The sequence below is a fragment of the Triticum aestivum genome, chromosome 4D (assembly GCF_018294505.1).
Source record: "Triticum aestivum cultivar Chinese Spring chromosome 4D, IWGSC CS RefSeq v2.1, whole genome shotgun sequence".
Taxonomy (NCBI): domain Eukaryota; kingdom Viridiplantae; phylum Streptophyta; class Magnoliopsida; order Poales; family Poaceae; genus Triticum; species Triticum aestivum.
Window position 1 is genome coordinate 274,336,097 of NC_057805.1, and position 72,089 is coordinate 274,408,185.

The following is a 72,089-nucleotide window of genomic DNA, read 5'->3' on the forward strand; positions in this document are numbered from 1 at the left end:
AGAGATATTGTGATATCCCAACATATCCATGTTCCGACATGGAACAAACTTCAACTTCACCTGCAACTAGCAACGCTATAAGAAGGGCTGAGCAAAGCGGTAACTTAGCCAAACAACGGTTTGCTAGGAAAGAATGGTTAGAGGCTGACATGGCAATATGGGAGGCATGATATAGCAAGTGGTAGGTAGCGCAGCATGGCAATAGAACGAACAACTAGCAAAGCAAAGATAGAAGTGATTTCGAGGGGTGGTCATCTTGCCTGAAGGGTTCTCAGAGTTGTCAAAAGCTTGATCCTCGTAAGCGTACTCAACAGGTTCCTCGTTCACGAACTTGTCTCCCGGCTCTACCCAAGACAAGAACACAAGCAACGGAACCACAATCAATCACGGGAAACGCACAAGCAACATGATGCAAAACATGTATGATATGCGATGCATATGCGTGCTCTGGAAGGAAAATGATGAACAAGGCAGTAACTTGGCAAACCAAGCATGCCACTGGAAAGATGAGATGATTTCGGTCGAAATCGATATAAAGATCACCGGAAACGGATGCACGGTTTGCAAATGGCAAGCAAAACAAGAATGACATGAATCTGCGATTAACAGCATGATAGCACTTAAAATGCAACAAGTAACAATGCTACAGCACTCCAACGTAGCAACAAAGCATATGGCAGTAATCTACAGGAGATGCTTGACAAAAGATGAACACTGAGCTACGGCTAGTTCACAACATAACAAGCTCCAACAAGCATGGCAAAAGTGCAAAAGATAACAGGTTCACACACAGTGAAATTACTGGACATGCCCGAAAACAGCATCAGGTAGCAGTGTTCAGAGCACGAAATCAGCATGCTACAGGAACTTAACATAGCAAAACAAGGCATGGAAGTGTTCTACTAAATTCATATGACAAAAGTCCCTTACTGACCACAAGCCAAAAAGGACCAGATAATATGATGGCAACCATGCAAACATAGCAAGTTTCGTTAACAGGTTTCAGACACAGCAGAAAACAGAGCATGGCAGAAACAATAATATGAAGGCATCTTGGTGAGCTTGATGCACTCACCACAAAGAAATGCATGACAAAACAAGAATACCCACAGCAAGATGGCAAGTTTATGAAGCTATCCATGGCAAGAACAAAAGCATAGCATGTATGGATCAACTACAACAAGCTTGGCAAAAATGAATATCATGTTAAGAATCTGCCAGAAATATTTTATAGCAAAAGTAGAGCAAGATTGAGTCATGCTATGGCACTTCATAATTGCAAACAAGGGCAGGAATGGATCAATTACAACAATATCTACAAAACATCCTTACTGAACATCTCCAAAATATGCATGGATCTCTCTGTAGCATCAAGTTTACATGGCAACAAAATAACAACAGACAAGGACTTAGTCTGCATGCTTGTGCTAGTTACCACAGAGATCACAAAAATATATGGCATACACCTCTGGAAAGATGGCATGGCATACAACAAAACACATGTAGAGCTCATTCCCATAAGATGCACAGATTAAATGCAACAAAAATAACAAATCTCCAAGTTCTGATAAGAACCAGCAGATAGCAGCAACTAGCACTCTTGCACCAGAGATTTGGGCATCAAGATGGCCTCTAATGAACATGGTGCAATTGAACAAAATGTAGATCATCACGAGACGAACATTTTGACATATTACACGCACGAAACGGAGCTATATGCAGAGAGTTATGGCATGATGAACAGATGCACATATTGCAAGATTTTCGGGACTTGAGAAAAACGAGGGGGAAGAAGTCAACCGTCCAGATCTAGGGTTCTTGACACGGTTCCCGAGGCGGCGGCGCGAGCTCGCCGGAGTCGGAGGATGCGGCGGCCGGAGCGACGAGGGGAGGCGCCGGCGGGGTCGGGGCCGCGGTGGCTCGCCGGAGACGGAGTGGAGCCGGCGGCCGGCGAGGGTCGGGGCCGGCGAACGGCGGGCGATGCGCGGCGGCGGCGGTGGCCGGTGACTGGCGCGCGGGCGGCGGCGGAGAAGAGGAGGCGCTCGGGCGACAGAGCGGCTCGGGCGGAGGCGGCGGAGAGGCGCGGCGGTGCGGGAGGGGACAGGCGGCGGGCGCGTGGGCTCGCGCGGGCCCTCCCTGGGCTCCGCGAGCCGTGGCGGCGGCGGGCCACGTGGCGCGGCGGGATTCGTCGGGGACAGCGGCGCGGACACGGGAGGGGATGCATTTATATAGCTAGAGGGAGCTAGGAGAGTCCAAATGAGGTGCGGTTTTCGCCCACACGATCGTGATCGAACGACCTACAGCATGGAAGAGAGTTTGGTGGGTTTTGGGCTGTTTAGAGAGGGATTTTTGCTGCAACACACAGAAGGCATCTGCGGTTACCCGGTTAACCGTTGGAGTACCAAACGACCTCCAAATGGAACGAAACTTGACCGGTGGTATACCAAGGCCACTTGACAAGCCTCGGTCCATTCCGAGAACATTTGACACCCGCTCATGAAAGACAACAAGAGGGGTGCACCGGAGGAGATGGGAGCGCCGGATTGCAAAATGGACAACGGGGAAAATGCTCGGATGCATGAGACGAACACGTACGCAAATGCAATGCACAAGATGACATGATATGAAATGCATGACATGAACAAAATACAAAACGAAAGACAAAACCCGACCACGGGGGGAAATCATAGCACATAGCCGAAAATGGCAAGAGTTGGAGTTACAAATATGGAAAGTTACATCCGGGGTGTTACAGGTAATACTTTCCTGGATGCTTTCCCCCTTTGCCGATATCACCTACTACCGCGTTAGGGCACATCTAGCACCGCGTTTGTCATGTTATGCTTTGTGATGCTTTTATTGCTCTGTTATTTATTGTGTTCCCCCTTCGTTACTTCTTTCCGGTAGACCCTGAGACCGATGCCAGTACCCCTGTGATCGACTACATCGACGACGAACCCTCCTTGCCAGAGCAACCAGGCAAGCCCCCCCCCCCTTGATCACCACATATCGCCTATTCTTCTCTCTACTGCTTGCATTAGAGTAGTGTAGCATGTTACTGCTTTCGATAATCCTATTCTGTTGCATAGTCTGTCATTGTTGATACAGTTGTTACCCTTACCTACCATCCTACTGCTTAGTATAGGATGCTAGTGTTCCATCAGTGGCCCTACACTCTTGTCCGTCTGCCATGCTATACTACTGGGCCGTGATCACTTCGGGAGGTGATCACGGGTATATACTATATACTTTATATACATGACACATGTGGTGACTAAAGTCGGGTCGGCTCGTTGAGTACCCGCAAGTGATTCTGATGAGGGGGCTGAAAGGACAGGTGGCTCCATCCCGGTAGAGGTGGGCCTGGGTTCCTGACGGCCCCCGACTGTTACTTTGTGGCGGAGCGACAGGGCAGGTTGAGACCACCTAGGAGAGAAGTGGGCCTGGCCCTGGTCGGCGTTCGCGGATACTTAACACGCTTAACGAGATCTTGGTATTTGATCTGAGTCTGGCCATTTGGTCTATACGCACTAACCAACTACGCGGGAACAGTTATGGGCACTCGACGTCGTGGTATCAGCCGAAGCTCTTCTTGACGTCAGCGACGGAGCGGCGCGCGCCGGATTGGACTGGAACGCCTGCTAGGCTAGGTCTGCTTCCGGCCGCGTACGCAACGTGCAGGTGTGCAATGGGCGATGGGCCCAGACCCCTGCGCGCATAGGATTTAGACCGACGTGTTGACCTCTCTGTTGAGCCTAGGTGGGGCTGCGACGTGTTCATCTTCCGCGGCCGGGCATGACCCAGAAAAGTGTGTCCGGCCAAATGGGATCGAGCGTGTTGGGTTATGTGGTGCACCCCTGCAGGGAAGTTTATCTATTCGAATAGCCGTGTCCCTCGGTAAAAGGACGACCCGGAGTTGTACCTTGACCTTATGACAACTAGAACTGGATACTTAATAAAACACACCCTTCCAAGTGCCAGATATAACCCGGTGATCGCTCTCTAACAGGGCGACGAGGAGGGGATCGCCGGGTAGGATTATGCTATGCGATGCTACTTGGTGAACTTACCATCTACTCTCTTCTACATGCTGCAAGATGGAGGTGGCCAGAAGCGTAGTCTTCGACGGGATTAGCTATCCCCCTCTTATTCTGGCATTCTGCAGTTCAGTCCACCGATATGACCTTTACACATATACCCATGCATATGTAGTGTATCTCCTTGCTTGCGAGTACTTTGGATGAGTACTCACGGTTGCTTTTCTCCCTCTTTTCCCCTTTCTATACCTGGTTGTCGCAACCAGGTGCTGGAGTCCAGGAGCTAGAGATCCCGAGGATGATTCTGCATGGAGTTCGGCTTCAAGGAGTAGTTAGGAGGTCCCAGGCAGGAGGCCTTGCCTCTTCGACCGTTGCTACTTTTGTGCTAGCCTTCTTAAGGCAAACTTGTTTAACTTATGTTTGTACTCAGATATTGTTGCTTCCGCTGACTCGTCTATGATCGAGCACTTGTATTCGAGCACTCGAGGCCCCTGGCTTGTTTTATGATGCTTGTATGACTTATTTATGTTGTAGAGTTGTGTTGTGATATCTTCCCGTGAGTCCCTGATCTTGATCGTACACATTTGCGTGCATGACTAGTGTACGGTCAAATCGGGGGCGTCACAAGTTGGTATCAGAGCCGAGTGCCTGTAGGAATCCCCCTTCCCAACTCCTTGGCCGAAGTTGAGTCTAGTCGTTGCAAAACTTTTACTAACATGGTTGTGCGGCTTACGGGCCCACGTCGCCATTGGGTGGTAGTAGGATCTTTTATTCCTCGACCTTTACTCTGGGACTCTGAACTCTCTCCTATTCGGGTTAAATGATTTTGCTAAAAAGACTAACTGTAGGTTCTCATAAATACTTTCTCCCGGAGAGCCCCTTCCGGCCAGATGATCGCCTGCTGCACCAGAAGATTCTGAAGACACTCTCTGATGCTTTCCCGAGACCCTTGTGCCCTTCGCCATTGCAATCCCTACCACCGATAAATCTTTATGGATAACTACATACTTTTGTCGTTCATACCTTCATACCCAGTTGCCCTTGTTATTACAAGGTGCCCTCTAATACTCTCCGATGTTCCAAGCATCCATTATGCTTACTACCCCGTAGTTCCTTGCCGCATGAATACCCCTACGAATAATTCTTCACCCTTATCAAGGAACTATTCATTACTAGTTGATCATATGATCCACAAGGTACATAGATATACTATCCGGTCTTCCAGTAATTCCCTGCCAGCTGTTGCTGTGCAGATACTTGTCTGCTTGCATTATGGTTGCGTTCCATATGTCTAGCAATATTCATTAGTATCCCTTGTCATCATCATTTTCAGCCTTTGATTTGATATGTGGTGAATGCTCGCATCATCAGTCGAATCTTAGGATTATCCTTTCGACTCAGACGTCATTTGGATATGAGCTGGTTCTTGACCAATCAATGCCTTGATCGGTTGTGCTTCTAAGTCTATTGAACTTATTCATTTTCGATCAGAACGATTGCTTCTGATCCCTTGATTTGGAAATCTTAATTCCTTTGCCTTTGAGCTTTGATGTAGTCAGTTGTTTCTATAATTAAATACCTTTGCATTGTTTCTTCCATTGGTGGTGTGCAAATGCTCACATCAACTCCGTTATGGACCGTCAGATCCTTTGTGGAATTTTCATCCGACAGTGTCCTTTGTACACAAAAACCTCGAGAAGTTCTTTCCCTGATACACAATGCCATTGCTAAATCCTATTCTTTGATATGGCCAACGATGCTCTGCTTTCGAGCTTGAGTTATTTACTTCTGAACTTTGTAGTGTATGTTTCTAAGATGCCCGATGGGTTGAGCCTATACCTTCCCTAAAACCGTATGCACCCGAAAGTTTACACAAGTCATACCATTCTGGTGTTTTACCAGATAATTTTCTGCTCTACAACTTCTTCGAAGACGAGCGATAGGTTAGACATTGAAGAAGTGGGAGTCGACCTTGAACTTTGTGTTCATGCCCATGGACACGATGTAGATCCTATCATAGAAGCTTCTTGTAATAATAACTATTTCCTTGATATGATATCGTCTAGTATCTGTGTATTGATCCTTTTGCAATCGTGGTTCCGACCATGTTCTCCTTTAAATACCATTTCTCGTGCAAGTTTAAGCACTTGTCCTCTGCAGAGCAATACCCCCGTCCAACCTCTACTTTGGTCTGTCGTCGAGTATTACCCCCCCTGGTATCTCGAGAATGCCAAGGAACTACTTAACTTCTTATTAGTTCTTCATCAACTAATATTCTTGTCGATTCCTTTTTTCCAACGGGTTCTGAGTTGTTAGAACCCCTCAAGGACACCGATAAGTGAATCAATTCTGCACTCCGATTCAATAACTCTAAGTAATTTTTGTTGCTTATGAGTTTAATAATCCTTCAAGTCATTCCTAGCATGCTCGGCTATGTCATTATCGTGCCGGTTTTAACTATGCTACCTAGACCTTCCCAGCGCACAAATTCGACAGTGAGCTAATCTTGCGTCGATCTTCCTCGTCATATCACTTCTCCTTGAACAGCAAACTTGATTTCGAGTTTGTGCCCTACCCGTGGTTCCAATAACCTTTCGCTTTCATCATTCCTTTGACTTGATATCATCGTCGATCAATTTCATCTTCTTGAAAACCTCTCGACAAATTTGTCGTGATCATTGTCAACAATTTGACTTCTTCCAAGTTGCGTGTCGAAATTCAGGATGAGAAATACCATCCTTGCCCCTCGATGAATTGTGTTATCATCGACAACATTCTTGCCTTCCCCCCAACACAAACTTGTTCATATTTTGTGTTGTATCTTGACTTCCCTGCTATCCAACCTATGTTAAGTTCTACCGCGGAGTATTACCATCTTTGATGTCAAGAATGTTGTGAGGATTGCTCCACCTCTTAAGAATTCTTGCTATAATGATACTTCTCACCATCACCATTCTTTCTTGGTCCTCGTGTTGATTCCAACCGGGGTACCCACAAGTGGACGGTGTTGTTTGGATTCTGCACTTCTAGCAACCCTATTGCTTTGAAGTTAATTGATCGATAATTCATTCTTAGCCTATCGGTTGCTGAACCACCATTCTAACATTGATCATGCTACCTAACCCCATATTTCGGGTGCACCTTTCAACCAATGTTTAATTTTGTATGTTTTCCTCGAGCATACATCATTATACCATTTGATCTGACAAATGTTATCTTCTTGTTCACATAATTGTGGAAATCCATCCTTTGGAAATCTCGATGATTTGTCGCTGAGTCCATCAGCCACCTCCTCATCCTCTCCTTGGTTTACTGATGAACTCTTGTTTCGGAACTCACTTCCATAGTTCATTTCCCAAGAATCTTATGCCGACTTCTCGTCAATTCGCGTCGCACCTTTTTATCTCAGGTTCCTGAGCCTGAGGTATCCTGACACCAATCAGATCTGAATCTCGGTCAGATATGATGGTTGGAACATATTTCCAAGAGTTATAACATTGGTCTTTATATGACCCGGTAAGGTGATGTCATGCCTAGCACACCTGGCCGGATGACCTATTTTTATAGTTTCCTTTTGGCAAGGTTAGTCATTCTTCCGTGAGGAAATTTTAAGACTTATTCTATAAGTTGTTCTTGATGGATCCTTTTTGAATCCAAAATCTGACCCTTCCTTGATGACCATGTCAATGCTATCTCGAAGCATGTCTATGGTACTGTGATTTTCAACAAGAACATTTGAAGCCCAATGCTAAACGTTTCTTGCTCAATTATTCAAACACTGTTGTATGGGTAATGTCATTAAATATATCTCCCCTTACCTAAATGATTTTCTACTTTATATCCTGTCATGGATATCATGCCCTACCTATCCGTGGGAAGGATATACCCCTGGAATATGTGTTTCAACACATTTTCCTTTCCATTGTTCTGTTTAATCTGATAATCATATTTTCCTTTCCATTGTTTGGTTTAACCTTTCTTGTGATCAATATGATCTAAGCAGTAATATTTTCCTGCTTATGAAAACACCTCGGCGTACAACCTAGTCAGTCAGACCCTGTTACTATTGTTGATGACATTCCGGTAACCACCGATGGACGAGAACTTTGCCTATTGGTCCGCCTCGTTCAACGAGCAGGAAAATGGTTCTCTTCGTCCCTCGCCCTTGGTACCGATGTTGTTGCCGACATAACTGACATGCTACCCACTGACATGCCTTGCTATCTTGATCGTGCATGTTGTCACCGCTCCTTCTACTTTTACCCACATGGTGGGCCCATAAACCACAGTTCCACAGGATCGAAACCAGATTCTCCTGTACACCCCCCCTGTTCCCAAAGATATTCCCCGCGCGTGGCCTCGTAGGTAATTCACGAGCCACCTTCCGAGAGATCGTCGATTCTATTATCAGACACAAAACTAATTCTCGTTGCTCTAAACCCCTTTCACGCGCTGTTTCGGGCAACGACGATGGTCTATCCGCTTGAAACTTCTTATGGTACCTTCTTACTTTGCTCTCTATGTGTTTCATTTGTTCAACTCGAGAGATACTCATGTGTTCATTCTTGGGATACCCCCCCCCCCCGATGATTTTCCCTTATAACATTCTATCGTTGTAGAGCTGCCCCTTACCTATTCGTAAGTACGATGGAGTTCCCAAAGAAAGGACGACAACTTCATCATGATGCACTGGAATAAAGAATAGAAGACATCAACGAAAGGGATTGACTTCTTCGAGAAGATCCGTTAGAATTTCGTACCCAAATCCCTTCCCCCTTACTCCCGCTCCTAAATCTCGGGACGAGATTTCTTGTAGTGGAGGAGAATTGTGACACCCAGATAATTAAGCTACAGTAACCCTCTACTAATTATGCCACATCACCACGATTACTGTTGTTAATCTCACGATGATTCAAAACTCGTTCGAATTAAAATTTAAAATAAAGCCAAACTATAAAAGTTTTCAAATGTCAAACTAAAATGTTCAAAAGGTGGTAAATAATCCGTAGGCAATTATAGTGGTGAAATCAACTTTTTGTAAAGTAATTAAGTGGCCTAAAATAATTAGAACATGGATCAATTATTTATTAAAATGCATTTTCAAAATGTTAGAAATCTCCAAACTATGTAATTTGCCCCCGAACCTTTTTTGTAACAGTAGCCTATATTACTATACTAATTGTGGAGCAAGTTTTGTTTTTATTAAGACTAAAATGGTTTAGAAACTAAATACAAACAGAAGTTGAAAAAAAAAGAAAACAAAGAAAAAGAAAAGAAAGAAAACCCCGAGCCTTCCCCCTCCCCTTCTGCCATTTGGCCCAACTGGGCATCCAACCCAACAGCCCGCAGGCCCAGCCGCCCCCATCGCTCCCTTATCCCCATGGGCGACAGGAACCCTAGCGGTTCCCTCCCCACTCATCCCCTCTCCTCCCTCTTTCCCCCACGATCCAGATCGGCGCGACCACGCCCCCACCCTCGTCGACGCCACCGCACCGGATCGCCGTCACTGTTGACCCCTCTCCCCTCGCTCCTCCTCCCGAGCCAATCTGGATCGGGGCCGACCGCGTCGCCCGTCGCCGCGCAAACCCCGCCGCCACCTTGCCGACACCGCACGGCGCCACCCCGCCATCGCCGGCGCCCGCCTCCTCAACCCTTCGCCCCGTGTGGATCCGGTCGGGTCAGCCGATGCCCCCGACGCCCCACTCCTCGCCGCTCGCCTACGCCGGACCTCCTCCTCTACGTCGCCGTCGTCCCCGTCCTCCTCCCCAAAGACTCCACCGAGCCTCGCCGACCCTCGCCTATGCAACGCCGGTGAGGCCACGGCCTCCCTCTCCTCTCCTCCCCCTCTCTGTTGCACGTCACCGTGCCCGCACCCCTTTTGCCCCTGCTCGACCCAGCGCGCGCCCACGTGCTCCTGTGCGCCCCCGCGCGCGACCCGCGCCAACCAGCCGCAGCCACGGCGCCCGTCGCCCCCTGCTGCCTACACCCGCCGCCGTCTCTGCCCCGCGGCACCTGGCCACGTCCGCCCGGGTCGCCGTCGTCGTCCGGGGCCTCATCCCACTCCCGCTGCGTCTGCCGTCCGCTGCGGCGGTCCTCTCCGCCAACCGCGCCACCCTGCTCCGGCCGTCGGAGCCAGGCCGTGCGCCCGCTCCTTCGCCCGCTGCCCGCGGCGCCTTGTCGGGCTGGCGCTCGTCGCCCGATCCACCCGGCGCCCGTAACCATCCGCCCGCTAAGGCGCTTAGGCCTATGACATATGGGGCCCACCCCCAGAATGAAAAGAAAAAAATAGAAGAATAAATATAATTAATTAATTAATTAAGATAATTAATTTACTTAATTAATCCTGTTAATTAATCTAATTAAGCCTAATTAATTAACCTAATAACTAATTAACCTAATTAACTACTGTTAATTAGCTAACAGCCCCTGACAGGTGGGACCCACCTGTCAGGTTGACCAGGTCAACAGTCAACGTTGACTGCTGACGTCATGCTGATGCATTAATTAAATTTCGAATTAAATTAATTTATTAAATTCTAAAAATGATTTAAATCTTTAAAATTTAATATAAAATAAACCGTAGCTCGGATGGAAAAACTTTGTACATGAAAGTTGCTCAGAACGACGAGACGGATCCGGATACGCAGCCCGTTCGCCCGCCACACATCCCTAGCATAGCAAACACGCAACTTTCCCCCTCCGGTTCATCTGTCCGAAAACGTGAAACACCGGTAATACTTTCTTGGATGTTTTCCCCCTTTGCCGATATCACCTACTACCGTGTTAGGGCACATCTAGCACCGCGTTTGTCATGTTATGCTTTGTGATGCTTTTATTGCTCTGTTATTTTTTATGTTCCCCTTCGTTACTTCTTTCCGGTAGACCCTGAGAGCGATGCTAGTACCCCTGTGATCGACTACATCGACGACGAACCCTCCTTGCCAGAGCAACCAGGCAAGCCCCCCCCCCCCCCTTGATCACCAGATATCGCCTATTCTTCTCTCTACTGCTTGCATTAGAGTAGTGTAGCATGTTACTGCTTTCGATAATCCTATTCTGTTGCATAGTCTGTCATTGTTGATACAGTTGTTACCCTTACCTACCATCCTACTGCTTAGTATAGGATGCTAGTGTTCCATCAGTGGCCCTACACTCTTGTCCGTCTGCCATGCTATACTACTGGGCCGTGATCACTTCGGGAGGTGATCAGGGTATATACTATATACTTTATATACATGACACATGTGGTGACTAAAGTCAGGTCGGCTCGTTGAGTACTCGCAAGTGATCCTGATGAGGGGGCTGAAAGGACATGTGGCTCCATCCCGGTAGAGGTGGGCCTGGGTTCCTGACGGCCCCCGATATGACCCTTTACACATATACCCATGCATATGTAGTGTAGCTCCTTACTTGCGAGTACTTTGGATGAGTACTCACGGTTGCTTTTCTCCCTCTTTTCCCCTTTCTATACCTGGTTGTCGGAACCAGGTGCTGGAGTCCAGGAGCTAGAGATCCCGAGGATGATTCTGCATGGAGTTCGGCTTCGAGGAGTAGTTAGGAGGTCCCAGGCAGGAGGCCTTGCCTCTTCGATCGTTGCTACTTTTGTGCTAGCCTTCTTAAGGCAAACTTGTTTAACTTATGTCTGTACTCAGATATTGTTGCTTCCGCTGACTCGTCTATGATCGAGCACTTGTATTCGAGCCCTCGAGGCCCCTGGCTTGTATTATGATGCTTGTATGACTTATTTATGTTGTAGAGTTGTGTTGTGATATCTTCCTGTGAGTCCCTGATCTTGATCGTACACATTTGTGTGCATGATTAGTGTACGGTCAAATCGGGGGCGTCACAGTCGTGCTACTACAGGTGTTTTTTTAACTTAACTTGCACACAGCAACCAGTTAGTTGCACAGCATGGGCTGTGTGGTTGCAGAGAACATCAGTGCTGGTTGCACAACAAAAAAATACTAAACTTTTTATATGATTATTACACAGGTGATCGTGATGGTCCTACTGCCCCGTTGGAGGCTGCATCCCCTGCACAAGCTTCTGATGATTTTGTGCCCAGGGATCCTCCAAGGTCTACTACAAAGGGTAGGGCAAAGAGTCTACGCTACAAATCGGCGCTGGAGCTACACCCAAAGAAGAAAAACAAATGCAGCCAGTGCCAATCTACAGAGCACACTGCTGGTGTGTGTCCACTCAGGCTACTGTGATTCTGTTTCATCGTTTATAACTTTGGGACAAAAAAGGAAAAGAATGATGTTTTTTAGCAATGTTGGGACCAAGTGGACACATTCAGCATCTATGATTTCTCTTTATCTAATTTATGCTCCTTGAATTAGTTCATGCACTGTGTAAAAAAGGTTGTTATTTGTGCCTTTGTTGGCAACTGGTTAAATATTTAGTTGTTGAACAATTGTATGTCCAGTGCTCCTAATGTATCAACAAAAGTGATGATATTGAGTTGCAAACGGAATTACTACTAGTATGCAACTACAAAATCTGCTTAAAAATTGTGCAAACCAGCAACTTCCTCCATGGAGCAGAGAAAGAAAAAGAGTACTGACCTAGTCCTTGTCGTATCTCAGCAACTTCCTCCATGGGGCGGTGGTGCACGCTGGTGACCCAATCATATGCCAGCTTCTTCCTGATGTTGAGTACTTCCTTGGGTTCGTAGTTGCGCAGTTGGCTACCGTTCCACTCGGTGGCGTTAAGCAGTGCGAACAGCCCACACTCATTACTGTGATGGGCAAAAAAGAAAATTTGTCACATAAAATTAAAACCAATAAAGATAATGCACTCTGTGCAACTGCTTATGTTCTACTGTGCAATTGCTTGTGTTCTACTGTGCAACTGCTTATGTGCCATTGTGCAACTGCTTATGTGCCAGTGTGCAACTACTTATGTGCCACTCTGCAACTGGCTAGATAATCCATTAGAAACTCATAAAAATGATAAACAGATTGCAGACTAGTAATGTGTCTTAAAAAACTAAAGATTGCACATGTAGAAAAATTTAAAAACTACAAAATGATGGTAAGAAATTGAGAAGAATGCCATGCTTATTGTCTTACTTGCCGAGCTGCTTCGGTACGTCAATGTCAATAATCTGGAAGTGCTCGATGCTGAACTTTGGGTAATGCTTCCTCCATAGCTGGCGTACTGCCCCCGCGATGGTAGAGGCGGTGGTCATCAGCTCAATGTTGTCTAGCGTCCTGTTTGAGTCAAGAACTTCGAAGCGTACGTCCCTCAAGTTGACATTGAAGACCCAATAATGCCTCCCTCCCTCCTTATCGGTTACATCAGCGCACTCGAGCACTGGCAGCATGACCTGCAAGCGTGAACGATTTCAGACACAGATACAGGCTGTAGCTAAGAAAAACAGTAAAAGACTTGGTCAAGTTAAAAACAGGTTGCAACAAGTATGTGCCAACTAACAGATGTGTCATGTGCAACTGAACATGCTGTGGGTGCCAACTAAAAGAGATGGATCATGTGGGCACATCACTCACCAAGTCTTTCTTGTCGAGACGGTTCTTGTAATCAAACTTCTTGTTTATCTCATTCACGTTGTGGATCCCTTGCTGTAAATTCATCTGCAGAGATTATAAAGCATGCCTCAAACTTCTTAGTAGATGAAAGGCCTCCCTCAATTTGGTTAACAAAAAAGTGCTACAGAACAAAGATGAGGGTAAAGAAGGTTTTGGAAAAACTTACAGAAAACCTCAGTGGCATAACAACCTTCTTTGACCCTTCTGGTAAGTTATCCATGATGTGTAAGATTCTAGTCTCAATAACAATTTTTGACAGCCATTGAACCGGCTTCATCGAATCAACTAACTCCTTTAAAGAAATGTAGAAAGCACCAAACCTGATTATCTCAGGGCTGATTTTTTTTTGAAAGCAATAAAAAGACAAGTTAGCTCGAAGGGTCACAGCAGCAAAAAAAATGTGCATGAAATTGAAAACAGAACAGTGTGCAACTAAAAGCCCTGTTCTGTGCAACATGCTATGCTTTCTGTGCAACTAAGTGGCTGGTCATGTGCAACTGAAAAAGATATGCATGTAGGCTGTGGGGAATTAGTTTACCTGGTAGCTTCATCATTTGCTCCTTCGTGATGCCTGACCCAATACAAGAGGGCAGCTGCCTCATTGGAGCTAAAAGTCTTCTTCTTGTTGTAGTCAATGAATGGAGACCTTTGAGATGCTGCGGGCCTTATTACCCTCCTCTGTCTTCGTGCAAGAGGTGGTCCCGAAGAACTGCTCATGCCAACTTCTGGTTCTGCGCATATCGAGGTGTGGCAATTCTCTGGTGATCCAACATCTAGCTCTTGAGCTATTGCCTTGCCAGCATCAGCAGCAGCACATCCTTCATTTACAACTGCTGGGTCCAACTCACACTCGTCAATACAAATCACACCGGCTTCCGCTGTTTCTGCTGCTGGAGCAGGTGCTGGAGCATCACCATCTATGCCGAGGTCAAAAGATGGTGCATCGCAGAACCTGTCACCATGATAAGACTTTGATCTTCGTATGGGTTCAAGGACCAGGGCATCTCCTTGCGGCACAAACACGGGTGCATCGTTCACTGACTTGGTTCGCAATAGTGTTGTAGTTGGCGGCCTTGGAGGCTTGCACCTACTTATAATGTTGAACACCTCCTCTTGTGTTAATGGTTGCTGAAAGTTAGCTCTTGTGATGCAGGCTTGCTTGGCTGCTGTGTGCTAGCTCTTGGGGACGACACTTTGGTAGTAGGATCACCTCCTTTTGTGTTTGGCATTGAAGCATCTCTATGAGTAGGCACCTTGGGGCTTGCAGTTGCAGTGGTGCCTTCCTGAGCAGCTGTGGTGGTTTTGACTGTGACCACGCTGCTAACTGACACATCAGTTGGCACACTGGTATCTGTAGTTGGCATCTTTCCAGTCTGAGTTGGCAGCAACCTAGCAGAACTTGGCACCCCTGCATCAATGGCTGCGGCACGCAGTTCTCTCTTGTCTCTGAACCCAAAACCTTTTGTGGCTTGTTCCCCCTTTGTGCTCCTGGCAAACTTGACAATCTTTTGCTGCTTAGGTGGTTTTGGTGGGACTGTTGAAAGGGGAGTCTTCCCCTTGATCTGTTGAACTCATGTGATGGTGGTTGGCTCTCTGCTGACTACAGTTGGCATATCAGTTTGAAGCACAGCTTCCTTGACCATATTTACTTCAGCATTTGCACTCACCATCTTCTCCTTGGTTTGAGGCAACTGCAGATTCTTCTTCATTGAAACTGCTTTACGCTTCTGGACCACGTGAGGGTTTGCCATGGATGCTGCCTTGCTCTTGCTGGAGCTTAGGTCTGGAAGCTGCTTCAAATATTCCTTGTATTTTTTCTTTGAATGAACCCAAACAAGACCCTTTCCTGCTTCCTCCATGTCAATTTGATTCTTTTCAGCATCACTTGATAAGAACAGGCTCTTGTCAATGGCAAAGTTGATCTTCTCACACATATCTTGGTCGCTAAAATCTGGCACGGGAAAGGTGGTTGGCAAAGCTGGCTTCAAGTTGCAGAGCTTGAACATATCAATGCTGCCTTGAGACTCTGCTTCGCCATTTTTCTTTGACTTCGGCAAATCCTTGTCTTTCCAGAAAGTTTTGTCAATCAACATCTGTAGTGTGCTCTTGCTACTCAATGAATTGCTGCTGCTGGCAGGGGTGGCAGAAGTGCTAGTCCTCCTGGATGTGTTGCCGCCTGTACCACCAGAACCAGGGGCGTTGTCATCATCATCATCATCGCTAATGTCGCTGCCTCCATTGGATCCCCCTTTATCATCACCATAACCATCCTCGTCTTCTTCATCGTCGTCTTCTTCCCTCTCACTGCCATCAACTGCTGCGCCTTTGTCTTCTCCCCTCTCACTGCCATCAACTACTGCACCTTTGTTCCCGTCCCCCTCTTTGGCCTCACCTTCTTCTTCCTCCTCCTCTGGCTCACTATCTTCTTCCTTGTCCTCCTCCTCTCCGTTGTCCTCTTCTTCTTTGTCCTCCTCCTCCTCCTCTTCCTCCTCCTCTTCCTCCTCCTCCTCTGCATCTTCTTCATTGTCATCCTCCTCCTTGTCCTCCTCCTCTGATTCATCCACATCTGTGTCCTCGTCATCGTCAACGTCTATCGCTGCTTCCATTTCCTCATCTTCTTCTGACTCATCCTCAACAAACTCTTCTTCTTCTTGTATAGTTGACCCCCATCTCTTTTTTTAGCACGGCGTGACATCCCGATTCGCATTGATGGTTGCTTGTAACACCCCGAGAATCATGCTACAGTAACTCTCTGTGATTAAGCTAATCATGTTGCTAAACAGGGCTTGATCACATTGGAATCACATTTCTTTTCAAACTCCTAATTCAAACTTCAATTAAATTTAAAGTGGAAAATAAAAGTTTTCAAAAAATTTAACAAAAATGTTCGGGCCATGCCAAATATTACAAGGGTAATTATACTAAAGAAAACATATTTTTATAAAATGCCTAAATAAATTAAATTGAAATAAAACAGAAAAGAAAATAAATAAATAAAAAGAAAATACAAAAGAAAACAGAACAAACAAAGAAAAAAAAGGAGAAGGAGAAGCCCCCCCCCCCACTGGACCCTGGCCCAACTGGGCCGACCCCAGGCCCAGCCGGCCTAGCCCACCTCCCCGGGTCGCCCTCCCCTTCCCTGTTCCCCCGACCGGGGTCGGAACAGGGGCAGGTCCCCGCCGCACCCCCTCGCCGGCGACGGGGGAGGATAAGGACGCCAGCGCCCCCCGCCTCCTCGGGCCCCTCTCCCACTCGCCCCCCCCGCTCACCTCTCGGCCTCTGCGCCTCTCCCTCTCCCCCCAGCTCCACGCCGCTCCCTCCTTCCCCACCGCCCGACGCGGTCGCCGCCGTTCTCCGTCGTTCCCGCGGCCACCGAGCCCCGTTCTCCTCCCCGACGTGTCCACGAGCTCCGCCGCGTCGAGCCCGTCCTCCCCGACCACCTGCTCGAGCCGGGACCCCCCTACATCACCCCCGACGTCGCCGTCTCCCTCCTCTGCTCCGACAAGCTCCGCCGCCGCTCTTCACCAACTCCGGCCGCGCCCCTGCAGCTACTAAACCCCCAAGGGCCACCGTGTGCGCCGCTCGGTGAGCCCCTGCTTCCTCCTCTCTCTCTCGTGCGCCCTAGCTAGTTGCCGCCGAAGCGCCCGAACGCAGCGCCGCGGAGCTCGTCGCCGGCGGGTCTCCGGTGACCTTTTGGTCACGGGCTCAAGCCCGTTGCACTCCCCACAGCGCGTAGATGCTCCCCAGCCCCTCCGCTTGCTCGATAGCATGCCGTAGCCCCGTTTCCGTCGGGCACCCGTGCACGCCGCCGCCTCCGCCGCTCGCCGGCGCCGATTCCGGCCAAGTCCGGCGAAGCTACGGCCACCACTGGATGCGGCGCTGCGAGCTCCTTCGAATGAGCCTAGCCCCGCTCCTCCCCGAGCCCCGTAGCGCGATTCCGGCCAACTCCGGCGAGGGGCCGCCTTTGTTTTGGTCGCCGGAGTCGCTCCGGCGCCGGCCGCCGACGTGGCTGGCCTGGGGCCACCCCAGAGCCACTGCCAGTGGGCCCCGTGGGTCCCAGTTGACTGGGTTGACCCAGTCAACTGCTGACTGGGCAGGCCCCAGCCACTGACGTGCGGGCCCCACCACTTAATCCGATAATTAAAATTTTAATAATTAAAACTAATTAGTTTAGGTAATTAGACTATGACAGGTGGGGTCCAGTAGTTAATTAATCTAATTTTAGTTAATTTAATCTTCTGATTAGTCCACTGTCTATGACAGGTAGGACCCACCTGTCTGGTTTGACTGGTCAGCCGACCTGTTGACCTGCTGACGTCAGCATTACCTCATGCTGACGTCATAATTCATTTTTGCTAAATTCAAATAATTCCAGAAATTCAAATAATCTTCGAAAATTCATATCTTTTAAACCGTAACTCGGATGAAAATGTTTTCTACATGAAAGTTGCTCAGAACGACGAGACGAATCCGAATACGCAGTCCGTTCGTCCACCACACCTCCCTAACCTATCGAACTAGCAACTTTCCCCCTCCGGTCCGTCTGTCCGAAAACGCGAAACATCGGGAATACTTCCCGGATGTTCCCCCCCTTCGCCGGTACCACCTACTGTCGCGTTAGGACACACCTAGCACCGCTCATTGTCATGTCACGCATCGTCATGCTTATGTTTGCATTGTATTTACTGTTTCTTCCCCCTCTTCTCTCCGGTAGACTACGAGACCGACACTGCTGCTGCCCAGTTCGACTACGGAGTCGACGACCCCTCCTACTTGCCAGAGCAACCAGGCAAGCCCCCCCCTTGATCACCAGATATCGCCTATTCTTCTCTATACTGCTTGCATTAGAGTAGTGTAGCATGTTACTGCTTTCCGATATCCTATCCTGATGCATAGCCTATCCTTGCTACTACTGTTGTTACCTTTACCTGCAATCCTACATGCTTAGTATAGGATGCTAGTTTCCATCAGTGGCCCTACATTCTTGTCCGTCTGCTGTGCTATACTATCGGGCCGTGATCACCTGGGCGGTGATCACGGGTATATACTTATATACTATATACATGACACATGTGATGACTAAAGTCGGGTCGGCTCGTAGGAGTACCCGCAAGTGGATCTTTGTGGCGGAGCGACAGGGCAGGTTGAGACCGCCTAGGTGAGAGGTGGGCCTGGCCCTGGTCGGCGTTCGCGGATACTTAACACGCTTAACGAGATCTTGGTATTTGATCTGAGTCTGGCCATTTGGTCTATACGCACTAGCCATCTACGCGGGAGTAGTTATGGGTATCCCGGCGTCGTGGTATCAGCCGAAGCCTTCGTGACGTCAGCGACTGAGTGGCGCGCGCCGTGTTGGACCGCTTTGACGTAACCGCCGTGATCGTGTGGGTTGCTAGGTCTGCTCGCGGCCGCGTTCGCAACGTGCAGGTGTGCATAGGGCGATGGGCCCAGACCCCTGCGCGCTTAGGATTAGACCGGCGTGCTGACCGCTCTGTTGTGCTTAGGTGGGGCTGCGACGCGTTGATCTTACGAGGCCGGGCATGACCCAGAAAAGTGTGTCCGGCCAAATGGGATCGAGCGTGTTGGGTTATGTGGTGCACCCCTGCAGGGAAGTTTATCTATTCGAATAGCCGTGTCCCTCGGTAAAAGGACGACCCGGAGTTGTACCTTGACCTTATGACAACTAGAACTGGATACTGAATAAAATACACCCTTCCAAGTGCCAGATACAACCCGGTGATCGCTCTCTAACAGGGCGACGAGGAGGGGATCGCCGGGTAGGATTATGCTATGCGATGCTACTTGGAGGACTTCAATCTACTCTCTTCTACATGCTGCAAGATGGAGATGACCAGAAGCGTAGTCTTCGACAGGACTAGCTATCCCCCTCTTATTCTGGCATTCTGCAGTTCAGTCCACTGATATGCCCCTTTACACATATACCCATGCATATGTAGTGTAGCTCCTTGCTTGCGAGTACTTTGGATGAGTACTCACGGTTGCTTCTCTCCCTCTTTTCCCCCTTTCCTTCTATCTGGTTGTCGCAACCAGATGTTGGAGTCCAGGAGCCAGACGCCACCGTCGACGACGACACCTACGACACTGGAGGTGCCTACTACTACGTGCAGGCCGCTGACGACGACCAGGAGTAGTTAGGAGGATCCCAGGCAGGAGGCCTGCGCCTCGTTCGATCTGTATCCCAGTTTGTGCTAGCCTTCTTAAGGCAAACTTGTTTAACTTATGTCTGTACTCAGATATTGTTGCTTCCGCTGACTCGTCTGTGATCGAGCACTTGTATTCGAGCCCTCGAGGCCCCTGGCTTGTATTATGATGCTTGTATGACTTATTTATGTTTTAGAGTTGTGTTGTGATATCTTCCCGTGAGTCCCTGATCTTGATCGTACACATTTGCGTGCATGATTAGTGTACGGTCAAATCGGGGGCGTCACAAGTTGGTATCAGAGCCGACTGCCTGTAGGAATCCCCCTTTCCACACTCCTTGGCCGAAGTCGAGTCTAGACATTACAAAACTTTTACTAACATGGCTGTGTGTCTTACGGGCCCACGTCGCCATTGGGTGGTACTAGGATCTTTTACTCCTCGACCTTTACTCTGGGACTCTGAACTCTCTTCTACTCGGGTTAAACGAATTTACTAACTCTAACACTAGGATCCCGTGACCGCATTCACCCCAAAGTTGGATAAGCCATAGTTGTTTCTTAGAATAGTATTTTGAACAATTCACACACTGTCATTTGACTCCTTTGAAACGTCTTTGCTTTCAGATGGAACCCACGAGGCAGGTCGTTCGCCACACGACGGCCATTGGTGCCTCGGGATCACCTGCGGTGCTAGCTGAGATGATGACCTATCTGGGTTATCGCTGGCACCCTGAGTACACCGTCTACGAGGAGTACCAGGACTTTAACCAGGAGCAGTACCGTGCCATCGTCCACCTCTACTCTCGGGAGTATGACTCCACTACTGTGCTGCACACCGCACATGGTGTTGGTGTGACCATCGATATGGCTGTCCACGATGCTGCCTATGCTGCTCTGACACGTCTTCGTGGAGAGTATCGGGAGTTGGACACCTCCCCTTTCAGGCACATTGCTATCGCATCCGATGTTGGTGCGGAGGGATACTATACTGCTGCCTACTCCACTGTCACCCGAGAGCCCTTCTACCATCAGAACCTGGTTCTGCATGCTGATGGGCTGGATCGAGCTAACCGAGCTCTTCGCCACGAGATGTACACCACCCGTCAGCACCTTTACCGTGCTCTGACGCTGCTGCACCCCTTTGTCCGATCTGGACAGGTACCGCGTACTGCGATCTACCCAGCCAGGACCGTGATGCCCCACGGTGTCGGTTGGCCAGAGGTGGGAGGCTACTCCCCGCACTTGGTCCTCTTCTGCCACCTGAGCGTCGGGCTCTACACCTGAGTATCCGTGGCCCCCAGTCTGCTGACGTGGAGGGCTATCCGTTGCCTCACTACCAGCTGTCGGGCTACGATTACCTCCACAGTACCTCTTGGGACTGATGTAGGCTTGCTTGTAGTGTTAGATGCATTCGCCGCGAGCCTGTGTGCCGCCTATGATGTTTTAGTCTATGTACTGAACTCTATGTACTGAACTCTATGCATGACCCCTTTTGTAAGTTATGCCGACTACTATGTAGTAGCTATCGTGCTCCTTTCGTTATGCATGTTTCATCATGAATGATTCTTGTCTTTGCAAATATTTCTCAATGCTGAACTACCCCTGTTATATATTAGCAGGATGGTTAGACCAGGTGGTCGTGGTCGTGGTGGCGATGCCCCACCACCACCTGAGTACATGGCTGGTATGATCCAACAGTTTGAACTGAACCGCCAGTTCATGGAAAATATGATGGCTCAGTTTCCTCGCCCCAATATGAACCAGCAGCCAGCCCAAGTGACTCTTCAAGATTTCATACGCCTCAACCCAACCATCTACCGCAGCTCAACTCAGCCTCTGGATGCTGATGACTGGCTCCGTGACATCACCTATGAGATGGAGTCTGCTGATGTAGCCCCTGCCAGCTATGTCACCTTTGCTTCCTTCTTCTTGAAGGGACCCGCAGCTCAATGGTGGGACAGCCACAGGCGTACTCTGCCAGCTGGAACAATCATCACCTGGCCAGACTTCCAAGCTGCTTTCCGTGCCCGCTTCATTCCTCAGGGAGTCATGGACCGGAAGAAGCGTGAGTTCCGCAACCTCACCCAAGGCAACAAAACTGTCGAAGCTTATCAGCGGGAGTTTCTGGACTTGTCCCGCTATGCTGAAGAAGACATTGCAACTGATGCACGCAGACAGGAGAAGTTCCGTGATGGACTACAAGCTGACATCAAGCTCGCACTTCTAGTGCATGACTTCGCCGATTTCGCCACCTTGGTGAATAAGGCCATCAATGTCGAGACTGGTCTGCAGGAATACCAGAGCTCTCAGAGGCGCAACCGTGACACGGGCTCATCTTCGGGCTCGCCCTCACAGAAGCGTAAGATATGGATCCCGAACAGCATGTATCGTCCAAATGCACCTGCTCCAAGGAAATCTTATGCTGCACCGCGTCTGCCTCCTCCACCATCTAGGCAGTCAAAGCTACCAGCTCCCCCACCTGGGGCTCCTGTTCCCACTCCCGATAATGGTCTGTGCTTCAAGTGTGGTCAACCGGGTCACTTTGCCAGGAACTGCTATCAGAACCAGAATCAACTGGCCCTTCCAGCAGCTGGCCGTGGTAACAACCAGCCCCGCAACAACAATGCTAAGTCTTATGGTCGTGCTCATGCCAACCACGTTGATCTCAGCGAAGCTCAAGACCAGCCTGCTACTGTGATGGGTACACTCCTCGTAAATTCAGTACCAGCATCCGTTTTATTTGATACAGGAGCATCCCATTCATTCATATCAGCAGAATTTGCATTCCTGCATGGCATTAATTACGAAGAGATAAACACTCCGCTAGTGGTACACACCCCTGCGGGCCAATGTCAAACCTCTATGGTTAGTCACGACGTTACTGTTGAAATTGAAGGACTGGAATTTCTTGTCTCTCCCATCGTACTGAAGTCCTGTAGCATTGATCTCATTCTGGGAATGAATTGGTTAAAAGCGCATACTGCTTCAATCGTTTGCACCACTAAGACCGTCCATCTGCTACACCCTTCAGATGAGATAGTTACTTACCAAGCCCATCTGGTGCAAAATGCCGAGGCAAGGCTCTATGCATTGAATGCATTGAACGCTGCACCACTCGAGGGCATTGAAAACATTCCCGTCGTGCGTGAATTCCTCGACGTCTTCCCTGAAGAACTTCCAGGGATTCCCCCTGCTAGAGCTGTCGAATTCATCATCGACTTGAAACCAGGCACCACTCCTATAGCCAAGCGACCCTACAAAATGCCGCCGCATGAACTCCTTGAGCTTAAGGAGGAAATCGACAAATCTCTTCGCAAAGGATTCATTCGCCCAAGTTGCTCTCCTTGGGGAGCACCTTCTCTCTTTGTCAAGAAGAAGGATGGGACAAACCGGTTAGTTCAAGACTACCGTCCTATAAACCAAGCTACCATCCAGAATAAATACCCCCTTCCTCGGATCAATGATCTGTATGATCAACTGGCGGGTTCGTCAGTGTTCTCTAAGCTCGACTTGAGGTTGGGCTACCACCAGATCCGTGTTCGCGAAGAGGATATCCCAAAGACCGCCTTCGTGACTCGCTATGGTTCATACGAGTACACCGTCATGTCTTTCGGTTTAACCAATGCTCCAGCCACCTTCTCTCGTCTGATGAACTATATATTCATGGATTACCTCGACAAGTTCGTCGTGGTTTATCTGGATGATATCCTGGTATTTTCCAAGAACGAAGAAGAACATGCTGAACATCTTCGACTTGTGCTGGAAAAGCTACGAGAGCATCAACTATATGCCAAGTTCTCCAAATGTGAATTCTGGCTACCGGAAGTAACCTATCTTGGGCATGTCATCTCTAAGGATGGTATTGCCGTCAACCCCGAGCGAGTTCAGGCTATTCTTGATTGGACTCCTCCCAAGAACGTTAAGCAAGTCAGAAGTTTTCTCGGTCTCGCCAGCTATTGCCGTCGATTCGTCGAGAACTTCTCCAAGATCGCCAGGCCTCTGACTAACCTGTTGCATAAGGGCGTCAAGTTCCAATGGACAGACAAATGTCAGGAAAGTTTCCAGGCACTCAAAGACAAGTTGACTTCTGCCCCAGTTCTAGCTCCACCTGATACTAAGAAGGACTTCGTCATTTACTGCGACGCTTCCCGTCAAGGATTAGGCTGTGTCCTAATGCAAGACCGCAAAGTGATTGCTTATGCCTCTCGGCAATTGCGCCCTCACGAAGAGAACTACCCAGTTCACGACCTCGAACTTGCTGCTGTCATTCATGCGCTGAAGCAGTGGCGACATTACCTTCTCGGTAATCGTTGCGAGATCTTCACTGACCACCAAAGTCTGAAGTATCTGTTTACTCAGCCAGACCTGAACCTCCGTCAGCAGAGATGGATGGAGCTTGTTGCAGACTTTGACTTGGGTATTTCCTATACGCCAGGCAAGGCTAATGTAATGGCTGATGCCTTGAGCCGCAAGTCTTACTGCAACCACCTCCAGGTTCACAAAGTTCAGCCCTCGCTTGTTGAAGAATTCAGGAAGCTGAACCTCCATATTGTTCCTCCGGGTGCACTCGCTCCCCCTCCTAAGGAGTTTGGCAAGGTGAACCTCCACGTTGTTACCCAGGGTTCCCTCAATACCCTAGTTGCTAAACCAGATCTCGAGGACAGCATCAAAAGGCTACAGAAGTATGACTCTGAAGCCCACAAGATTAAGCGCTACCTCGCAGAAGGAAAGCCCTCATTCTTCACCATTGCTGAAGATGGCACCTTATACTTCAAGGGCCGCCTAGTGGTGCCATGTGCAGAGAAAAACCTGGATATGACACAGGAAGTTATGAAAGAAGCTCATGATACGCCTCTATGTATCCATCCTGGTAGTACAAAGATGTACCAAGACATCCGTCAGAGATTCTGGTGGTCTAATATGAAGCAAGACATTGCTCGTTATGTTGCTGAGTGTGACGTTTGCCGTCGTATCAAAGCAGAACATCAAAGGCCTGCTGGAACTCTGCAACCTATCTCTATTCCTGAATGGAAATGGGACCATGTTGAGATGGACTTCGTCACTGGATTTCCCAAATCACAGAAAGGTAATGATGCTATTCTTGTCGTCATTGACCGGCTTTCCAAAGTTGCACATTTTCTGGCGGTCAAAGAAACGATCACTGCTAGCCAGTTGGCAACGCTCTATATGTCCAGGATTGTTTCACTCCACGGTATTCCATTGGTTATCAGCTCAGACCGTGGCAGCTTATTCACTTCAAGATTCTGGGCAAGTTTCCAAGAAGCTATGGGAACTCATCTGTCATTCAGTACTGCGTTTCATCCTCAATCGCAAGGGCAAGTTGAACGCGTCAACCAAGTTCTCGAAGACATGCTTCGAGCTTGTGTTATTTCCTTCGGCAAGAAATGGGAGGAATCTCTCCCGTATGCTGAGTTCTCTTATAATAATAGCTATCAAGCTAGTCTGAAGATGGCCCCCTTCGAAGTGTTATATGGACGAAAGTGCCGAACCCCTCTGAACTGGTCAGAAACTGGGGAACGTCCACTCTTCGGTCCGGATATTATCCAAGATGCCGAAGAACAAGTCCGCATTATTCGCGAGAATCTCAAGACTGCTCAGTCACGTCAGAAGAGTCAGTATGACCGTCATCATAAAGACATGGTCTATCAACCTGGCGAAAAGGCTTATCTTCGAGTCACACCTATGAAGGGTGCTCACCGCTTCGGGATCAAGGGCAAACTAGCTCCTCGCTATATTGGCCCATTCACTATTCTCGAAAGGCGTGGAAAAGTGGCATACCAACTGGAGCTACCGCCGAACCTTTCTCAGGTTCACGATGTGTTCCATGTGTCACAGCTCCGCCGTTGCTTCAAGGACCCAATCCGAGCGGTGGATCATGAAGTGCTCGAATTGCAGCAAGACCTCTCCTATAAGGAGCATCCGGTCAGCATTCTCGACCAAGCTGAACGCCGCACACGTCAGAAGGCGATCAAGTTTCTCAAAGTCCAGTGGTCGCACCATTCTGAAGATGAGGCCACTTGGGAACGAGAGGATCGTCTGCGCGAAGAATACCCCGCACTGTTTCCTTCTACCTCCTAAATCTCGGGACGAGATTTCTTGTAGTGGAGGAGATTTGTAACACCCCGAGAATCATGCTAGAGTAACTCTCTGTGATTAAGCTAATCATGTTGCTAAACAGGGCTTGATCACATTGGAATCACATTTCTTTTCAAACTCCTAATTCAAACTTCAATTAAATTTAAAGTAGAAAATAAAAGTTTTCAAAAATTTAAACAAAAATGTTCGGGCCATGCCAAATATTACAAGGGTAATTATACTAAAGAAAACATATTTTTATAAAATGCCTAAATAAATTAAATTGAAATAAAACAGAAAAGAAAATAAATAAATAAAAAGAAAATACAAAAGAAAACAGAACAAACAAAGAAAAAAAGAGAAGAAGAGAAACCCCCCTTCCCCCCCACTGGACCCTGGCCCAACTGGGCCGACCCCAGGCCCAGCCGGCCTAGCCCACCTCCCCGGGTCGCCCTCCCCTTCCCTGTTCCCCCGACCGGGGTCGGAACAGGGGCAGGTCCCCGCCGCACCCCCTCGCCGGCGACGGGGGAGGATAAGGACGCCAGCGCCCCCCCGCCTCCTCGGGCCCCTCTCCCACTCGCCCCCCCCCCCCGCTCACCCTCTCGGCCTCTGCGCCTCTCCCTCTCCCCCTAGCTCCACGCCGCTCCCTCCTTCCCCACCGCCCGACGCGGTCGCTGCCGTTCTCCGTCGTTCCCGCGGCCACCGAGCCCCGTTCTCCTCCCCGACGTGTCCACGAGCTCCGCCGCGTCGAGCCCGTCCTCCCCGACCACCTGCTCGAGCCGGGACACCCCCTACATCACCCCCGACGTCGCCGTCTCCCTCCTCTGCTCCGACAAGCTCCGCCGCCGCTCTTCACCAACTCCGGCCGCGCCCCTGCAGCTACTAAACCCCCAAGGGCCACCGTGTGCGCCGCTCGGTGAGCCCCTGCTTCCTCCTCTCTCTCTCGTGCGCCCTAGCTAGTTGCCGCCGAAGCGCCCGAACGCAGCGCCGCGGAGCTCGTCGCCGGCGGGTCTCCGGTGACCTTTTGGTCACGGGCTCAAGCCCGTTGCACTCCCCACAGCGCGTAGATGCTCCCCAGCCCCTCCGCTTGCTCGATAGCATGCCGTAGCCCCGTTTCCGTCGGGCACCCGTGCACGCCGCCGCCTCCGCCGCTCGCCGGCGCCGATTCCGGCCAAGTCCGGCGAAGCTACGGCCACCACTGGATGCGGCGCTGCGAGCTCCTTCGAATGAGCCTAGCCCCGCTCCTCCCCGAGCCCCGTAGCGCGATTCCGGCCAACTCCGGCGAGGGGCCGCCTCTGTTTTGGTCGCCGGAGTCGCTCCGGCGCCGGCCGCCGACGTGGCTGGCCTGGGGCCACCCCAGAGCCACTGCCAGTGGGCCCCGTGGGTCCCAGTTGACTGGGTTGACCCAGTCAACTGCTGACTGGGCAGGCCCCAGCCACTGACGTGCGGGCCCCACCACTTAATCCGATAATTAAAACTAATTAGTTTAGGTAATTAGACTATGACAGGTGGGGTCCAGTTGTTAATTAATCTAATTTTAGTTAATTTAATCTTCTGATTAGTCCACTGTCTATGACAGGTAGGACCCACCTGTCTGGTTTGACTGGTCAGCCGACCTGTTGACCTGCTGACGTCAGCATTACCTCATGCTGACGTCATAATTCATTTTTGCTAAATTCAAATAATTCCAGAAATTCAAATAATCTTCGAAAATTCATATCTTTTAAACCGTAACTCGGATGAAAATGTTTTCTACATGAAAGTTGCTCAGAACGACGAGACGAATCCGAATACGCAGTCCGTTCGTCCACCACACCTCCCTAACCTATCGAACTAGCAACTTTCCCCCTCCGGTCCGTCTGTCCGAAAACGCGAAACATCGGGAATACTTCCCGGATGTTCCCCCCCTTCGCCGGTACCACCTACTGTCGCGTTAGGACACACCTAGCACCGCTCATTGTCATGTCACGCATCGTCATGTTTATGTTTGCATTGTATTTACTGTTTCTTCCCCCTCTTCTCTCCGGTAGACTACGAGACCGACACTGCTGCTGCCCAGTTCGACTACGGAGTCGACGACCCCTCCTACTTGCCAGAGCAACCAGGCAAGCCCCCCCCCCTTGATCACCAGATATCGCCTATTCTTCTCTATACTGCTTGCATTAGAGTAGTGTAGCATGTTACTGCTTTTCGATATCCTATCCTGATGCATAGCCTATCCTTGCTACTACTGTTGTTACCTTTACCTGCAATCCTACATGCTTAGTATAGGATGCTAGTTTCCATCAGTGGCCCTACATTCTTGTCCGTCTGCTGTGCTATACTATCGGGCCGTGATCACCTGGGCGGTGATCACGGGTATATACTTATATACTATATACATGACACATGTGATGACTAAAGTCGGGTCGGCTCGTAGGAGTACCCGCAAGTGGATCTTTGTGGCGGAGCGACAGGGCAGGTTGAGACCGCCTAGGTGAGAGGTGGGCCTGGCCCTGGTCGGCGTTCGCGGATACTTAACACGCTTAACGAGATCTTGGTATTTGATCTGAGTCTGGCCATTTGGTCTATACGCACTAGCCATCTACGCGGGAGTAGTTATGGGTATCCCGGCGTCGTGGTATCAGCCGAAGCCTTCGTGACGTCAGCGACTGAGTGGCGCGCGCCGTGTTGGACCGCTTTGACGTAACCGCCGTGATCGTGTGGGTTGCTAGGTCTGCTCGCGGCCGCGTTCGCAACGTGCAGGTGTGCATAGGGCGATGGGCCCAGACCCCTGCGCGCTTAGGATTAGACCGGCGTGCTGACCGCTCTGTTGTGCTTAGGTGGGGCTGCGACGCGTTGATCTTACGAGGCCGGGCATGACCCAGAAAAGTGTGTCCGGCCAAATGGGATCGAGCGTGTTGGGTTATGTGGTGCACCCCTGCAGGGAAGTTTATCTATTCGAATAGCCGTGTCCCTCGGTAAAAGGACGACCCGGAGTTGTACCTTGACCTTATGACAACTAGAACTGGATACTGAATAAAATACACCCTTCCAAGTGCCAGATACAACCCGGTGATCGCTCTCTAACAGGGCGACGAGGAGGGGATCGCCGGGTAGGATTATGCTATGCGATGCTACTTGGAGGACTTCAATCTACTCTCTTCTACATGCTGCAAGATGGAGATGACCAGAAGCGTAGTCTTCGACAGGACTAGCTATCCCCCTCTTATTCTGGCATTCTGCAGTTCAGTCCACTGATATGCCCCTTTACACATATACCCATGCATATGTAGTGTAGCTCCTTGCTTGCGAGTACTTTGGATGAGTACTCACGGTTGCTTCTCTCCCTCTTTTCCCCCTTTCCTTCCTATCTGGTTGTCGCAACCAGATGTTGGAGTCCAGGAGCCAGACGCCACCGTCGACGACGACACCTACGACACTGGAGGTGCCTACTACTACGTGCAGGCCGCTGACGATGACTAGGAGTAGTTAGGAAGATCCCAGGCAGGAGGCCTGCGCCTCGTTCGATCTGTATCCCAGTTTGTGCTAGCCGTCTTAAGGCAAACTTGTTTAACTTATGTCTGTACTCAGATATTGTTGCTTCCGCTGACTCGTCTGTGATCGAGCACTTGTATTCGAGCCCTCGAGGCCCCTAGCGTATTATGATGCTTGTATGACTTAATTATGTTGTAGAGTTGTGTTGTGATATCTTCCCGTGAGTCCCTGATCTTGATCGTACACATTTGCGTGCATGATTAGTGTACGGTCAAATCGGGGGCGTCACATTGCTGTACGTAAGGATCAATATCCGGTTCCTCGTCATCGATCTTGGCAACTGCTTCAATGAAGGTGCCAATCTGTTCAGTTACAGCCTTGCACAGGTCATTGACCACTTTCGCAATCTTTGCCTTTTTCTGCATCAACACAAAAAAAAGATTCAGTACTGATTCAGTTAGAAAAAAATAAAAAGTAAAATGTCTGTAACTGACCATGATGTGATAAGCAAAAACCGACTAAGACACACTTTCTGGCCAACTAAAAACATGATTCTAGCCAACTACACATGCACTGTGGCACAAACTAAAACATGCATTCTGCCAAGTTGATGTCAATGGTTGGAAACGAACACTTTGACTGTCCAAAAGAACATGTGCAACTACAGAAGCTTATATGTGCAACTGAACATACATCACAGCCAACTGAATCATGTATTCTCGCAACTACAAAAGTTATACATGTCCAACTGAACATACATCCCAGCCAAAAGAAAATGTTGGTAAGTGGTACAAATTTCTGTATGCAAAACACTAACCTGCGGATTGTAGGTTATTGGTAACTTGGATGCCACGAATGCTTCAGCTTTCAAAATTCCACCAAACAGTGGTGTCTGCTCCGTGCCTCTATACTCCTCTTTAAGCTGATGTAAAAAAAGAGAAAAAGAAAAGAACAAGGTTATCAAAACAGATTTGTGTGTTGAACGAAACCAAACATTATAACCTGTGCAACTACAAATAGATACTGGGGTAGACAATTCGACTATACATATATGCAACTGAACAAAGACACAAAAACTGTGCAACCCACATGGCACCTAATTTTTTTTCTACCAACTGATGCCACACATCTGTGCAACAAGATTAGTAAAACTGTGCAACTTAAAAAAGATGGTGTGCCTTTTAAAATGAACATGTGTGCAGATGCCAAACTTAAAGCTACAAGTTGTGCAACTACATGCATTGTTGTGCCAACTGATGACAGTTTTTTGTGCAATTTCCAAAAAAGTGACCAGACATCAAAAGAACATAAAAAGAAGACACTGTTGGAAAAAAAACAAAGAGAACTCACTTGTAATTTGCCGAACACACCAGGAGAGATAGTATCCTTCTTGATCAGCTTGGCAATTAGAGTACTATCCCATGCATTCGATCGTATCGCGCAGTTGCTTACTGGGATGTCATGTACGAGCGCATCAAGGTATAGTATCTGCACCAGACCCAACAAAAGAAAAGCCAAGTTCAGTTATTGTTATGAGTATTTCAGCAAACTATAACTGCACAGAAGAACAAGAACAGATGGAAGTGGTCGTTTTGACTAACCATCAAGTGATACAAGCAGCAGCAGACAGTTTGCTTCTCCTGGTCCATGTTCCGGAAAGCTTCATTAATGTGTTCTGCTACAAAGAGGCAGATGTTTGTGTTCTTGAGCATTTGATGATCTAGCACAAGTCCATAACACTTTGGGCTGAGCTTCAAGGCCGTGGTTGGTGCTAGAAAAGTGCTGAAGGCAACCGCAAGCCAGGCCATAAAGAAATGTGTCATCCGTTCTTCTAGCCATATCCTGAATCATCTTGAGCCATGTAGTGATCTGGGGATGAGAATTTCCAGTTATGTTGAAAGCCTGTCTGAATCTCCTAGTGGCATCCTTGTCAACTAAATATCTGACTTTTTGACCCCTGTTTGGGAGATCAAATACCCTCTGAACACTGTCAGCGTCGACACGGATCCTTCCCCTTCCTGGGAAAACCATTTCAGAGGTCTGTGGCTGGTAGGACTACACCAGGAACTTAGTGAGGTCCGCTGGAAGTGTGTCTGATAAGTTCAATAGCCCCCCCCCGAACAACCTCGAAACTAGCTCTGACTTCTGTAGTGGGGTTAGAGAGGCGTCGAAATTTGCAAACCGCGCTGGTGATGCCCTTATCCTGCCCGCTTGTGATGGTCGCTCCACATCTTCCCCTGCAGCCACCTCAACTCCTTCACCGCTGGCCTGTTGATGAGAAAATAAAAACATTAAGGAAACATTAAACACAAGAGAGAAAAACAAGAATGAAAAAAAACTAGCAATCATCATTTGGATCAGTATTGGAATAAGCTATATATTCATAAAATGGATCATGCCAACTAGTATGATGTATTTGTGCAACTAATAAAGCTCATGAGGACAACTGCAAGACTGCCAGTGTGCAACCTTCAAAAAAAATACGAGACCTGGCAACTACAAAAAGTTCTAGCAGATGTGCAAAAATAAGAAATGATATTGCAACAAGATAACAGCAACTAAAAAAAAGGTTTGCAAGGAACTGTTCAATAGCTCATAAACACACAAAAAAACCACATACCTCAGCATCTGCTTCGGAAGATGCGACAGCTCCTCCAGCAACTGCTGCCTGCACAAAAAATTGACCAGTGATGTCAACTATAAAAGATGCCAACTTGTCAACTACAAGATGCCAACTAATGTCAACTGTATTTAGATCAAGATGACTAGAGATGTCAACTACAAAAGGTTGTTATTGACAAACTAAAAACAAAAATAGTGGTGCGAACTGCTGCATAATTTCATCAGCGTCTAAAAAGCGAGAAACACTTATATTCGAGAATTTACTTACCCTAGAAGATGACTCAGCTCCCTTTCCAAGTGCCGCATGTCTAGTCCGCTTTACAACACGGAACTGATCAACATCCTAAGAAAAAATAAAAAACATGAGCATGGGAAAAAACAAAAAAATGTTATATGACCCAAACAAAACCGAAAAATGGGCTTGTGTCATCAGCATGCCACTTACCTCAACATCCTCTCCCTGCTCAACACTCCGCGCAGGTCGTGGCTGGCGATTAGCAGGACGCTTCGAGTTCCGGCGAAGCGACTGACTTCCAGAACGCTGATTAAGCAACCAAAAGAAAACATGAAAAAAAGACATTAGCATACATGCATAAGTTGAAAACAACTTAAAAACACAGAAAAAGTGAAAAAATACATCTTCTTCATTGCCATCCGCATCTCCTCCTATTATAACCATTTTTGCCCTGCGGGAGGAAATTGTAACGCCCCGAGACCGACGCTTTCCATGTTTTGCATTGTTGCCGCGTGTTATTTTTGTTTGTTGCATTCATCATAGCATCATCCGCATTGCATCGTTGCCGTCATTGTTTTTAAAACTTGCATCCGCTAGTAGTTGCCGCGTCCCCCCCTTGCTTTCGTGGACCGTTTCGAGACCAACCTCACTTGCAACGTTGCTCCTCGTTTTCTCTCTTGTCTTCTCCGGGGCCTTTTGTCAGACACTTTGTCTTTGTCAACCCCTCTCAGACCACCCCTCGCGCGCGTCCGAAAATTGTCACGAACCCGACCCGGGTTGTTGTTACCGTTGGATTCGGATCATCCCCAAACATCTATAAAATATCTTCGTTTTGTTATTTGGACGCCCATAGCCTATTTTTCTCGACCGTTGATTTCGATCGGAGGGACTAGGTAGCCCCTAACCTAATCCCCTGCTATATATACTCGAGGTCCAACCCTAGAAATTAGGAGCCTTGTCCCATCCCCATTCGGCCGCCGCCACTCCAAGATCTTCATCGGGATCCCCATCCCACCAACCACCACAGCCCGAGCTTCCTCCTCGTTTTCCCCATCACACCAATTCGCCCGCAGCCTGCCCTCCTTGCTACGCGAGCTGCCTCCCGAGCTCGTCCTCCTGTGGATCCCCTCGATCCCTGCCTTGCCGCGTCTGCCTCCCACTCCAACCTCGTCCACCAGCAGCTCCGAACGCCGCAGATGAGTACAACGCCGCCCCTTCCCTTCCTTCTACCTCTGCCTTCCTCGCTCTCTCAACTCGCTCTCTCTGCTTGTCAACAGGAGCTCCGCCATGGCCGCCCAGGGCCTTCTCTTGCCTCGATCCGTCAAGCCCGCCGCCGGGAACGACCTCCACCTCCCAGGGCCCCGGCGACCTCACCGTCCGGGCCTCCTCCGCCGCGCCCGCCGCTGCAAGTCCCTCGCCGCGCCGCTCCTCTGTTTCGTTGGAGCAGAGACGAGGCGACTGCTTCAGCCGCTGCCCTGATCCGGTCGCTCCGCCTTGGGTCCGGCCGGATCCCCTTTGACTTCGCCGTCTCCCGCAAGTTCCAGGGCGCCGCTGCTCTGCCTCGTCCTCACTGGAGTCCAAGCCGCGCCTGCTGCCTCCCCTGCTTCGCGTCGAACCGCTCCAGCCCGCTCGCGTTGACCAAGCCAAGCGAGCGCCTCGGCCTAGCCTCCCGCGCAAGTCGGCCCAGCCCCGGCTCCAGCGCGGCCTGCCAGCTCCTTCACCAAGCTAGCCCATCTTCTCCTCTGGGCCCAATGTGAGCAGCGCACCAATTCCAGCCCGATCTATTTTTTTTCTGCTCTGGACGATTTATCTAATTTCCAGAGAAACTGCATGTTTACAGCAAAACCCTCCATGTTCATGCTTTAATAACTCCACAACCATGCATCGGATTAAAATGTTTCAAACATGTAAAATGCTTAGAATTTTGTGTAGATTAATATTATGCCACTCTCATCCATGTTTAAAATGTTTAAAATGCTGTTTGTTTAAATTTGCTCGAATGCCATGTTAAAATGATTTATTTCATAACTAAATAACCGTAGCTCGGATTTTAATAAACTTTATATGTAAATGGGGTAGAAAAATGCCTAGTTTAACTTGGTGCACTTCATTTTGCTGTTTAACAAAATTAAAATTGTGTTTAGGGCAGAACAGTACCAATTCCAAAATATGCATATGGGGATTTTCCGGAATTGTTGTTTGTCATTCCGGCCTCATTTAAATTGCCAAAAATGTGTAGTTTACTTATGCTTAACCTCTTGCCATGGTTAATAACATTTAATATTGTTGGGTACATAACCGAGAGAGAACTAAATAATTGATGTGGTGTTTCGTCAATATGCAACTCGTTGCATATTGAGCTCCACTTAATTTGTAGTGTTGTTTGTTGCACTTTGCCATGCCATGCTCATTAAACCGGACATGCATCATACTTGATTGTGCATCATGCCATGTTTCTGTGATGGTTGTTTACTATGTTGTTTGTTTCTTTCCGGGTTGCTTCTCTCGTTACCTTCGGTTTCGTTCCGGAGTTGTGAGGATTCGTTCGACTACGTCCGTTTGTCTTCTTCATGGACTCGTTCTTCTTCCTTGCGGGATCTCAGGCAAGATGACCATACCTTCGAAATCACTTCTATCTTTGCTTGCTAGTTGTTCGCTCTATTGCTATGCTGCGCTACCTACCACTTGTTATATCATGCCTCCCAAATTGCCATGAAACCACCTCTAACTTTTGTCACCCTTCCTAGCAAACCATTGTTTGGCTATGTTACCGCTTTTGCTCAGCCCCTCTTATAGCGTTGCTAGTTGCAGGAGAAGATGAAGGTTGCTCCATGTTGTATTATGTTTACGTTGGGATATCACAATATCTCTTATTTAATTAATGCATCTATATACTTGGTAAAGGGTGGAAGGCTCGGCCTTATTCCTGGTGTTTTGTTCCACTCTTGCCGCCCTAGTTTCCGTCATACCGGTGTTATGTTCCTTGATTTTGCGTTCCTTACGCGGTTGGGTGATTTATGGGACCCCCTTGAGAGTTCGCTTTGAATAAAACTCCTCCAGCAAGGCCCAACCTTGGTTTTACCATTTGCTACCACCTATCCCCTTTTCCCTTGGGTTCTGCAGACTCAAGGGTCATCTTATTTTAACCCCCCCGGGCCAGTGCTCCTTTGAGTGTTGGTCCGAATTGAGTAGACTGCGGGGCCCCCTCGTGGAAACTCGAGGCCTGGTTTTACTCGTAGGATGTCTCATCCGGTGTTGCCCTGAGAACGAGATATGTGCAGCTCCTATCGGGATTTGTCGGCACATCGGGCGGCTTTGCTGGTCTTGTTTTACCATTGTCGAAATGTCTTGTAAACCGGGATTCCGAGACTGATCGGGTCTTCCCGGGAGAAGGTTTATCCTTCGTTGATGGTGAGAGCTTATAATGGGCTAAGTTGGGACACCCCTGCAGGGTTTAAACTTTCGAGAGCCGTGCCCGCGGTTATGTGGCAGATGGGAATTTGTTAATATCCGGTTGTAGAGAACTTGACACTCGACCTTATTTAAAACGCATCAACCGCGTGTGTAGCCGTGATGGTCTCTTCTCGGCGGAGTCCGGGAAGTGAACACGGTTTCTGGGTTATGTTTGACGTAAGTAGGAGTTCAGGATCACTTCTTGATCATTGCTAGTTCATGACCGTTCCGTTGCTTCTCTTCTCGCTCTCATTTGCGTATGTTAGCCACCATATATACTAGTGCTTGCTGCAGCTCCACCTCACTACCCCATCCTTTCCTATAAGCTTAAATAGTCTTGATCTTGCGGGTGTGAGATTGCTGAGTCCTCATGACTCACAGATACTTCCAAACAGTTGCAGGTGCCGATGATACCAGTGCAGGTGACGCAACCGAGCTCAAGTGGGAGCTCGATGAAGATCTTATTCGTTGTGTTGTTTCATTTTCCTGTTGATCAGTAGTGGAGCCCAGTTGGGACGATCGGGGATCTAGCAGTTGGGTTGTCTTCTTTTATTTTGGTTTCGTAGTCGGACCTATGTGTGTATCTTGAATGATGTATGTTTTATTTATGTATTGTGTGAAGTGGCGATTGTAAGCCAACTCTTTATCCCATTCTTGTTCATTACATGGGATTGTGTGAAGATGACCCTTTTTGCGACAAAACCACAATGCGGTTATGCCTCTAAGTCGTGCCTCGACACGTGGGAGATATAGTCGCATCATGGGCGTTACAGAAATACAACAAAAGAAAACATAGTTAGAAGATGCGGAAACAAACTAGAAAAATCATAGAAGGTTGCTTTGATCTGCACAAAACATGTGGACAACCAACTATAAAACGTGTGGAAAACCAACTACTACAGTGATGCAACCAACTAGGTAGTCAACCTTGTGCAAACTGGACAGCATATAAGCCAACTAAGTTTAACTGTGGAAAGTAATAACTAGGCAGAAAATAGTTAACTAAAGGCAACAAGCTCATTATGATAACTTGTGCAACTGGGACAAACAAAAAATGCATAGCCAACAGGAAAATATATTCAGCAAAACAATTGGGTATAATATATTGGAAATTGGCAAGCATTGGTACTGATTTGCACAAATAAGGGTCCCTATTTGCACACATCAGGTGAAAACACATGAACAACCACATCCACAACAAAGACTGCAGATTTGGGTAGACCATATTGAAAAATTGGTAAGCACTGATACTAATTTGCACAGTCAAGAGGCCCTAGTTGCACACAGCAGGGGAAAAGCACACGAACAACCAGATCCAGCACAAAGGCTGGCAGAAAAATCAGTAGACTATATTGGACAATTGTCAATCATAGGTACTAATTTGCACAAGTGATTATCTCTATTTCCACACAGCCGAATAAAAACACGTGGACCATCACATCCACCACAAGGCTGGCAGATTGGGTACACTATAATGCAAAAAATTGGCAAGCATTGGTTCTAAACTGCACAAACAAGGGTTCGTAGTTGCGCATAGCAGCGCGAAAACACACAGACCATCAGATCAATCACAAAGGCTGACAGCTTGGATAGAGAATATTGGGAAACTGGCAAGCATATGTACTAATTTGCACAGGTAATGGTCCCTAATTGCAAACAAGAGGAGAAAACACATGACCCATGAGAACCACCACAAGGCTGGCAGATTGGCTATATTATCTCAAAAATTGTCTACTACTGCTCCTAATTTGCACGCAAGGGGCAACAGAGTTGCACACCGCGGGGAAAAACACTCATCAAAAACACCAGATCCACCGCGAGGCTTCAATCCACAGACGAGGCTCTATCGCCGCGAACCGCTCATCCTCCCTGAACCACTCATACCGTACGTATATGCATGAGCTCGCCCGCTACTACAACGCAAAAACGACGGGATGAGCACAACCCTAACCCACCCCTGCCAATCCGACGGTTTTCCAAACGAAGTAGTCCGCGGGGGTGACCTCAACCTCGCCGGAAAATGAGTTCGACCTCCCTAACCCCGACCGCGACCTTGACTTTGACCTGTACCTCGACCTCCCTGACAACGACCGCGACCTCACCGGAAAACGAGCGACCTCACCAGAAAAAGGGAGGGCGGGCGAGTGGAGAAACAAGCAGGGACGAAGACGAGGAGTGCGCGTAGGAGCAGTACCTGTGCCGCCGCGGACGACGACCCTCGCGGCGCGCCCCGCCGTCGACCACAACCCGGCGGATTTGGAACCGCCTCCGAGCACCAACCAATGGCGAAAGCAAAGGGGGAAAGAGGAGGAATGGGCGGCGAGAGGTGGGGGGTGGACGGGGTAATGGCACAAAATTCGAAACCGCCGCCCACTACGCATGACGGCTAAAACGCTGGAGAACTGCCTAATCCTCAATGACATGTGGGTCCCACGGGCGGTTTATCTCGCGCGGCGCGGCGCAATCGGACTAGGCGACCGGTCCACGCGCGGGTCTGAGCGGCGCGGCCCCACCACCCGACCAGGGGACACCTGGACACGGCGTGCCGTTGATCGGGACGAGATCAAGCGGCTCTCGTTCGGCCGCTCGTTCTGTCTGTTTAGCGCGCGGCCACTTTTTAGATTTTAGGCTCTTTTATTAGTAGGTATAGGTATATAAAGGTATAGATATAGATAGATTTGGGAAAAAAGATAACCCAGCGCAAACACCGAAATTACTAAATAAATTTTGGTTCGGTCCTGGTTTTTTTTGGCTCGGCATATCGGTTCTCGGTTAATCTGCATCCACAGGTGACAGGTCCCGCGCCGCTACAAATGATCCCAAACCCACCCCCCTCTGTCGCCTCGCCTCTCCCTGCCCAGCCCCCGCACACCACACGCGCCCGCACATCCTCTTCTCCCCTCGCTCCGCCGCGACCCAAACCCTAGGCGTACAGCCGCGGGCGGAGGCGTTATCACCCAAATCCACACCTTTTACGCAGATTCCCCTGATAATCTAGCCCCCCCCCCCCCCCCCCCCCCCCAAGCTGTGCCATCCCCTCTTCTATTTTTTCCGAGATTTTATTTGGGAATTTCTTTGGTGTTTTTGTTTCTTTGTTTCAGGAGCGAGCGGCCTCGGAGGATTCGAGCGGCTGGTGCGTGCAATCCGCTCTCTCTAACTCGCTTGCTTGCGATTTTTGGTACGACTTTTATGGTTCGATCTGACAGCATCTTGTTTACAGGGCTAGGGTTTTGGCATCTCCGTCAAGGGTGTCCCGTTCCGTGTCCCGCGCCAGGATTTTCAGGTAACCCTACTTAGATGTCCTACTATATTCTTCGTGGCTAGCTTGCTTCCTTTTTGTTTGTGTGTGCGCCTTTCCTCGAAGGACAGGGAGTTAGGGTGGTCAGGTGTTGAAGCTTGAGCATGCTGCTATTATATCTTGTTGCTGCTATTGATTAATCTGGCCATCCTGTTAACTCGTAGGTTTAAATCGATGCATTAGGCCACCTAACACCACTTGACATCTTTTATCAGATATACAGTTCTAGTCCATAAAAGAGATCCATTGAGATCTGGTGATGGCGACTTTAGTTTTTATTTGTTTCTGTGTTGGCAGTTATCATGTCATCATTCCCTGTGCTGAAGAATCGACCTATCGATCAATGGAAAGTTACTGAGTTGAAGGATGAACTTCGAAAGAGGAGGCTCCCTGTAAAAGGTCTGAAAGAAGAACTTGTGAGGCGGCTCTTTGAATCTATTCAGAGTGAAGAGGCATCTGACGAATCTGCTGAAGATGTTGGAGCCAATGAAGGCACACCCATTGGCAAAGACGCGAAAGATGTGGGGGCGAACGGACCGGCTGATCAGGTACCTGAAGAACATACTGCTAGTCAGAAAACTGCAGTTTCTGCTACAGAAGTTTGTCAGGAAACTAGGGTTCATGCAACTCAGGAAACTGCAGTGCCTCTCTCAGAAGTTACTCAGGAAATTATGGCTTCCTCTGTGGAACAGTCCCCCGGGGATAATGTAGTGGCAACCCATGAGTCTCTGTCAACAGAAGCTCCAACAGAAAAAGGAGATCGGCCAGAAGCAGTTGCTGGAGAAAATTCTACAGTACAAGCAGGGCACCAGCATTTTGAAAGCAATAAGATGCACATTGAGGAGACACCAGAGGTTGTCACCAACGGAACAACTGTTGTCGCTGATGTGACAAGTGCTGATCTAAAGTCGGACTTGATCTCTTCTGAAGCAAAGTCAGATACTGCTGAAGCTAGCAAAACTGATAAACAGGACACATTACCAAAACCTGTGGATGCCCAAATACCAGATGCTGATCCTACGGAAACTGATGTTGCAGCTGCATCAATGAACAATGATGGGGAGAGGTTTGTTCCTAAGAATGATATGGGCGACAATGCTTCGATCGATAATGAAGTGTGCAGTTCTGACCTCATGAATGAGGATCACAAGCCCATTGTATCAAAATCAAATAATCAGGTACCTGAGGTTAGCTCGGATTTAGGGTCTCCAATTAAGTGTGAGTCAATTTCTAGTGATGATATATCAAATAACAAAAAGAATATAAAGGATAACTTGAATGCTAATAATTTTGATTTAGAACTAGAGGTTAAGCCAGAGATGGTCAAACCATCATCCGGCATTACTTCCTTAGGTGGAGAATTGCAGCCATTGGATGATGATAAAGAGCTGGTCAAGAACCAGTTCTCTTTGGAAGACATAGATTCCACTGCCAATGTGGATGAAGTTGGCTCTCCAGAGAAATTAAATTTAGACAGGAGTTCAGGTGATGAGTCAATGGAGGATGATGTTGTGGAGATTAAGCAACTTGATTTCAATGTTAAATCTGATGATCTCAGAGGGAAGACTGAGCCTAACTCCTCAGAACATGTGAAAGAGGTGTGTCTTCCTGATTCTGTTGTCAAGAGCTCCTCTGCTGATACAAAGGAAGTTATAGCTGAAGAAAAGCCATCAGCTTCAACTGAAAAGAGAAAATTTCAAGGTTTATATCTTTGTCTCCTGCCCTTTCACTTTCTAGTTTCATTTATTACAACCGTTGGCTCCCGGAGTAAATTCCACCTTGAATGATGAGTGGGATTACCTTTGTAGTTCTGATTGCTCGCAAACATTGCACCAAAGAAACTAAAAAGTGTACTGCATTGGGTGTGTTCTTGTGAGACAAGAAAGTTTGTGTAGGCACATTTATTTTTATTGAATTTATGTTTATTGTTACTGTGTATTGGATATGTTTCACAAAGAAATCATTCTCTAAAGTTTTTTTTGTGTTAGCACGTTTGTTTCACATAAAACAAATTTTGCTAGTGCTTGTGAGTGCAAGTTAATTTAGCAGAGGAAGCCACAGATGCTCTGTACTCTAGTATTATTGTTAGCTGCTAAGTATGAACTGAAACCCATATATGTTAGATAGTCCGGTGACGTTCTATTGCTCACAAGTTGTCTAATGCTACTTAATGGGGATTTGTTCAATATGTCATTAAATTTCGATACGGAATTAGAATGCTAGTGAAGTAATGAGCATACGATCGTTTGGTCATTCTGCAATTAAATTGGCAGTGTCCCTGAGTTTTGTATTAACTCCCTGTTGAACACACAGCTCAAGAAACTGTTGCAAACACTGAGCCAATCAAACGTCAGCGTCGATGGGCTGCAGATAGTGGCAATGTTCCAGAAAGACAACCGTTGAGTCAAAGTGGTTCTGATGCTCGTAAGGATATTCTCCAGCCTGCCTTAAAACGTTCTCTTGGCAGGTCTGATTCAACAGCAAGTGGAGATTCTCCAAAAGAGAGGATTGGTGAGTCCTTGTTTCTTTACTTGTGCTTCCATTACCAAGTCTTTATGCTTCATCAGTTCATTGTTTTCTTTTGGAAGCTAATTGTTTTTCTTTGGTTTGGTCTTGCAGTGCCACCATCTCAGAAACCGGCAACAACTTCCTTGAGAATCGACCGGTTTGTACGCCCATTTACCCTGAGAGCTGTGCAAGAGCTTCTTGGTAAAACTGGATCTGTTTGTAGCTTCTGGATGGATCATATCAAGACCCACTGCTATGTTACAGTATGTTCTATTTGTTAATCACAACATCAGTGTGTTCTTGTCTTTTATTTCCTTTTATCATCTTTGCAGCAGCATATATTATTTTCTGACTTGACCTTCGTTTTTGCTAGGATTGTTTTTTGTAAGGTCCAATGCAGCAGACTTGCAGCCTTTCTTATGTAACCAAATTAAAAACCCATAGATTCTAAATGCGGTTTCATAATGCTTATAGTGAAATCATTTTGACATTTTATATTTCTCAAGTGGACTTGATAGTCAGCAAAGCCTGATAACTGCTGCTACTTTCTATTAATGACTTGTGTGGACTAATTGGATTTTAGTTTGGAGTGGATATGGTTCTTAAAGAATGATGCATCAGTTGTAGATTATTCTTAGCTGAAAAGCATTCATTGTGATGATGCTGGTTATTGTAAATATTTGTTCGCTGACTTTGCCTCCATGTCTTATTTGCAGTTCTCCTCGGTGGAGGAAGCTACAGCAACTCGTGATGCTGTCTACAACCTGCAGTGGCCCCCGAACAATGGCAATTATCTGTTAGCTGAATTTGTTGATCCTCAGGAAGTGAAACTCAAGCTTGAACCCCCTCCCCCTCCCCCAGCAGCAACAGCAGCGGCGGTTCCTATTAGCCCAGCCACTACACCAAGGGAGGCTCCTTTTCAGCAAGGTCAGGCAAATCAAAGTGTGCCTCGCCAAGCTGCTGCTACACCAAGGGAGCAATTGCCGCCTCCACCACCCCTTGTGAAGCCTCCTACATCTGATCCAAGGGAGAAGCTTCCACCCACCCCAAAGAAGGCAGAACCTCCTGTGGTGACACTTGATGATCTCTTCAGAAAGACACAATCCTCTCCAAGGATTTACTATCTGCCTTTATCAGATGAGGAGGTGTCAGCCAAGCTTGCTGCACAGGGCAAAGCAAATTAATGAATGGCCTCATGCTTTTGTTTTGCGGTATGTAGAAGCAGGCAAAGACTGGTTTTATCTCCTTTAAGATTGTATAATGTCGTCTGCTTTTTTCTTAAAAAAAAAGATTGTATGTCCTCTGACCCGAAGTTGTTCCGGAGTACTGAGATACTGGTTTTTAGTTAGAACATCCTGGAACTCTACTGGTTTAGTAGTGAATAAACATTCAGGAGAATGCTTATTCGTGTTACATTTGCGTTCTGCCTCGATGTGCTTGGGTGCTGCTGTCCGTCTTATAAGAAGCAAAGTTTTTCTCTTGAGTTTGAGTGAAAAAACGAAAATGTGAGAAAAATTGCAATCCCCACTGTAATCTTTTTGTCATACGTTGTTGGTGTTTGCAAGAGAAAGTCCTAGTGAATTACATATTCAACCTGCAGTCCTATTTTAAATGGCCTATCCAAGAAAATGTTTCGTTTATGCAAAAACGACCTTGTGATTTGGGGTATTCAACCCGTGGTCCGACCAAGTTTGTAAGAAAAAAAACACGACCACAACAATGCACGGGCTTGCCTCCTCTCCCTCTTGCCCATGAAGCCGCCACCGCCACCACCCATGTTGGCTGCTTCTTCGGCGAGCTTCAGGCCGTGCAGCACGCTCCCGAGCTCCCCATGGTCCGCGCTTCCGTTCCGTCCCCTTCGGCCAGATTCTTCGCTCCCGGCCTCTACAGACCGCTTGCAACCCTCGTGGCTAGGGTTTTGGGTAGGCTTTGCCAGCGCGTTTCCGGCGGCCCCAGGTTCGTCCCTCCTTCCTTCTTGGCTGGGATCCGCCACCCCCACACCTCACCTTCTCTTCATATCATCTGCTGCAGATGCAGATGGAGCACGTCATGGGAGTTCCCCATCCATCACAGTCGCCGCCGTAAGGGTTTCTTCACGGAGATGTCAAGGACGCCATGGACTTGCAGCTACTCAAGGTTTTATCTTGTCCCCATCCTATCCCCTCCCCTTCCCGTCCCTTCCTCATCTCTCTTGCTAGCTATCATTTTTAAATAACATACACATTGGGTGACCAGATGCACAACCACATAAGTTTTTTGATCCATGCTCATAGGGTCTATATTTGAATGTAAAAGTACATAAGAATTCACTCAAGGTTGTAAAACAGAAAGGAAAATTTACATTGAAATTTGTCACATGCAAACTGGAGGAAGGAGCAATAAGTAGAGAATTCCCCTCAAGATGTGAACTGCACTGCTGCCCTCTGTATGTGTGTTGCTACTGCTGAATGATGCTCCCTTGTCGTTGTTGCTATAATATGATTTAGTACAACTTGTCTAAATGGGTTAGAAGAGGGGTGATGAACTGTTTTGTTGGAGTTTAAATATTCTTTCATGTGTTACACTGATAAATTGTGCACTTTTGTTGTTATATCAGCTGGTAGTCAGATTTTAAAACTATTGGCATACATAGTTAGCTTCAAGTATGAGATGCACAAGCGTTTTTTTTGCAAACTTTTATCCTTAAAGGTACTCTCCATTTCTTTCTATGTCACATACATAAGGTTTTATCATTAGTTATTGCCCTAACTGTACTCTGCCATGTAAGAGGACGATGTCATTGCTAGCATGGGCTACCATCAGTGGTAGTTACCACCACTTAAGATTTGTATGTTGTATGTAGTATCTATCAAATCGGGTATGTACGCGTAGTATGTAGTATATATAATACTTTTTAGGCAATATGCATCATATTTTTAGAATGCTCCATTTTACATACAAATATAGACGTATTTCATAAATATAATAAAAACCATGGGCCAACTTGCAATTTTTTCACATTATCGACTTTGGATTATCTTATATATAATATATGAACATACCTATAATGAAAAAGTAGTATATATAATGTCATATGATAGTATATGAGACATGTGGAGTAACTACCACCAGGTGGTAGGATGGATTTTTCCTATATATATTTCCTACAAGCAGTGGTAGTTATCACCACTTCGTTTTATATGTTCTATGTAGTATCTGTCGAAACCAAGAGTATGTACGTATAGTATGTAGTATATAACAATGATTAGGTAGTATATATACTAATTTTTAGGTAGTATGTATCATGTTTTGAGTATGCTCTTTTTTACGTACAAATATATATGTATTTCACAAATATAACAAAAACTATGGGTTCATATGCAATTTTGTCATGAAACTTGTTTTGAAATATCTTAGATATAGTATATGAACATATTTAATATGATAAAATATTATATATAATACCACATGGTAGTATATGAGACATATGTGGTAACTACCATTGAGTGGTAGGATGGATTTTCCCTATGAGGATGGATTTGCTATCCACACTAGCTCAAGTGGTTGTTATCAGAACCATTCGTTTGCTTTGAGATCCGCATCTCTATGTGGATAAGGTTCCAATTTTACGAATTGCTGAATTTCGCCAAAACTGAAGAGGAATGGTAAGCTGAACCTTTCTAGAGGCGTAGTTCCAGAATGGGAGCCTACTCTCTGACTTTGCAGGCTTACTCGAGACAAAAGGTGTGGCGCCTTTCTCAACCGGCAGGGATGGACAGGAGCTACTTGGGGCAACCTTCTGAGTTGGCTGATGGTGGTCATTTACCAAAAGTTCTGTGCTGCGGCGTGCTGACATGTGAAAACGGTTATTTTCTTCTAGCCAAATGAAAGGGTTGAGCACCTTCTGGACTAGTAAGTGGACTTGGTCGCGCTGGTCCAGACAGGTAAACCGTGCCGTTTTCGTCTAGGTAAATTAAAACGGTTCTGCACCGTTCAGACTAGTAAATGAAACTCGGGCGTGATGAAGACGTTTTTGTAGACGAAAAGCCCTGCCATGCATCCAAAAAGAGTGTACATTGTAACTCGTCTCGGCCGCGCAAACAGCAGTACGTGCGTGTAATCAATACCGCCACTACTATCGTCTGATTGGAAAATGAAGGGTTTGGGAGATGGTGGCGCGAGCAACGGAAGCCGGAGTTCCACCGTTAGCTATGGTTCGGCCGCTTTGATTATGAACAGGAAATTTTCTGCTGAATATACTAGTTTTGTCTCCAGTACCTTGAACCGCCAAACAACTTGGTCCCTCTGACTGTGAAGCAAGTGTCCATGCTTATTCTTTCGGTTGAGTATGGCAGGGCGATTAACTGGCACTGGCGCTGTCGAGGCAGTATGGTCTTTTTCAGGTCGCCCGTCAGATATTGGTCAGTGCGGATGCAGACCAAATCAGGTAGAAAATCATCTCGCTGTATTTGTAGCAGCTAATAAATCAGGTTACACGGCAAGCTTAAAGAAACTCGCTACGAACTACGAACTGGTTGTGGGATGACCAACCTGAATAGTATGCCAGAGAGCGTCACCAGGTCAACCCAAAGGAATCGGTTGCTGGATCGAGTCCTAGCGCGAACAACCCCCCTCCCCCATGACCTTATCTCCCTCCCTCCACCCAACGCAAGGTAGCTAGAGTCCTATCCATCGCGTCCACTTTTTCTCCTCGCCGCCGACGGTGCCAGAGGTAGCTCGCACGCGACAAGAGCCAGGAGGCGACGGTGGCACGACTCCAGTGGAATTCGTCGCAGTTGCGCTGCACCAGTAGCCGCGTTGGGGTGGCTCCCGCGGGGAGGTCGAGCTAGAGGCGCACGTGGACACACATCTCCACGCCGGCGACCGCGATAGAGTTACTCCCACTGGCACGTGCGGCGGGAGGCGACTGTGGTGCGGGTCCAGCAGAAGCAATTAAAAGTTGTAATTCGCAGCGAACTACGGACTGCTTGTGGGATGACCAATCCAAATCGTATGGCAGAAAGTGTCGCCACGTCAACCCAAAGGAATCGGTCGCTAGATCTAGTTCTAACACGAACAAACCCCCTCCCCCTCACCGTACGCAAGGTAGCTAGAGTCCTATCCATCTCATCCATCGCGTCCACTTTTTCTCCTCGTCGTCGGTGGTGGCAGAGATAGCTCGCACGCGACAGGAGGCGACGGCGCCGTGGCTCCAGTGGAATTCATTGCAGTTGCGTTGCACCAGCAGCCGTGTTGGGGTGGCTCCCACGGGGAGGTCAAGCAGGAGGCGCACGCGGCTACACATCTCCTTGCCGGCGGTCGTGACAAGGTTTCTCTTACTGGCACGCGTGGTGGGAGGCGACGGTGGTGCGGGTCTAGCAGAAGCAATTAGAACCTGCAATATCAATACTACACAAATATCAATGCCCGGGAGACCTTGCTGATGTAGAATGGTGTCAGTGGGTGCAAATCCGGTAGTTTTCTATCGCCCCCTCGCGTAAATAATCAGGAAGCCTTGACGAGTTTTTTTAGGAAAATCTTAACTAGCGACCGTCAGTTATCAAGGAACTCGCAGGGAACTACGAACTGCTTGTGGGATGACCAACTTGAATCGCATGGCAGAGAGCGTCACCACGTCAACCCAAAGGAATCGGTTGCTGGATCGAGTCCTAGCGCGAACGACCTCCCCCATGACCTTATCTCCCCCCCACCCAATGCAAGGTAGCTAGAGTCCTATCCATCTCATCCATCGCGTCCACTTTTTCTCCTCGCCACCAACGGTGCCAGAGGTAGCTCGCACGCGACAAGAGCCAGGAGGCGACAATGGCATGGCTCCAGTGGAATTCGTCACAGTTGCGCTGCATTAGCAGCCGCGTTGGGGTGGCTCCCGCGGGGAGGTCGAGGTAGAGGCGCACGTGGACACACATCTCCTCGCCGGCGACCGCGACAGATTTTCTCCCACTGGCACGTGCGGCGGGAGGCGACTGTGGTGCGGGTCCATCGGAAGCAATTAAAAGTTGTTATTCGCAGCGAACTACAAACTGCTTGTGGGATGACCAACCCAAATCGTATGGCAGAAAGTGTCGCCACGTCAACCAAAGGAATCGGTCGCTGGATCTAGTCCTAACGCGAACAACCCCCTCCCCCTCACCCTACGCAAGGTAGCTAGAGTCCTATCCATCTCATCCATTGCGTCCACTTTTTCTCCTCGTCGTTGGTGGTGGCAGAGATAGCTCGCACGCGACAGGAGGCGACGGCGGCGTGGCTCCAGTGGAATTAATCGCAGTTGTGCTGCACCAGCAGCCATGTTGGGGTGGCTCCCACGGGGAGGTCGAGCAGGAGGCACACGCGGCCACACATCTCCTTGCCGGCGGCCGCGACAAGGTTTCTCTCACTGGCACGCGTGGCGGGAGGCGACGATGGTGCGGGTCCAGCAGAAGCAATTAGAAGCTGCAATGTCAATACTACACAAATATCAATGCCTGGGAGACCTTGCTGATGTAGAATGGTGTCAGTGGGTGCAACGTCCACCCTATAGGAGGGTTCTCATGGACAAAAAATAGGGTGCCCATATGCGCGTATGCAGGTTCTAACAATCTAAAATGCAGGTTTGTGTGTAATCTAACGACGTGGTGATACTTTGTACCGCTCTCCCACTCGCAAACAATCCTCTCCCTCTATATTTATCTATCTACCAAATATGTCATGTTATCCTTTATATTTTGTATTATTTTTTAAATATGTTAGTCAATTTGTAACGTCCATCATGTAGAAAGGTTCTCGTTACACATAAGAGGGTGCCCCTGCAATTATGCATGGTCCCAACAATGTAAAATATAGGTTCCCGTGCAATCTAAGCGATGCGATGAAACTATACCGCTCTCTCACTCACAAACAAATCCGCTCCCTCTATATATATCTATATATCTATCACTTTTTCTCTAATCCTTTGTCATCCAGACCAACACTCACGCAACATATAAGGGATAGAGTGCGAGTCAAAGGGTGACAGTGGGTGCAACGTCCACCCTTTAGGAAGGTTCTCGTACTAAAAAAATAGGATGCCCTCGGAAGGGATATGCATGGTTCTAACAATGTGAAATGAAGGTCCCCCCTTTAATCTAACGATGCAATATTACTATATACTGCTATATCGGTCACTAACAACACAAATACCAACGCCCGAAAAACATTGCACAATGTAGAAGGGTGTTGATAGGTGCAACGTCCACCCTACAGGAAGCTTCTCGTAGAAAAAAATAGGGTTCCCATATGCAGGTATGCATGGTTCTAACAATCTAAAAATGTAGGTTTGCATGTACCATGGCAACCAACCCGCACCTGAGCCGCGAGATCTGCCCACGACCACCGCGACTCCCACCACCTGGCCTGTTGACCCGGCCTCCGGGACCACACCTTAGCTCCAGGCACACGGAAGCCGCCGACTGTTAAAGGAAAAAGTGCCTCTGAGACCACCCCACCGCATCATCAAGGACTACGGCCACCGTCGCGACCAATCTGTCTCGTCCAGATTTCGGCGATGGCAAGGCTGGGAGGCCCCCTCTGCCTCCCTCCCCTGGTAGCCTCTGCCACCATCGACCATCCACCTACGCAAGCTAGTGGAGATCACCGTCTAACATGGTCCACCACCGCTCGCGGGTCCAAGCCACACGAGCAGAGGAAGGAGAGGCCAACCACCACGGTCGTGCCACCAACTCCGCCAACAGACCAACATGGAAACGGCGGACACCCCGTAGCGCTCGCCACGCACGACCCACACCACTTGAGGACATGATCTGGTCACACCGCCGCATGCCCGCATCTATCATCTCTGGCCCCCAAGCATGCACCACCTCCACGCCGCCCGTCATTGTCGTCCCGACTTGCTCCGGCCTAGCGCTGCATTTTACAGGCAGTATCAGTCACGTCATTTTTTTGCAGTCCGTTTTAACCAACCTGGTTGGATGGTTAGGAGAACAGTGGTATCCCTAACCCACTGGGCTTCAAATTCGAGACTTGACATTGGTGCTTGCTTTTCTCTGGATTTATTTCTGGCTTCCGGCGATGTTCGTTCATTGGGAGGAGACATTCTCATCGACTGCGAGGCCACTGAGGTGACTTCGTAAAATCTCACAATGGTATGCCCGCTCAGTCTCTCGAAGGTGCTCATAAGTGTAGGATGTCCGTGCGTGCATTCATAGGATGAGTGTATGCTTATGTGTGTGAGCGACTTTGATTGTATAGTGCTAAAAAAAGTTTCATGTGTTGCCATATAATCAAAACTAAAAAAGAGGGAAGAATATTTACCGCAAGGTCCTGGTAAATCTCTACTCTTATAAAAAACCGAGTTGGTGATGATGGTGTGCCTGCCATCTTGTAATATAGACCGTCCGATCTATATCTGACGGATAGAAATCAAATTATGATAATTTTACAAAAAAAACCCGCACCTCTCTCCACATTTACAGATAAGGCCTTATCTCGTTCATCCTTATCTCCCACAACCTCATTGCTGAGCAATTAAAAAAGGAAGTCTCTGAAACAATCTGGCATGGTGGCCGCTGCCGGCGCCGTCCATCCCCATGCATCCGCCCAGTCCGACCACCAGTCACCACCACGCCCCTCCTCCTCACCTTATCTCTCATCTTTCTCGAGATATCATTTTTTCGATGAAATTCTTGAGATACCATTTTTCCGATAAAATTCTCGAGATATTATTAGTTTTTAACATGGGATTACTCCTGCATGGGTCAATCACAACAGGTGTTTTGTAAAAAAATGCATCTTGATGTTCCGTACAATGCACGGACATCTTGCTAGTACTCACCAAAACTGGTTGTCGAGATAAACGGAATAAGTCAATGCTCAACCCCCGAGACAAACGACAGAGACTTCCTGGAATCCTGGGATCAGAGATTGCCTCACCTATTCTGTCGGCGCTCCTTTCAACGATGCTCTATAGCAAAGATGGATGTGGTCCGTGATCCCATTCACGAGCAGCTATAGCCAGCACCACTATGTCACCGGAATGCAAGTAGGCCATTGTCGTTATCCCGTGGATGTTCATATATGGAGCGACGTACGCCAATAGAAGGTCAGGTCGAGAGACTACTTCTCGTGCGTTTAATTTTGTAGCTTGAAGCTATAGACTGTACCGCAATACCACTACCCTCACATTCTCTTTTCAAAAATCGTCGCCATTTTACACCTACCCATTCTGCTAGTCGCATTTTCAAGTTCAAACATCTGTTAATAGGCAGAGCACCTTTATGTTATCATCTTAAGGCGGGGCTGTGTGCATATACCACAAAGCTTCATCGTTCACAAGCTGCTTTATGTCTTCAGAGTAGTTGTGGCTGCGGTGTTTTTGGACATAAAACAGTCCATTAAGGAAACTTGAAAATCATCGAGAAGACCGATTACTCGTGATGTGCATGCGCGCATGATGGATGGGCATGGGACTCTGCCTTCGGGGGCGAGCGTGCCGCGTCGGATTAATGATTTATCTTCTGAATCAGACGAAGAAGGGATTGGTTACCCAGCTGGATCGGACGTAAATTATGTTCAATACGATACAGAAAATGACTAGGAATCTTAAAGTTTGCAAGTGAACTAAATGTGAAACTTGTCCACAACATAAGAACTGACGCGATGGATTTTCCTAACAAAGCAGTCAAGTCTATTGGAAACTTCGGCGGCCAGCTAACAGTGACTGGGAACACTTTGGTCTACACTTGTGGTTCATTGTGTCGATCATATCTGATGACTGCTGTGACAAGTCGCTGATGATCTGCCCGCTGTGTGCAGGGAGCCCGCCATATCCACCTCTCCATCGGTGTCTGCCGCTGGTGGTTGCCAAGCCAAAGAAGAGTGGCGTTGCTATTAGCCTGGTAGTACAATTATCTTCGATGCTACTGCTGGGGCTTACCAAGCTAGTGAGTCAAACTAACTGTAAAACTGGGACATATCCGTTTTAATCTAGCCAAGCGAGAATGCCCCACAGAAACAATTGCAAACTGAACTGCACTTCTATTGGCACTGATGCTATTGAACAAGTATCTTGCACTTCCATTTTCTTATAAACTGAATTGCAAACTCTCCCAGGGCAAATAATAAAAAGGTCATGAGCACCACGTTACCTTTATTTACTTACTCTACACGCAACATTTGACAGAACACGGAACTATGCTTCAGAACTACTTTACCGAGGATGGAAACAATTTTTTTGTCATTGATCTCATGGCCAAACATGGAACTAGAAGGTAAGCAACTGAGACATCCGCAGGAAGAGCTTTCAAGCATCAAGCAGTCTGCCACATTTCACTGAAACCGTAGACCAAATCAGTTTTGACTGAAAAGGAATCAATTTCTAACTCCCTCACACCCAGCTTGAAGAAACAAACCTGGGCAAGGAACGGCTGGAAAAGTGGAGATATGGGATACCCCACTCGCAACCTCCCAAGAAGCAGCCGGAGTATATAACTGAACCGGATAAACCCGAAGCGGGAAATTGGAAGGGAGGCACAGTAGGAGGAGCAAGTCCAGAAGTAATTAAACTTACACACACAAAATATCTTCAGTTCATCACAGAAAACACATTCAAAGTACCATCATAGTACACAGTACCAAACTACCAATCTTACAATTCTGTTGTAATGTCAACCTCGGGGCCACTACAGAGGAGCGGGAGCTTGGCGGCATTGATGGAGGAGGCCACCGTGAGGAGGAGCTGGGCCTACCATGGTGAGGAGGGCGCGATGCTGATGCTCGTCGGCCGCTTTGCCGGATCTGACTCCGTGGGAGGGGGTTGGGAGGTGGGAGCACGGCGACGCCGAGCTTGAGGAGGAGCGCGGCTCCAGGAGCAGCATGGGTCGCCTGCACGTCGTCCATGACCACTGACGGGGGGGTGTGAGATAAGGGGAAGTGGGGAAGGTGACCGACTGGGGAGGGACACAGGGCAGCTCCCTCGACGGCGCCCAAGGGGAAATAGGCCGGCTAAAACAAGATGGGCCCACAAGAACAAAAAGTGTATAATAAACAAAAGGAAAAATAGGTGGAAGGTGCACCCTTGGCCGAATGGTTCTCGAGCAAACCTGAAACCCTTTGAACAGAACGCGGGCGGGCCCCTGCCTGACCTGCTGGACTGCCATCACGCCAGCCTAGTGCATGCGCACCACTGTGCGCCTGCGCAGGGAGCATGGCCCATCTTCCACTATAACCGGAAATAACCATCTAACGATTAATAACATGAAAATGCAAATAAGGAAAGGGGAGGGACCAGATCCCAACACGCACTAGCGCTCGTGATTGCATCCGCCGCAACGAAGTTTCCTAAGTTTCATAGGACGGCCATTTGGGACACTAGGTGCCCCGGCACCTTACCTCCTAGCCGTTAGATGGTGACTTCCTACCGTTGGTTCAAGTACTAGTGGGTAAACCCGTTATGAGTATATATATGGTAGTAAGCAACAGTAATGGCACGCATGCGTGCATGCATAGAAACTACTTCCTCCGTTTCTAAATATAAGTCTTTGGAGACATTTCACTATGGACCACATACGGAGTAAAATGATTGAACTATACTTAAAATGCATCTATATACATCCGTATGTGGTCCATAGTGAAATCTCTACAAAGACTTATATTTAGGAACGGAGGGAGTATTTATGGTTTCAATACTACTGGATACTCATCAATGCATAGAAGTTACCAAATTATAGTGCATGTATGTGTACTATAGGATAGGGAAAACGCTTCAAAAGTAGAAAGGTAAAAATCATTGGAGGTACGTGATAATCATACCTGTTATTATATTACTCGAGTACCGTACCTATAGTTCTTCGTATTTATTGTATTGTACATATCATCTGTCAAGGTATTCAGTTTACGTACATGTGTCCAACTATCAAAAGGTAGTTTCATTTATGGGTATATACCAATGAATTTCATATCAAGGTATGCACATACACATACATATTTTGAGTATGCATTTTTTCCAAGGACTTCAGTATGCACAAACAGATATCACGGTTGGGTATTCAACTTTCGTTTCATTTAGAATAACTGAGATATATCCAATTTTTATTAGTTATAATACCTCGGCTATGTTTACATTTTCAATACATATAAATATGTATATTTTCATTAGGTATAATACTTCTAGTATGTGTGTTATTTTATTTAATATAATGGCCCCGGGTATGTGTATATTTTCATTAGGTATAATACATTACTTATGTGTATTTTCATTGGGTATAACACCAACACGTATATATTTTTATCACGGTCTAATAATATGTACACACGGGTATCTGTTATTGGACCGTAATATTAGGTACCCACCAACTATAATATCTATTATTGGACCGTAATATTTGCATCTCGGGTACATGTACCACCTATTAAAAATCTGACATGTATGGGTATATACAAAGAAAATTCACATCAAGGTATATACGTACAGAGAAATACCTTGAGTATGCACTATTTTTTTTGCGGAGATTTGAGTATATACACTTTAAAATATATTGACTACATTTGTAGGTACCAAAAGGTATCAAAAGTCTAAAATAAACTATTTGGTATATATGTACCCAAGTACGAGTGTTCAGAGTATTTTAATAAGACTATAGTATAATTCTTAATAAAATAAATCCTTTATGAGGCAATCAATCGCATGCATTTGTTTTGGAAACCAGTATCCAATCAATGGTCGTGAGTCTAGTAAATGCAAGCACAAAATGGAAAGTAAATTATTTGGAAGGCACTAGTGATTATCTATATGTAAGAATTGCGTTAACGGGTTGGACCCGATCAAGGTGTCCAGGCACCTAGGTGCCCCACACAATTTATATATATACAGCCGATCTATTCTGCTAATATTAGCAGAATAACTATTTTGATAACACTTCCGCACTGCACGCTCAACGCGAGGGCACTGCATTTTCGGTAACAGAGGTACTGCAATACACAGACTAGTGAACTTCGTGTTGGAAAAAACTGCATGCTGTGCTTTTTCGGTACTGTTTTCGCTCTAATTTTTTAACCGTTTATCGGAACGACTCATGTAATATATTGTTGAGAAGCTATGGATTAAGCGCAACTTCTCCATATTGAACACTTTTCGAGATTCCTCACGGTTTAAGAGCAGTTTTGAAAACGGTGCGGCGCATGACGAGTGGCAGCGAGTGTTTTTACACGTTTTTTTAAACCGCTTGTCAGAATAAAGCAAATGATACACCGTTGGAAAGATATCATCGAGACGCATCTTTTCCATAACTATTATTTTCTCTAATTCGTTACGGTTTAAGAGCAGTTTTAAATTTAGTAAATCGCGGAATTGTGTTTTTTCGCATTTTTTGCAATTTTTGATACTGTTTTCGCTTTAGTTTTTGAACCGTTTGTCGAAACGAGGCGTGTGATACGCCATTGTAAAGCTACGGACGAGACGCAACTTTCATATGTAGAAGTGTTTTTGGAATTCCTTACGGTTTTAAGTTAATTTTGTAAATCGTGCGGCGGACGACGAGTGGCAGAGGCCGTTTTCGTGAAATTTTTATAAACCGCTGGTCGGAATGATTCAAATGATACACCGTTGGGAAGATATCAACGAGACGCAACTTTTTCATGTAGAATACTTTCTCTAATTCCTTACGGTTTAAGAGCAGTTTTGAAATTACTGAAATGCAGACACTGTTTTTCGCGACACCTAAATCGACGAGTGAACCGCATCGAACAGAAAACCGCACTGGTTCCGACTGAAAACCGCACTGCATCGGACGGGCAACTGAGCTGCATAATTTCTTTTGTCGGGCGTAAATTTTCTCAGACGAGTTTTTGTTGTCTTTTTTTCAACTTTTTTTATGAACGAGAGTGGACCGCAGAGACGAGGGCAAGTGAGCCGCAACACTATCAAAAGTGAACCGCGTTACTTTTCTTTATCATTTTTCTTTCACGTTGGGCGTAAGTGAACCGTGACACTATCAAAAGTGAACCACAACAATACCGAAAGTGACCCGCATGAGTTTTTCTTATCTTTTTTCATACTTATTTTACGCAGGCGAGTGGACCGCAGTGGCTGAGCAAGTGAACTACATCTAATAAGAAGTGAGCTTCTTTGAATTGTTTTTTTTCAGTATACCAAATGACGGCCCATGCATTTAAAAAGACGGTAGTATTCTTCCATAACTCCAAAGAAACCAAGCTACCCAACGAACATAAGTAGTTGTGTAGAACGCAACACCAACATGATTAAGTGGCAAGACCATTGATCTGCAATGAAATTGTGGATTTCTGTCATTAGATTCTTGTGTTTAGATTTTTGGTAAGATTGAGCGAATCGTAACATTTCTTTTCATACATTTTTGAAATTCGCCTATAGGCATCTGATTGTCATCAGTGCATTCGGTGGGGGGAGACCTTCCCGTCAAGTAGAAAGACGTTTGTGCGATTTCGTCAATTTCAAAATAATATGCCGGCTCAGTTTTTCGAAGGTGCTCATAGCGGTAGGGTACTAGAGTGTGTGCGTGCTTGCGTTTATAGGGCGAGTGTATGTACGTATGTATGACCGTTTGCGTTTGTAGTGTGTTCAAAAAATAATATTGTCATCAGTGCATTCCCACTGACTGCGTTTCGGACACAGCTTAGCATGCATGGCACGTGGAGTATTTTTTACTAACCATTGCCTACTTATCAACTATGGAGGCTGTTCTCTTTTCTTGTACTACAACAACATATATGCAAAGGATAAAAAGCTCATACATACACTGATACATATATACGCGTACACTCATGAGTGAACACTTCTGTTCTGCACTTGCACACACACGCGCAAGCCATCCTGTAAGTCTAGCATTTTTTATTACCTATCCCCTTGCGCTCTCGCACATCGCTCACACTAGCGCGCGGCTACTCATCTCTAGCTACCATCTCAGCTCCACTACCGCATCACCTCTGCTCCACCACCACCACCACCACGCTGCCCACTCGACGGCAATGGCTGCTACTCAGTGATGGCCCCCACCGGCCGGCTATGCCGGAAGACAACGCGTCCTGCCTCCTCTGTGCCAAGGACGCCTTCTTCTTCGTCGACACCACCGCCAGCACCTGCACCACCGCCGAGCAGGACGGTGGCTGGTACTCCGGCGCCGAGGAGGAGTCGGCGTCGTCTTCGGCGGCGGCCTTCGTTGCCGAGCTCATCGGCGGCGAGGCCGACTACTCGCCCCTGTCCGACTACTCCGACCGGCTCCGTCGACCACGCTGCTCGGGCCGCCTCCATTGTATGGATTCTCAAGGTGACATGCACAAATCGCTGGATAGCTCGACGAGCTTCTCTGATTGGAATATGGATGGTGCATGTTTGTGTGTGTAGTTTTCTGCCATCTGTATCACATCCCATATTGTTATGTTTTCAGGTGCAAGAGTACTACAGATTCCTTCCCCTGATGGCCTACCTCGCCGTGAACTACATGGACCGAGCTTCTCTGCATTTAAAAAACTGGATGCGCCTGCAATCCGTACTGCAGGATGCCACAAGGGAACCACAAACAAGGTGAAATTAAAACATACAGCAAAGATGAACTACTAAAAAATAAGTATGTCGCCGGCCACCCTAGTGCAGTGCACTTGTCTCCCGCCGCGCGCGACTGTGTAGAAGAAAGCTGCAGGTGAGGGCCGTAAACTGCACGCTAGGTCGAGCTGCACTGCACGCCACACTCAACAGCACTGCACGATGTGCTCGCTGGAAAGGGGCGCCACACTGGCCGCTCTTCAACTTGACGACCTCGTTTGTGGACTGCACGGGTGCGGTCGCCGGGCTGCAGGGAAGGGGCGCCCGCACCCTCACGCTGTTCCGAGATGCTGTGCATGAAGTGAGCTGCAGTTTGAAGAAAAAAACCACCCGTACGGACGAAGTGAGCTGCATCGACGACGGGACATCAACATTCGCCACCGGAGGACGTCGGAGGAGCCCTGGAGCCATCCCTTGCCCGCACACTGAAGATTTTCAATAGCAAAAACAAAACAAAAGTGAACCGCAAGACTCGTGCGGCCAGGACCAGTCCGGTGGCGGAGGGGCAGGGTGGCCAGAACCGGCGCGTGCCTAACGGATCTGGGCAGGGGCGGAGCACCGGTAGCTCCAACACCGATTGTGGACAGACAAGGGGCGGTGGCCAATCCTTGAAGGCTGATGCTCGTCGGGAAGGAAGGAGCTCACACTTGCACGCGAATTACACGGCCGTGGGACCCCTACTGCACGCATGCAGTCCATCACGAGGGCCGCAGAAGGGGATAGGAGGTGATGACAGGCGCAACGCGACGGTACTGGAAGAGGTGTGCGGCGCGGGCGCGGAAGTCTAGGAAGAATCTCAGCGGGAGTTGGGGTGATACGCAGCTGTATGGGAGATTGGGAGGGAGGAGGTGGAGGAACGGGGAGGGGTTGGTCGCGGCGACCCTCGAGCTCACCGGACCCCTCCAATCCTTGAAGCCGGCTGCCCCTGACGCGCCCCGGGACGGCTACGAGCGGATCTGACGTCAGACAGCCGCGGGAGGACGGCGACGAGGCGGATCCGGCGGCTGGCCGATGCGGGGGTAGGTGGGCCGAGGAGGAAGGTGGTTGGAGAGGGTGTGGCGGCGCGGGGAGGGGGTGGTGCCGCGGCACGGTAAGAGAGGTGGTGCAGTGGCACCGGGAAGGAGATGGTGCGGCGCTGGGGTGGTTGGGGTATGGGATGGCGGGGGTGGGATCGGGGGAAGAAGGTGGAAGGGGATCGGGGGAGTGACGCGGGGAAGAAGGTGGACAGGGATTGAGGTGTGACGCGGGGAAGAAGGTGAGGTGGGTCGAGGGATTAGTCTTAGCAGAATAAGGCGAGGTGTTCGCAGAATAAGACTTTTAAGGGTGTGTTAGCAGAATAGACCCACCTAGTGGTAGTTACCGCCTAGGAATCCACCGTTGATCTCATGTGCCTAGATGGGTTGCCTACAGAAACCTAACGGGCTAGATGAGGTTCCACCTGACCCGTTTAGATTATCCCATTGTACGTGAGCTTATCCCTTATTTTGAATCCATCGTAAGTCATCCTTATCCGACTACTAACAAACCTAGCTGGTCTCACTATGTGAAAATAGCTTTTATCTGTACCTTCTAGTTACCAATAACAAACAGGCTGATCTCTCTTTTCTCTATCTGATTGTTCAATATCTCCGGAGCTTCTTTTGTCACCGGTTGGCGACGGCTGGCGTCGTCCCTAGTAGTTTTCTGCCACCGGCGAGACAGCAAAATAACGGCTGACCAGCGTTGGCCCATTCTGCTTTGTGAACAGATAAGCGGTATCATGTTTCTTCTTTTTCCATCAAGCACATGCAGATCCAAATGCTAGACAAGCTCATGATATGATCCTTTGATATGTTAGCACCTGCAGGAGATCGGTTGAAAAATTAAGCGAGATCCACCTGCTACAACACCAGAGAGCCCAGCAGCAACTTGTGAGTGACTTCCTTGGCAACAACGACGCACCGTGCGAACGCCCAATTGGTGAATGAGTGGTGTGCCCCCGGTGAACTATATTGCATATGGATGTGCAGCGACTAAGACACGGTACGACGGTACACAAGGACCATGCACGTAGATCAGTGGAGGCAACTAGAGGCAACGACGACGACCACGAAGCTGCAACCTGTAACCGAATTCCCACAATAGACAGAAATCTCATGAGAACACGGTCATATGCATGGATGGCAAACCGCATGATGCATGGATAACAACACGTGCATGTATACGTACAAGACTTTGTCATCTCATATTTCCATACTAGAAGTATAGTTAAATATACTCCGGTGTATACTCTCACTACACTGTTTGTACTGAAGCATGTACATGTTTATTGTCCCATTTCCCCCAAATTCCTCCGATGAAATGGCAGACGCTTTTGTCGTTCGCCGGCCGGCCGACCGCGTATACGTACACTTGTTTTTATATACACCATGATGATACACTACTACATACTTGCTTATATAAATGATGTATACTCCATACTTCCTGTAAAACTAAATACTCCACACTACATATGCTGTGTACTTCATACTTTCTGTATTTATCCTCGCAAGCTGCACATAACATTCTTGTATGATATACTCTTTACTCCATACTACATACTTTTTCCAAAATACAATATACTCCTTACTCCATACTACATACTTTTTCTCAAATATAACATACTCCTTACTCCATACTACGTATATTTTTCTCAAATACAATATACTCTATACTCCATATATACTACATACTTTTTCTCAAACACAATGTACTCCTTACTCTATATATACTACATACTTTCTCTGAAATGCAACATACTCCGTGCTCCTTATACCCCCCACTTTTAAATTCAAATCAATACAACATGAACTTCCCTCTGTAGGAACCCGACCTTCGGGCTATCTTCACAATCGTGTCTCTCCGCGCGAATTATTCTGGTTAGTCACATTCTATGTGATGTTAGTGTAATCTGCAAACGATTTTTAGCAACTAAATACCCGTTTTAAATAGGAATCTCGCTCATAGGCGGATTTTGCACTCGGGTCATGATGAACTCGCGTTTTTTGCAATTTTACTGCCTGAGTTGTTCGACATGAACTTCCCCTTGTGCTAGGTTGAACTTTCGCCAACATTGCCAAAATGGGGCTTGCTATATACCGTTGAAAAGCTATGGACATGAGTATCATGACCCAAGTTAATTTTTTTGGCAAAATGTAAGCGGTTTAAGAGCAGTTTTGAAAACCGTTTTTTCTTCACACAAAAAACGTGAATCTTAATTTCGATCACATTTCTAAACCGTTTATCGGAATGAGGCAAATAATATGGCGTTGGAAAGTTGCTGCAAAACCGCTCCATCCACATCTTGAAAGTTTGCTCTAATTCCTTATGGTTAAAGTGTAATTTGGAAAATCGTAAAATTTTGCAAACTGAACAGCCGAGTTGTTATTTTCGATGCCATTTCTAAACGGCTAATCCAATTGAGGCATATGATATGGCGTTGGAAAGCTTATGAAAATGCGCCACTTTTCCATGTTGAATTTTTTTTTCTAATTTTGTACGGTTTAGAAGTAATTTAGAAAATAGTATAAGTTCCACCGAGTTCGTATTTTCGAGATAATGTTTTAACCGTAGGTTCGAATGCAGCAAATGATACGGCGTTGGAAAGCTTGGGGAAATGCGAAACATTTCGGTATGTATTATTTCTCCTAATTCCTTACGGTTTTAATTCAATTTTGAAAATGATTGAAAACGTATTTTCACCGTAATTTCTACAAACTTCATCGAAATGAGGCAAATAATATACCGTTAAAAAGCTACGGAAAATGCGAAACTTTTTCATGTTGACGGTTTTCTCTGAGTCCTAGCCGTTTTTATGTAATTTCAAAAACGGCAAGATCATTCGTTCTGCCTTTATCGCGAAACAGATTCGTCGAAAATGCACCGCGTGAAAACTTGAACTTCTCGGCATGTCTACTTGAACTTCACTCTATTTTTCACGTGCTTTTTTTTGCTTGTAGATCTCCATCCACTACTCGTAGCTCTACATCCACTCACCGGAATTGAGTAAGGGATATATCGATGGAAATCTGCTGTAGTCACACAACTTTTCGTGTTGATCATTTTTTCATACTCGCGACCGTTCTAAAAGTTTTTCATGTAAAATTCATTCAGTGTAGTAGTTGAACTTCCTGCTGTTTTCACGTTGAACTTCTGTGACATATTTTTGTTTGTAATTTTTCTCACCCACTCGTTAGTGTTACACAAATGATTTTCCTTTTGTACAAACCCTTCTCACAATAATACTTTTAACTTTCTCCGACCGAGGACTTGAACTTATAACAACAATTTTTTTTTGACTTTGCCTTTTATTCATTTTTTCTCATATGAAACACACACGTGATTCATATTTTGGACTTTGCCTTTTCTCTGTTATTTCAATTTGAATTTCACCTTTTTATATTTTGAGTAAAGAATTGTATTCAATTTTTATACGGAAAAAACCGAACATGGAAATACAAGGTGAATCTCTCTCGCAAGAATTTTTGAACTTCTCCGAACAGAGCACTTGAACTTCTTTCAACAAACCTTTTAAGCTTTTATTTTTCTATACTTTTATTCTCACCTGAAATGCATTCCTTGCAGTGGTTGAACTTCTCGTTGTTTTCACTTTGAACTTCTGTCACGTATTTTTGTTCAACCTCTCTCACAAGAACTTTTGAACTTTCTCGGGCCGAGCACTTGAACTTCTAGCAACAAAACTTTCGGCCTTTACTTTTTCATTCCTTTTTTTTCATACAAATGCACACCGCGTAGTACGTAAACTTCTGTCAGTTTTCAAAATGAACTTCTCCCGGTTAGTGAAAATATTTGAGTTTCTTATAGACATTGAACCACTCTACGCTTTTTATTTGAACTTCATTGTGTATTTTTAGAAATGTGAAAATTGGAGGTTTTGTATAAACATCGAACTTCTTTGTTATTTCAAATTGAACTTCTTGTTTTATTCTTTAGTAACTGGAAAATCTTGTTTTTTCAAAAAATATCAAACTGCCTCGCTTTTTCCAATTGAACTTCTTGGTTTTGTTCATTAGTAACGAGAAAACCTGAGTTTTTTATATACATTGAACTGCTCCATTTTTTAAAATTGAACTTCTTGATTTTAATCTTTAGTATTAGGGAAATCTAAGTTTTTTATAGACATCAAATAGCTTCATTTTTTTAATTTGGACTTCTTGGTGTTATTCATTAGTAACCGGAAAAGTCCTAGTTATACACACTTTTTATTATTATTTCAATGCGAGTTTCTTGGTTTTGTTATTACAAACAGGAAAATGTTTTTTTATTAAGATTGAACTACTCCGTTTTATTTTAATTTGAACTTCTTGGTTTTATTTATAGAAACGAAAAAATGGAATTATTTATTAAAATCGAACTACTATATTAGTTTAATTCGAACTTCTTAGTTCTTTTAGAAAATGCGTAAATTGCATTCCCCCTTTCATTAATTTTTCTTTTTGCATTCGATAACAAAGAGAACACTCTTTTTCTTTTTAGTGTTTTGAGGTGATTTTTTCTAGACTTAAATTTTGTTTTTTGCTCTTTTTCAAATTTGTTTGTCACTTGAAGTTTTAAAAAATCGCAACTCTCCGATGTTTTACCTTGCATGTTTAATTTTTATTTGAACTTGGTGAGATAACACACTCGACCTTCTCGGACACAACATTTTGACCTTCGCAAAACATAAATTAAAGCCAAAATTTTGACCTACAGAGCATGTACACTCTTTTCCATGTTTTCAAGAATAGCCAAAGCTACATCATCGGATCCGGATTTCAGAGCAAATGCTTTCCAGAAAAGAAAAAAAGAATACAAAATTACAAGCAAGATCTAGCTTAAGGAATCAGTGTTGAGGTGGAGCGATGGAACTAGATGCAACCAAGAAACATCGGTATTATTTGAACGGTGATGAAGACCCTCTTAAGAAAAAAATCAGTAGTGGCAGCAACAACCACTGAATAATCCATCAACTCCCCGTAAAGTTGTTGTAGGCTCTGTACATGTATATATCTAATTTTCTTTACACGTGACTACAACATTGGGACTATCATATTTTATTGGCAATATGGTTTTGAGGCTAAGGGAGGCCATCTCAAGAATACACAGGATGTGATATCGCATACCCATGTTAATTTGCACCCCAAAAACAACACAAAGATCACACACCCCGTTCCTGCACTCTAACAATCTTCCTGCACCTTACGTGACCTTCTCCCTACCTCTATGGTGACCTTCTCCCTGCCAATGTGGTGACCTTCTTCCTCCATATGTTCACGATGGTAGCGGCACCAGGCGTGGTTCGTCGTCCTTCCTGTTCTACACGCATATACCTGCCTCTGAGGTGAACTTTTTCATAGTAACTCAATCGAAGCAACTCATGATGACCTAAACTTTTGAAGAATACACAAAAATGCAGAAGATTCAGTGGGGGCAAGGTGATGCACATAAGACAATTGACCTTCTGGAACACAACATTTTGCATGTTTAAATTATTTGAACTTGCTGAGATACACATAACACACTTGACCTTCTCGAACGCAACATTTTGACCTCCACAATTTTTTTTAAAAGGTCAAGTATGTGTTTGGAGAGAAGGTCAGTACGCATTTGTACCCCAAACATATGCCTATGATTCTTTTACTATGATATATAAGGGATTGGAGCAAACCTTGGGCCACACAAAATTCAGCATGGAGAAAAACTTTAGCGCCTAGAAGTACCCCAAACATACATCAAAACTGCCTGACAAAATATCCAATGCGAAAACATACTGCGCGGGGAGTTTCATCCAATCCTTATGGGTGCCCAATATGGCCCAATTGCACAACAAAACTAAAATTAAACTAAAAGGTGCCCGTATGTATGTGTCAGGCACTTTGGACACCAATGGAAGAAATATCTACATATTATATCTGACAAATTGTGCCACAGTTGACAACATAATGTCAAAGGGAGTTTGCCTGCACATTCACGCGCGCATGCTAGAAAACAAAATCTGCACATCTTGCACTTAATTTCAGAACCAATATAGTATATAAAACATTGGCACATATATACATACACACTGGACACACAAGCAAATTGAAGGTCGGAAACCACAGCTGGCTGCCAGAACCTCTTTGTTAGGAAAAGAGGTGTACTGCGAGTTCAAGTAACAAATTTGTACTCTTTAACCACGGACAACAGCAGGTTCAAACAAAAAAATCCCAAGGACAACACCGGCAACTAATCCGCCTCAGAAATCTTTCCTCTCGCACTCAAGGTGATCTGCAGCAGTAGTGCACCAACAGCAGCTCGACAGTGCTTGAGGAGAGGACGATGCAGACAGTAGCTCACTGCTCGGAGGAGCTCGTCACTGCTGCGGTCGAAGAGGAAGGTCGGGACGAACAGGACCAGAGCTAGTTTTTCTGCAAAGGAACACTAGAGGATGGAGGAGGGGCTAAAAAGCTCAGCGTCATGTGCGCTCTGTACGGGAGGTAGGAAAGACGACCTGCTGCTGCTTGTGGACGGTGACCCAGTAGCTCGACAGCCTCGTGGCCGGAGGGCGGCGTGCAAGATCCATCACCCAGCCGCCTCTATCCTCTCTGCCGGATGTGGCCACCCAGCTGCACGTCGTGTCGTCCTCTTGCTGCAGGTCAAGCCCTCCTCTAGCTGCAGGTGGATGCAGGTAGGCACGGTGGACGTCGGGTGGTGGCCGCCGGCGCACGGCGTCGATGGGGAGGCGGGGGGTGGCCGTCGGTGTGTCGCATCAAAGGGGACGCAGGGTGGCCGATGCAGTGTGGGCGACGGGCTCACGCTGAGGTGGGCAGAGGTGGCTCGCCCGTGGTGGCACTGTCGCAGTAGAAGGCCGGCGACAACATCTAGGGAGGAAACCGCCGGCGATGCTCGATCCCGCGTAGGAGGTGGCAGTGGGATCCGATGGACATAAGATGGGGTGGGGGCGGGGCGGCGCACTGGCCGGACCAGGGAACGGGGGCGGGGCGGGGCGGCGGAGTCCGGGTCCAGGGCGCCGGTGGCGCGCGGGATCCATGGCCCGGGGGAGGGGGGCAGGCGGTGGACCGGGAGGTTGCCGAGGGGCTGGTGGGGGATCGTGGGATCAGGGGACACTGGTGGGGATCGTGGGATCGGGGGAAGTGGTGTACCGGTGAGGGCGTGGGTGATTAGGAAGTTCGGAACAACTAATCGCGTCTATATAGGGCGCGTCGTGATCTAAATAACTATTCTGATCCTTGTCCTATATATATAGGGCTGGACTATTCTGTTACCCCCGGCTCTATATAGGCGCGACGCGCCTATACAGCAGAATCCCCCGAGCCAGCCCGAACCCAACCCGCCTTTTTCCGCCGGAGGCAGCCGTCACGGGCGAGCGAGCGACGGCGGCAGCCGGAGCGAGGGAGCCCGCGGCACCGTGACTGGCCGACGACTGATCCACCGCTGCCATCCCCTTCCTCGCCGGGATCCTTCGCCGGGGCCGTGATCCGCGCTAGCCGCCTCCCTCCTTCGTCGGGATCCTTCGCCGGGGCCGTGATCCGCGCTAGCCGCCTCCCTCCCTCGCCGGGATCCTTCGTCGGGGCCGTGATCCGCGCCAGCCGTCTCCCTCCCTCGCCGGGGCTCCTTCTTTGGGCCCGTGATCCACGCCTCCTGTCTCCCTCCCTCGCCGGGGCTCCTTCGTCGGGGCCGTGATCCCCGCCAGCAGCTGCCTCCCCAGACCTCATCGCCGGACATCCACCACAAGCAGGAGCACCGTCGTCTCCCCAAGCTCCTTGCCTGCATCAATGGCGCCGCCTCCCAAGAACATGCCAGTACGCCGCCCACGAGAGGAAGAAGAAGAAGTCAGATCCAAGAACATGCCACTTGAGGTGATGTCTGCTTCCCACACTAACTTTCCTCAAGAATTGAATCAGTTCAAAAAATGTGTTCATGTCTGGGTTTGCCTGAAGAAAAATACCACGTTTGTGTTCAGTTCATCAGTTCATCAGTCCTGCAATGAAGAAGATTCAGTTTAAAAATTGCACACACTATGATCTGCCTACATGTTACACTATCAGATTCATCAGTACTACATGTGTGCTGCATCAGTGACACATGTTCCTATGATGCAGAAGCAGATAGTACATTGCAAAAATGCTTGCATCAGTTCATTACACCCCTGCCACTTGATGCACAATTTGGGTGTCGTCCAAGTAGCTACTAGGCTTTATATAAGGTTCAGCTACCACTGCAAGTTGTATGATGTTATTTTTACTAGTGCATGCCGTGTAGTTGCGTCAGTTCGAACTAGTAAAAGAATGTTGTTGAAAAAAATATACACTTGTTACACAGTAAGTTCAATGATACATAAACTAGGAGTACTTCTAGTGTAGTTGCATAAGTTATAGATGAAAAAAAAAGACATGCATCAGTTCAATGTTCAGTTTGCAAGCAGTGCACCAAATGTTTATGCATCAGTTATAGGGAAAAGGATAAAAAACTTTCCATAACAGATGAAGTTCAATGTTCAGTTTACAAGCAGTGCTAAAAATCAGTACATCAGTACATCAGTGCTGAACACGTACGTTCATCAGTTCGACTGAAAACTAAACCAGATACAAAATAGAGAACAAAGTTTAATAACAGCCAGCGATGCAAGTTCAACTTGTACATTGCCTTCAGTGCATGACATGTTACCCATAGCATGTATACAAGAAAAATGCAGAAAAGATTAATCCCAAAACTGTTGAATGTCATTGCAGAAACATGCATGGCGACACACGCAGCGAGGGTTTGATGAGCCAAGCAGATATGGGGCACCGCCTGGTTGGGTAACACCAGAAATAGCACCTGGATACTTCAACAATACATGCAGATTTCAAGCTACACCAGAATCATCAGAAGTGCGAACAGGTTCTTCTATGCAGCAAACACCAATATCTAGGAATACAAGCTTTGCCACTGCTGGGTTGCAACAAGGTCAACAATTTCCCCAACGACAAATGTTTTCCTTCCCTAGCGCATCCAGAAAGGCAAGGACGCACAGGCTTACACCAGTCGCTCTGTCAACATCAATCATCCGTGCTGCAAAAGCGGTTGCGACGGAAAGACCAGGCCAAAGAGACAGAAATTTTGGCCACTCTAGCAGGGTGCAAAGTACAAGATATGAGCCATATAGACAGGAGCAACCTCATAATGAATCTGAGGGGAGACGACCATACAATGAGAGACGGAGAGCTTCGTCAACATTGCTCCCTCCAAGAGATGCATTGCTGCATGTGCCAAGGGTGACACCACCCGCGCCTATACACCAGGGTGAACAGCAAACACTGGAGGCAGCACAGAGCTATACACATGTAAGTATCCACATTCAGAAAAAACATACAAGAACAGTCCATACCATGGTACTGTGACCACCCCATCTAACATTTTCATAACTGCGTTTTTGTTTGCTCACTGTTGCCTGCAGCCACCTAACATTGAAGCTTACGTTCTGCCAAGGCTAGATGCGCTTTGAAACTTTCAAAGAAGCAATGGACTTCTACAACGTCTATGCAAAGCACGCGGGTTTTGCTGTCAGGGAAGGCTCCAAGGTTGAGACCAGAGTCTACCTTTATTGCACGTGCTATGGAGTCTATGAATCGAAGGTGTCAGAAGCAAATAGACAGCGGAACAAGACGACAGCCAGGACTAACTGCAGGGCTAAAATGAGGCTGAAGAGGGAAAAGGATGGAACACTTGTCGTAAAAGAGATAGTCTTGGAACACAACAACAGGCTACAGCTCACCCCCCAAATGCTTGTCTTTCTTGCACTCCCACAAAAACTTTGACAAAACAATCTTGGAGTACGTCTAGTACCTGCAGTTCAAAGGCATTGAACACGCACAAATCATGAGCATACTGGGCGGCGATGACCCCGGTAGCTACTTCCTCAAAATGAATGCCAAAGACCTGATTAACCTATAAGTACAAACTTGTTCTCCTCCCATAAACCCGCTCCGTCTTTTTTCCTCTGTTAGTACAAACATATTATGCAACGCATGACCTGACGCCAGTTCAACATGCATTTTTGAATGACTGTTCACTTTTAATATGCAACAAAACAAAGAATTCAAGGATGGATGATGTGGACGATGTCCTAAAGACTGTCAACTTCTTTAGGGAGATGAAAGCTATAAACAGGGAATTCTTCTGTGACATGCAACTTGATGAGTCCGACAGAGTTAAGAACATATTTTGGGCAAACGCAAGCTGCCGAGGGGCGTATCAGGACTTCGGTGACTGCGTAACGTTTGACACCACATATAAGACCAACAAGTACCATATGCCACTTGGGGTATTTGTGGGTACTAATAACCACTTACAGACTACATTCTTTGGTTTTGCCCTGATAAGAGATGAGGATGCAGATTTATTCAGATGGCTGTTCAAGACATTTTTAAGGTGCATGAGAGGGAAGGCTCCTGAAAGTGCTAGTTATCGACTAGAGGGGGGGGGGGTGAATAGGCGATTTTTATGAAAGTCTTCAAAACATGAGAGTTTCGAAGACAAACAATAGAAATGAACCTATTGATATGCAGCGGAAGGTAAACTACACTAAGCAAGCCATAGTCAAGTATGCAATGAAGTGAAAGCACGAAGACTAATATCAGCTAGGTAGTAAGGATCAGGATGGAAGATGGTATGAAGCCAAACAACGATAGTAGTCACACAGTGAAGACAAATAGGTAAAGCAAACATGCAATGACTTCACGAAGACAAACTGTAAGTAAAGAGAGGGAGACGATAGAACCAGTCGCTTGGCCAAGACAAGGATTTGTTGGACCAGTTCCAGTTGCTGTGACAACTGTACGTCTGGTTAGGGAGGCTGAGGTTCAACTCAGAAGACCGCGTCTTCACCTTATTCCCCTTGAGCTAAGGACACCCAGTGCTCGCCCAATCACTCTGGTAAGTCTTCAAGGTAGACTTCCAAACCTTCACAGACTTCGTTCACCGGCGATCCACAATGACTCTTGGATGCTCAGAACGCGACACCTAACCGGCTGGAGGATTCACAGTCCTCAAGTGTAACAAGTCTTCAGGTCACGCGGACATAAAGACTTCAGTGATGCCTAACACTCTTTGGCTCTGGGTGTTTGGGCTTTGTCCTCGCAAGGATTTCTCTCTCTCAAAAGCTTCGGAGGTGGGTTGCTCTCAAACGACAAAAGCCGTGCACTAACTCTGAGCAGACACCAATTTATGGTGTAGGGGGTGGGCTATTTATAGCCACTACGCAACCCGACCTGATTTGTCCGAAATGACCCTGGGTCACTAAGGAACTGACACGTGTTCCAACGGTCAGAGTTCAAACACACGCGGCAGCTTGACTTGGGCTACAAGTAAAGCTGACTCATCCAACTCTGGATAAGATTTGCTCTCATTGTCTTCGCTCGAAGACATAGGATTTGTATGAGCATCACTTCAGTCACTCTGACTTTGTTCACTGGGACCCCACTTAACAGTATGGTGGTTCCTATGACTCAACAAAGAAGAAAAGGAAACAACAAAACAACTAAGTCTTCGCGCTCCATAGTCTTCATGCAATGTCTTCTCTTGTCATAGTCTTCAATGTGAATATCTTCACATACCACCATTGCCTTCAATGTCTTCATACATTTTTAGGGGTCATCTCCGGTAGGCAAACCGAATCAACGAGGGACTACTACCTGTGTTATCCTGCAATTCTCACAAACACATTAGTCCCTCAACCAGGTTTGTCGTCAATACTCCAAAACCAACTAGGGGTGGCACTAGATGCACTTACAATCTCCCCCTTTTTGGTGATTGATGACAAACTGGTTGAAGTTTTCAACGGGGATAAAAGTATGTGAAATTGTAGAGGATTTAGGTATTGTCTTCATAAGTAGCAAAAGGCTGCCCCTGAAGATGTGCATATAAGTAATTTGCTTTTGGAATGCAAATGCACATGGCAGGCTGTACTTGTGGAGATCCTCTTCAACTTATGAAGACAATTCATCATGCATGATTTGATATAACGAAGATAATGATATGCATAATGAAGAATGGACGTCTGCAATATGACTTCATGCGGGATTTATCATCGCACATGCGGAATTTATCATCGCATCACATAATAGCAAACAAGTAGCAGACGACCATCAAGTTTAAGTGTTACAACTCAAAGAACCAAATGTAACAAAAGGGAGAGTTGTAAACACTAGGCAAAATATAAAGCAACCGCCCATTTGGACCCGCTTGAAGACTATCAACTCATATGCTTCTCCCCCTTTTGTCAGTAAGGACCAAAAAGGTTTGAAGACATAGAGCCTCTACTCGTTCCCAGAAGGAGTAGGAGAAGATGCAGGGTCGGCGTCGGGGTTTGGCGGTGCAGAAGAACTTGGAGCAGTGTCGATACACGCTGAATTTGGAGGTGGTGAAGTAGCATCATCTTGATCATCTATCACTCTGGCATTCACCGTTGCAGCGGAGGAGGAATAATCAGAGTCTTCAAGAGACGGAGTTCGATGCAAGACATCATTCCTTGGAGGAGTGGAGTCAAACTTGAATCTTTCAGTGAAGCCATCGTCTTGAAGATCCGCTTCAGCACTCAGCAATGTCAAACTCTTCCATGACCTCCGACAGGTTTCATGTGCAACAAAGGAATTCTTGGTGGCAAGATTGCGAATGCGATTGACGTCCACCAAGAGGCTTTGCATCTGCCACTTTAGCCAGTAGTGATGCTTATCCTGTTTCTGATGCAGGGCAACAAGAAGTTCTCGGTCATTGAGAACACGAGATCGCTTCCGAGGCCTTTGAGCAATAGTGCTTTCAGTGGCTTCAGTGTGAGCACGGTGAGGTAAGCGTGTATTGCCAGCCAAAGGATAAACACGAGTGACTGCCTGGACTCCTTCAATGGGTTGCGTGAAGCTTTGGTGATCAGCATTGTGAAGACAAACAGGCTCCTTCGCAGGCTCTGGGTATATGGCTTCAACTGACATATCAATCTCTGGCAGAAAGATCAGATGGTTGCGAGCAAAGGGCTGATAGTTGACAGCTGAATGTAGCTTGATGAGGCGCATGACCCATGGAGCGTAGAACTTCAGTCCAAAGAGATCAGAGCCTGATGCAGCCAACTGCCTGATAAAGAAGTCTTGAGCATTGAAGCTGATGCCGTTGAAGATATAAAAGACCAAAGTCTTCATTGCTCCTTCAAGTTTTGCTGCTGAAGAATGTCCTTTGACAGGCCATAGAGTTCGCCTGATGATATGATAAATAGTGCGGGGCAGATACTCTAGGTCTTCGACAAAGAACTCCTTTGGGTAATCAGCGTCATGTGGCAATGGCTTCATCATGCTCAGCATTTGGCTCATGTTGGGCTCTGGCTTCTGAAAGATGCTCTCCAAAGCATTGCAGTGAAGCTGACAACCAGGTTCATATAGTTCACCTGGAGTGGGCAGACCAGTGAGCTCAATAAAGTCAAAAGCTTTAGCTTCATGGTGTACGTTGCCTGTCATCCACTCAAGGACCCATGTCTTCGGATCCCCGTTGTAGCCGCGAATGTGGAGGGTGGCATAGAATTGCAGCAGAAGCTCTTCATTCCAATGCTCCTTATCAGTCACAAAATTCAGCAATCCAGCATCACGGAAGCAGTCAAGGGCTTCTTCAAGGCATGGCAATCCAACAATGGCTTCACAGTCAAGATGCATATGAGGGAAGATGCGCCCTTGATCATAAAGAACACAAGAATAATAACTGCACTGCTGATAGCTCCAGAACCGATCTGATGAAATCCTTGGCTTGGAATAGGGGTTCTTGGCGCTATCAAAGAAAGTGTTGTGCGCAATGAAGCCATTTGCATTGAAGGACCCTGGTGAAGTGGCAGTACCTGGAAACCTGGGCAGTCTTGGCTTTGGCTTCTGGACCTGAGGCCTGTGCTCAACATGATAATCAAATTGCGGACCAGCAGCAGGTGGAGGAACCAGAATAGGCCATTTGACAGTGACCAGCTGACCATAGTTGTATGCTTGCTCAATAGTATGTGGCGTGGGAGGCGGTACAGGAGCAGTGGCAGTGGCAGTGACTTCAGGCTGCAGATTGGCATCAGGTGCAGCATTGAC

The 72,089-nt window shown here is 47.2% G+C and overlaps 1 protein-coding gene across 1 annotated transcript; it reads left to right on the plus strand.

Annotated features, from left to right (window-relative positions):
- The first annotated feature begins 38,468 nt into the window (after positions 1 to 38,468).
- Positions 38,469 to 42,851, plus strand: LOC123097449 (titin homolog). The gene is made up of 6 exons (XM_044519186.1): positions 38,469 to 38,765; positions 38,853 to 38,915; positions 39,228 to 40,631; positions 41,244 to 41,441; positions 41,550 to 41,701; positions 42,155 to 42,851. The coding sequence occupies exons 3-6, from the start codon at positions 39,233 to 39,235 to the stop codon at positions 42,620 to 42,622; spliced, it is 2,217 nt and encodes a 738-aa protein (XP_044375121.1). The 5' UTR covers positions 38,469 to 38,765; positions 38,853 to 38,915; positions 39,228 to 39,232; the 3' UTR covers positions 42,623 to 42,851.
- The last annotated feature ends 29,238 nt before the right edge of the window (positions 42,852 to 72,089 follow it).

What these genes read in the sequence shown, in the direction of transcription:
- LOC123097449 (XM_044519186.1), top strand. Translation starts at nt 39,233, where the DNA reads ATGTCATCATTCCCTGTGCTGAAGAATCGACCTATCGATCAATGGAAA. An exon ending in TTCTCCAAAAGAGAGGATTG is followed by an intron (nt 41,442 to 41,549) that starts GTGAGTCCTTGT and finishes TTGGTCTTGCAG; the next exon opens with TGCCACCATCTCAGAAACCG. An exon ending in AGACCCACTGCTATGTTACA is followed by an intron (nt 41,702 to 42,154) that starts GTATGTTCTATT and finishes TCTTATTTGCAG; the next exon opens with TTCTCCTCGGTGGAGGAAGC.